This window comes from Nelumbo nucifera, chromosome 5 (genome assembly GCF_055504915.1).
Source record: "Nelumbo nucifera cultivar China Antique chromosome 5, China Antique-T2T, whole genome shotgun sequence".
NCBI lineage: Eukaryota > Viridiplantae > Streptophyta > Magnoliopsida > Proteales > Nelumbonaceae > Nelumbo > Nelumbo nucifera.
This window is the reverse complement of record NC_142653.1, coordinates 14013354-14085442: the sequence shown is the minus strand read 5'-3', so window position 1 is coordinate 14085442 and position 72089 is coordinate 14013354. Positions and strand designations below refer to the sequence as shown.

Below are 72089 nucleotides of genomic sequence, written 5' to 3'. Positions count from 1 at the left end.
TTCATTAGGTGGACCTCACTCATAATAGGCCCTGAATTCACAAAATATGGGCTTTTTCTGAAAGCCCATTTATTCATTTATTGTTGTAGATTGAATGTAAGGATTGGATTAAGCCACATGACCGATTCAAGGCCCAAAAAGTTCCCAATAAACTATGGGTACACATGGGCTGGGCTGGCCCACCTAGAGCCCTAGTTGGACCATGATAAGCCCAATAAGTTTTCACTTACTGGACCTGCATTATCCCGAAATTTTAATATAAATAATATCATATTTATAGCATATTTGTATAATATTTTTTATGTATTTTCTGTAATTTAAAAATATAAATTTATTAATTTATATGGGCCGCGGTGCCCGCGCCTAGATGCCTTTCATTATCTGTTATTTTAGGAGTTTATAAAAATGTTAAATAAAACATTTCATTCATTGCAAAGGCAGATCCAGGTAAAACAGTTGTACCCCTTCCCACTTTGGATGGTTGAGGAATTAAACATTAAACTGAGCATAGTTTGGCTTTGTTGGCCCCAAACAAACCTACCTTGGCCCAGTTCATAACTATGTTGAAAATTTTGGGCATGGGCTTGAAATTTCAGCTTTGCTACAATCTTGGGCACAATTAAGCTGCCCATAAAAGAAGAATGTTATGCACAGGCATTGAATTGGCTGGGCCCATTTAGCAATCCGCAGACAGCTTGCATCCAAACCAATGAAAATACAGGGTTTAGAAATGCGCATTAAGGCTCCATTGGCGAAGAGTGCAAATACAAAGGTTAGAAATACCTCATACAAGATTTTGCACTGAATGTATTTGTATTTACACTCTTAGGCTCAGCTTGGAAGGAGTTCAATTACAAAAATATAGAGGGCAAAATCTTATATTTGATATGTATTTGCATTTGTACTCTTTTCAGTTTGAAGGTGTGCAAATACAAATATATACACCGCAAAGCCTTATATTTTATATTCTAACCTGTATTTCCACTGTACATATTTGTATTTGTACAGTTGTACTCTTTCCAAACTAAGCCTAAGGAATTGTTTGTGATATTAGGCCACCACATGAACCGATGAATACAAATATGTACAGTGATGAAGAATCCCAAATCCCTACGTTAGCCTCATTGAGACTGGCACATATCTCAATATCTGGGGAGTTGAGATCTGTTCCCAATAATCCACTACATCCACACATCTGGAACATCTCCCCTCTCCTTATATCTGGGGAGTTCTTTGTATAAACTAGGGATGCAACTAGGGCGGATTCCACTTAAACTTCTGTCAAAATTTAAAATGCTAACTCGGGCCAATTCAAGCATGCATGTACACATTTGCTGAAACCAATGTCGCCAGTCATAGTTAGATTGTCACATGGCACGAGACGACTAGCCTGTCGCCATGCTGCACTCCAAGTCATGTTCAAAAGTCCAGTCTGTCCATAGAGACAGAGTATATTAAGTTATCCCGTGAATTTAGCATCAATTCACGGTCAGATGCATTCCACCTGTACTTTGGAACTATACAATTGTAATATGGGCTGATTGGTCATTCTCTCCTATTTGTCTTTCTACACTAATAACGTCTAAGGCTTGAAGAGGACTGAAAGCTCTGTTGAAGTGATTTCCCTAATTTTGGACCATACAAGCATGCATTATCTCAATCGATCCTACCCTGTAACAGTAATTATCATCGATATGTTGACGTGAGTGACATGGCTCAGTTTATCACATTGGTAGTTTTGACAGTCAGGATTCATTTGATAATAACTGAAATGGCCAATCTGAATGACTTGTAGCTTTGTTTTTAGGAGGTTGTGAGATCTTTGAGGGCTGAAACTGAAGTTGGATCGATCACTGTATCCTCAAATATTTTATTTATTTATTTTAATTATTTTATCTACTAAAAGACAAAACAATAAGTTATTAAGTTCTGAATTGACAATATAAAAATTTATGGGATCCGGTCAGAACCGTTTTTCTTTTTTTCATTGGGTCTAGAAATTTTTTAAACTTCGAAGGTCTTATCTTTCCACGTAAGTAAATCGTGTGTATGAACTCTGAATGTCCGACTCACGTCAAAATGTCTACACGCGAAGACGTACGACTGTTGGACCCTACATGAATTATACGTATCAAACCTCACCTAGTTAGATCTGTAACAATAGCAGTAATCAAAACTATGTTGACTTAGGTGGCCAGCTTTGATATAATTTTTTACAAAATAGCAGCAATAATAATAATAAAACAAAAATTTGTATCTAACCTTTAAAAAGCTACCATTCAAATAAATTTATGAGGTCGGGGGAATCAATAACCCCCCCCCCCCCCCTCCCCTCCCCTCCCAATATATATCATTCTACATAGAATAGAATAAAATAAGCATCGGAAGGAACCTTCATGTATATAATGTATCGACTGTGAACTATAATTGAAGTTGGTTTTCAATTCAAGTATTTAATTAATAGTAATACCAATATTTTAATATGATATTCCAACAGTATATACCAGTATATACTACATGGTATATGTGTGGCTGCAGGCACCCTACAACACTTATAGGCATAAATGGAGAAGCGGATAAGCTAATCAATTTCTATTTGATCATAAAAAAGTTATATAAAAATTTTACTTTATGAAGTTTGATATTACTATAATAGGGTATTACCTAGTACTAGTAGATACCCTACTATATATACTTGGTATATACCTTATTATATATGTGAGGTAAACATTTAATGGAAGTCTGGAATCTTCTAGCTTGGTACGTATGGAGAAGTGTCTTTTTTTTTTTTTAATTTTGAAAATTTTAAATTGATGCAATGTGCATAGAGGTGTAAATCGGGTTGTATCGCTCGTGACTTAGCATGGTCTGGCATAAACTTGGACTGGCCCAATATGATGGTCCGTGAGCCATGCTAGGCCTAGCACGACCATGCAGGTCGTGCTGCCCACGGCCTGCGGGCTGGCATGGCATGGGTTGGCACGACCCATATATATATTTTATATATTTATATAAGCAATTCTATACACAAAATTCATATAAAATTAAAATTTTAAGTTTTTTGTCATTTTTTTAAATAAATAGATTTGGCCTGACCTGGCCCAAGGCTCGGCCCACGGCACGGGCCTGGGGTAGGGCTGTTCACGGGTCGGGTTGGGTCGGTTTACTGGGGTTTTCCCAACCGACCCGACCTGATCGGGTTACTTGAGATGGAAACCGAAATCGATCCAATGTTAAGCAAAATCGACCTGGTCGGTTTGAGTAGGGTTGGGTCGGTTTGGGTCAGTTTCGGTTTTGCTCCTGTACAAAAAGGACATAGAAGCCTAGAAGGAAATATCTATTATGAAAACTGAAGTTTTTAAGATATTTTCTGGAAATATATTTAAAAAGTTAGAATTAGAATAAAAGACAAAAGTTATCAAGAAAATAGAAAGTCAAACTATTTTATAGAAAGAAGGCTGAAATTTGTATATTTCAAGAAACTTTCTAAGTTCTAATCTAAGTAAAAAATGACACCTAATTCTAATTGTAATTGCCTAATTGGTTGCCTATTTGGTGTAAAAGACTAGAAACTAGGATAGAGACAACTTAGTTAAATAGGAACTAGAAGACTAGGTTAGGTTGTAATTAGGAATTAGGATAGATGCAACTTAATTAAATAGGAACTAAGTCGGTTCGGTTCGGTTCGGGTCGGTTTCGGTTTTCACACAAGAAAATCGAAACTGACCCGAACCATCGATTTATGAATTTGTACAACCCGAAACCAACTGATACTTATGAAAACCCAGCCAACTCGGATTGAATCGGTCCAAATTGGTCGATTTGGTCGGGTTGGGCCTTCTTATAAACAGCCTTAGCCTCGACTGTAAACTATATTGAGTTAACCCCCAAATTTTTTACCGAAAAGGGTGACACGGCCTGCACTTTGCACGGGCCGCATCAGCATGATCCGCTTTAACGGAGGGATGGAATAAATAACTGGGTAAAGCCAATTAGTCAATAGGTAAAATCAATCGGAGGAAGGTCTTTCAGTCTTTGTATTTGAGTAAAACCCTAAGAAGTTAATTATATATAAATAGTTTACCTTCTTCTTTTCTCAAACCCAGGTTAAGGGTACTAGTCGGATTGATTGGCCCGAGCTAATACTTTACACAGTTTTAGAGTCGGGTTGTGGGGCGCAAATGTGACCTCTCCTAACTCAGGTCTCTTCACAAAAAAAAAATAAAGGGAAATAAAATAAACCAGGTCTGTTGAAGGTACAAATTCGAAGTACGTTGTGAACAAAGATGTGCTTATGTTGACAGGTCGATAACCTAAAAGCTAGTTTTGTTCCGATCTTCAAGGTTGCAGACTTACAGTATCCTTGAAAATACTAGCCCATGTAGTAAGGAGTTTGTCTTTTAATTGCATGTGTCTTGTCTAAAAGAGATACTATCTATTAATTCAATAATATTTCTTTTCTAGATATTTTAATTTCTTGAACCTCAATCACTATTCTTTAATCTCATCACTTAAAATGTTTTAATCTAATCTAAAATTTTCCTAATTCATTTCTGATTAATTACTAATCATTCTTAAATAAATTTATATGACATTGCAGATTGAACACTAGTTTAATTTATTTATATACAAGAAACAAAATCATAAATATAAGTGGGATTTGATGTGTAAACGCAGCTGGATTGTTAAAAAGAATAATGCCAGCGCAACTTACCCTCATTTTTTTAAGTCTAACGTCTTCCTCTGTTACCATGGATATATGCGTTAGCTATAACCACCGGATCCTTAGCTCAAAATAGAAAAAAAAAAAAAAGGATGTTTGTTTCATTAATTGTTGGTGATTGATTACAGGAGCTAGGGACCTACAACAATGGTCACAGGAGACTCAAATGCATCCATGGCGGGGTGTTTTGGTGATCTGCAACTCAATTCCACATACTTTCATGACTCCTCTTTCAATGTGCTTTGTAAAGTTGAAGTTGGTCCTAATAACGTTAAGCAACGCAATTATCATATGGTGATTTGGTTATTATGCAACTCCACATGCATACGTGTTCACCAAAACTTCTTTAGCTTTGCGATAAAATAATGTGATAAATAGTGGTTTATGTATCTTCTGCAATGTTTTAAAAACTGACCTGGAGGTTGAATTGTTTTTACCTCTGGGTTATGGGTCATTGGTTCAATCATCTGGGTGTTGAATGGTTACATCATGCTACATCAATAATATATAAATTCATATATATGTATATACACACACCCGATATATATGTATAATTATATATAAATATGTATTTTATTAATGAATAATGCACAATTATGTTCTACATGTAATATATGTATTATGTTATTGCAATTTGAGGCTAAAAAATGGATTTTTTGGTGAAAATAGCTGGATAAGACGCCTATGGTTTCTTGGGATGCATAGATCTCAAAAATTTACCCAAAATAAAAAATAAAATCACCTCAATCAGACTTTAGAGTGTAAAGTTATGACCTCCCAAAGTTTGTGTACACATTAATTTAGTGTATTGTTAACTGTTCTCTAGATTTTACTAAAACCAAATCCAAAATCTTAATTGAATGATGGTTCAAACAATTCAACCAGCCCGATTGATGGATTGAAAACAGTACTGGCCTTATGTAGAGCTGATGAACTGCTAATTTGGATGAAACAGCCAATAGGGCTTTACAAAAACAACAATGCCCAAAAAAAAAATCAGAGCATCGTAGGACTAATGGTACTGGTATACATGGCTTTCTCTGTATACACCTGATTTTGCCAACAAATCTGCTAAAATGAATTCAAATCTCTGGGGATCTTTCGACACTAGCTATTGATCTAACTCTAACATACAGTGTTAGCTGAATCTCTCTCAATCTATACTATCTATAAAAGAGTGAATGCCCCTTCTTTCTAGAATTTTCATTGGACATTTTTTACCCTTTTGTCTAAACATAAGACGGGTATAAAAAGAGCATATATGTCCTTTACTCTCACTCCAGAAACTACCCACTTATAACCATTAAAAAACTGTCAAGGTGTTGGAACCATAAATTATAACTGTTCAGAAACTTTCCACTTAATACCTCAATTATTTTTTAGATAAATAAAATATAAAAAGTGATAAGAAGTTATAAATAATTTTATCTTAGAGATATTGTCACGTGTAAATGCACGTAAACATTTACTAGTAATCAAAAAAGAGATGAAACCAATGAGATTTGGAAAATGGAGACAAGTGAAGTGGCCAACACCCTCCGCCTTAACTTAACTTGCTGTCCCTATAAGTCCGCTTAATACCCAGATAATTTCAGTTCATCCCTGTTCGACAATTGACATAATAACGCCCCCTACTCTTGCCAACAACTGCCGTCAATGTTCAAACCTGAGAACCAGAGCCGTCGTTGAAAGTTACCAGGGAACAAACCGCATTCATGCACAACTAACCTGACCGTGGGGCGTTATTATTGGTAATTGAGCAGCCCCACCCCCCACCCAACATAGCCATGCAATGCATCAAGTGCAGCTAATCTTAACATCCATTGCTACATATCTATCAAGATTGGTGCAAATATACAATTAGTCTTAGGCCATGTTTGGAAGTGCTTAAATTAAATATAAGTGTTTATTGAATAAGTGCTTAAAAACAAGTGTTTATTTGAATAAGTACTTATTTGCATTTGACACCCAACTTTTTTCAAGTACTTATTTTTTAAAATAAGCACTTATTTTATTTGGGCGTTTGGTAGTCTTTTTCTCTAATAAGCACTTAAATAAGCAATTGTGACTTTTGTCCTTCATTTTCTTTCAAAATTTCAAAATATACCCTTTCAAAGCACTTTTGTTAAATTACTTTTATAAAACACATTTATGAAAGTACTTTTATAAAAAACACTTTGACGAAAGCACTTTTATAAAAAACACTTTTACACACTTATGAAAGTACCCTTATGAAAGTGCTTTTATGAAAGCGCTTTTACAAAAACACTTTATGAAAGCACTTTATAAAAGTACTTTTATAAAATGCTTTCATAAAAGTTCTTTTGTAAAAGTACTTTCATAAAAATACTTTCTTATAAGTGCTTTCGTAAAAATACTTTTATAAAAGTGCTTTCATAAAAGTGATTTCATAAAAGTACTTTTATAAAATTCAACTAGGGATAATATTATAAGTGGTATTTTAAAATTCAACTAGGGATAATTTTGGAAGAAAAAAAATTGAATAAGTGCTTATTATATAAGCACTTAAAAAAGCTGAAAATTTGGGCTTAAAAAATAAGCCATTATTTTAAAATATGCACTTATTTCGGGCTTATTTCCCAAATACCAATAAGTGCTTAATGGCCAAAATAAGAACTTATTTTGAATAAGCACTCCCAAACATGTCATTACTTGAAATTGATTAATTTAAATGTATCCGTGCATGCTTTTATGTTTGGCTTCTTTGGTGACTACCATGTAAAAGATTATCTCATGCTACATAATGAGCAACTAAACTTTTTGGCAAAGATAAGAGCTAATTTGTATTTTGAATGCTCGAGATTAATTTATAACAGTTAGGGTCGGTTTGGTTTATAGTTGGAATTGGAATCAAAATTCTTTCAAATCAGAATTAGAATGGTCTATTCCCATACTCTGTTTGATTCAGATGGAAATGGAAATGGGAATCGGAATCAATAGGAATAAAATTTCATTCCCAAAGGAGGGAGAGGGAATGATCATTCCCTCAAATGGGGGAATTAATGCCATTCCACCGGGAATGAGAATGAGATTCCAATTCCACCCAACTAGACAATTGAAATCAAATAAACCCATTCCAATTCCAAACCCCTATTTCAAACAATTGGTTTAAAAATATTTAAGCACTTCTGATCTTCTTGTTTAAAACTCAAGTATAATTAGCCAAAGAATGTAATATTTATTATATTTATCATAATCAACTGATCATCAGACTGTATAGCATTAGGCTACCAATAAGCTAGCTTTACCAAAAGCAGAAAAGAAAAGAAAACCCACCCGTAGGGAATGAAGCCAGAGACTAATATTTGATGCCTGCAGGATTATTTAACTATCCCGATCGAAGCCCTGAACAACAATCAAGCATTCCTTCCTTGATGTTGCCAGTTGCAGCCATCGTCTCCAAGTCGTTGCCACCAACTATACACATCTTTATTCTAACTTCATCTCTTATGGAAACCCCATCATCCACACCATGCAAGAACTCATATATGTATATAACATATAAAATATCTATTAATGTCTTGTTTAATAATAAATGCATGACCTAAGAAACTTTGTGTAGTAGCCAACTAAGGATTAGGTAATGAATCCTCTCTCTCTCTCTTTCTTTCTTTTTAATTAGAATTAATTGAGAGGAGAGATACCTACCCATATGATAATTTCTTTCTTGCTTTGACAAAGGGTGACCCACTTGACTTTAATAAAAAGCTTTTAAGCTAAATGTGAGTAGAAGGACTAGCAAAATCAAAACCAAAAGAAAACCTTTGGTTGATGAAGTTAATGGTTCTGTTAACAATAGGGTGGTAATAGTCAATCCCTTGTTAGAAAAGCAACTAGTAAGTCTCAACTACTCGCAGAGAGGAAATAGGGTCCCCAGGTCCTCTCTTCTCCCGCCTTTCTTTCACCCACGCTAGCTCGTTAGTTGTACGGATTCCTGTTTATTAAATCAAAATCACCCCAAATGAAGCTATCGGGACTGATTATCTTATTTGTTTTAATTGAATTTAGTGAGTGAGGAAATATTACAAACACTTCGAAGCACTTATATTTTCTTATCGTTACAACTTATATTGATTCGTGCTGCGTCACGTATTTGAAATGACTTCTGTCTTGGTCAACTCTCTTTACTCCTATCAATGAGAATAAGCTTTCTCTCTCTCTCTCTCTCTTGATGGCTTTGAAATTTACTTTCTCTCTCTCTTTTGTTTTCTAGCGGACATCTGAAAACAAGCAGGAAATGGGGTGGAGCATCAAGCAGTGATTGCTCAATGGATCAAACGGGTCGGAAGGCCTGACTAAGAGCCAAAATTCCTGAAAGGGTTGGCGATAAAAAGCAAAAAAAACATAAGCAATGCCAATTGCCAAACAAAAATAAGAAAACAGTGGAACCTATATTCTATGTGCACGTTCGGTTGTGTATGAGTGGATGTATTTATTTTCTGTACAAGTGATGCATTGTGTATTTATAATATTCGATCGTAATGACAGCCATAGACAGTAAACGGGGTGGTGCAACGTAAATCAAACCTCTCTCTCAGTCTCAGACATGTTTAAATTAAAACTAAGCAATTTCCTGGATAAAAGACTCATCATCAAGAAGTAGTTCAGGCCAAAACGGAGTTCCTCCTCCGTAGCTAGATGTGCTGCAGGCGTCACCTGGGTTGCTAATTGCAGTCTGGGTTGTAGAAGGAACAGGTTGAGGTGGAAGAAGAGGAGGAGAGGGAGAATGGGGAAACCATGGAGATTGAGGTGAGCTTTCTGCTTGACTGAACCCTGCTGTGTAGTCAGAACCCTGGGCTATCTCACTGGTCAGATGTGTTAGGAAACCGCATGGCGGTTTCAGGTTTGGCGAATGAGAGAAATGGACCTGTGGATCAAGGACGGATTGACTAGTAATAGCAGTTCCAAGAGAAGATAGGGTGGAATTATCCAACGGGGATGAACCTAGAACTGGGTTATCTTTGAATGAAGAAATAGAGTTCAGTAGATTGAAGGACTCCATGTCTGTCATGCTGCTCAGGCTGTTTGAGGAAGAGCTAGCAGGCACTGTAGCTGCTGCCGTTTGGAGAAGGTGTTGACAATACTGAAGCTTAGCCATCTGAAAAGCTTCCGCTTGTAGTCTCACAGCTTGCTCTTCCCATGGTTGCTGATCCATAAACTCTCTAAGGTTGGCCAGAGCTAGCAGCTGCTGTAGGTTTGAGAAAATGTCAGTTCGAGGTCTATGGGTCATGGGGTCGAAGCCCATCTGTATCAGTTTCTTCTTTAGATGGGTGTTCCAGAAATTCTTGATCTCATTGTCAGTCCGGCCCGGGAGATGGGTTGCGATTGCCGACCACCTTGTAAATTATAAACAAATTTAAATTGGTTAAGATAAGTGTGTTTAAATAACGATATAAACAGAAAGTGAGAGAGTGAGAAGTTGCTATCTCATGACAGCAAAGACTAATGAAATTACTTGTTTCCAAGAAAGGAGTGGAGATTCAGAATTGTCTGCTCTTCTTCTGGTGAAAATTTCCCTCTCTTGATGTCGGGCCTAAGGTAATTTGTCCATCTTAATCTGCAGCTCTTCCCACATCTGTTAAGACCTGCAACAGAAACCACATACATTAGAGAGAGAGAGAGAGAGAGAAATTCTGGGTGTGTTTGTTAATGAACCTGCAAGTTTAGGGAGAGCTCTCCAACTTCCATGACCATGTTTCTGAATGTACTGGACCAGTTTCTGGTCTTCCTCAGGAGTCCAGGGTCCTTTCTTGAGACCGTTTTCATCACAACAAGGAGACCTTCCCATTTCTGTTGCTAACTTTTTTTTTTTTTGTCTTTGTATTTGCTGCCTCCCTTATTGGAAATGGGGTGGTTCTATTTATATTAATGCGTCCCCTCCTTCATCTCTTATTTAATTCTGTTGAATATAACTGACGTGTCCAGGCAATTGGTTACAAATCCAGTTTCACCTTAATTACTTCTTTCAAATGACATGTATGTCCTCCTCCCCTCCCTTCCCATTATTAATTTGTTTATTTATTTCTCTCTTCTCCTTCCTCCAAAAATATCTTTCCTTTTATAATACAGGATATACTACCATAATTGGAAAGGAAATGGATAACTGGGATTCGTGTCTACCGACCCCCTTGAGTGGGATATCACAGATGATGATGAATGATGGTTGTAATAATGAAGAATCACCATACTACCTTCCATTAAGAAGGGCCCACCATTCAACAATCACACACAGTTCTCCGAAGGTAAGGACCCACTTAGGAGGAGGGGACCAATTGAGCTGTTCTGATCCATCTGTTGATTAATCAATCACTCTCATATTAAATATGGTATGTCCTTGCACATTTAGAATCTTGTAAGAGTTGTTGGAGGTCTATGCTTGTATTTTTATTTTAAGGAAAAGGAAGTGATGAGGACTTAATTAACGTCCAACTCAACCCTAATGGAGGAGATATATATGTATGCAACAAACATCTTGTTCAGTGGAATGGCATGCCCTAATCACATGTAAAGAAAGAGAGGACTAGATGGGTCTTCTCACACTAAACAGTTGCTGGTAATCGAATAGAAAAGTCGAACCAACAAAAAAAAACAAAAACTTAAAAGTACAAGTCAGCGTCAAGATAACACGTGGCATATGTCTGCTGGTCAGAAGAACCTTCACCATGCACGCAATTTTCGTCATTGATTTCATGGCTGCCATGGATCGACTTACGTTTGTTTGGGTAACTAATGCGATGGGAGAATAGAAAAGAGGCTTTGGACCCAGTTTCATGGGCCCTCCACCTTACTTGTACATACTAGCATAGCAAAGCTGGCATCTGCATGTCAGTTCGCAATCGGTTTGTTAATACTTGATACCAATATGTGAATGTGACAATTACTTAGCTAGCTAAAATCAGTTATTCCATCGTCAAATGGTATTAATTTATTAAAAATTAAGGTAGTGATCGAAAATCTTAATATCATCTCTTTTCATCTTTCTGCATTACAAGCCAATTTCAGAGAGTTAATTGCTAGTTGATCAGTGAAAGCTAAACCCATGTAAGTTATAAAAAGGAAACATACAATAATGTGATGAGCCTTCTAATATATAGGTCTAAGTACCCTAAACTCTCAACTGAGCTTCATACGTTTGGGGCTACCCAGCCATTTAGATTCAGCTGATGACAAGCCCATTACGCCATAACCATAAGAGAGGGGGGAGAGAGAGAGAGAGAAAACACAGAAAATGATGATAGTATAGCACTCCATTTTTATATTAAAAACATGTATCTCGTTTGAGTTTTAAAAGCTACATCTCCTTCCACGTATGAGTGACAGGTTTCCCACCAAACCAACTACAGCTCTCTTAGGCTGGATGGATGTCTCCGACGTTTATATTAGTGAGAGAGCACCATCAATTCAATTCAAAGGAAGAAGCAGAAGGAACCCTAGCTAGGCCAAACGAATGCTGCTATGATGTATAACGTAATGACGTCCAAAGCAATATTGATCTTGATCGAGTATCGTTGATGGAGCGATAAATAATAAACTGATTGATACTGGAACTCGTCGGGAAGAAAAGCACCCGACTGGATGATGGATGAAGACATCAGTACTGGAGGTGACCTAATATAATTGACCATGGTTTGAGAGAGAGAGAGAGAGAGAGAGAAAGTGGTTCAGCCAACGCCCCAAATCTCTACCACCTTTGAAATTCAAGAAGGCATTCCTCTTTCACCCACGAAATGGGTCAATGCCATTCATTGGTGATTTGTTTTTTTTCCGGTTTGTCTTCTGATGAAATTTTCGTCGTTCCATAAGACCATAACAACTGGGGAGAATAAGTGCATAAAAATATATATAGTGATCAGTGCCTTTGTTGACATATGCCTCGTGAATTACTGCGTGTTACACTTGTCCTTTCTATGAACAGTATCCGCTGAATCTTACTTTATTGAATTCTTATCAAGAGTTTCTTAGATAAGAGAGATTTTCTTACCACGTGGCAAGGGCTAGTGGGATGGAACTTGCTACAGTGTGGATCGCCAATATTTCTATCATAAATGACAGATAACTTGTTTCCTACTGCCTAGCATTTGGGACCCTTTCAAACCCGGAATTTTATTTTGGCTGTCGGCACTCCTATTTTGTTATAATTGTATATTTAACAAACAACACTGGGAATGCATGTGATTTGAATATATATACAAGTGGGATTTAAAGTATTGAATACAACTAAATTAGCTCCAATGAGCTTAAAAAAACCCATAAAATAAAAATATTTAATTTCTATTTCAGTTTTCAAATCATAATGCATTGATTTGTTCTAAAAAACAAAAACTAATATCTTTACTTTTACTAGGAAAAATAAAAGGCCATACTTGATCAAAGGATAGGAACCAAATATGAATTGGGATCTGCTCTTCATTCCAAACTCACAGCCATATCTCATCATATATTGAAAACATCTCCCATGAATAATAATATATAAATATAGGAGATATTCATAATGTGTGGCTGATATATGCTATCTGAGCAAATACAGTAATATTAATTAATGATTTATCAACTTGAATCATATAATAATATTGTTCTCCACCCCATGTTAATGTTATATGTAAATAAAAAAAAAAATGTCAACCGACATGAAAAAAGTAGCTTTCCAATAATAATGCTTGCCTTTTCCCCTTTATTTTATTTTGTGTAAATAAAATAACTGGAATCATAGTCAGTGAGGTTGCACTATATAAAATGAATTGGAAAATAAATTTTTTTTTTTAATTCTTTCCTTCATAACCCGTTCCCAGTCTCCATACCCATAACCCTTTAACCCCAGTTACAGTGGGATTTGATCTCAAATCTCTGCTACAACCAGCTAGAAAACAAAACTATCTAAATAAATCCAATCCAGTTCTTCTAAATATGAAAATGATTATACATTTTGAAAATAAACTAACTTGTTTATTGCAAATTTCCTATTTGTTTGGTTCGACCAGTTGGTCCTAACACATTAATGTGCAATGAACACAAAATAGACTACCATGGTTATTTGACGCAAAATCAGGGTCATTTTTGTCCTAGGAGGCTCCAAAAGTCACATACCCTTTTTTAAATAAAAGCAAAGCTTCCATATTATCTATTCACAATAAAGCCATATATGTCCTTGTACATATTGGGCTGTATGTCAAACCTAAACACATATCAGCCACACAGGTCAAAAAAACATGGACGAGCTGGTAGGAAAATCTCCCCCCTTTCTCCCTGGCTTGCCTCATTTGCTGGCTGCACAAGTTAGTTTTTGTCCAAAAACAGAACAAAAGATTTTGGAGAAACCAAAGTATAGAGAAAAGGGCCTAAGACCCAAATCAAGTTGTTTTTTGTTATCCTCATTTTTGTTAAACAAAGCCCAAATAAAGGCTTAAAATAACAAAACCATCAGGTTTAACAATTGGAGATCGACTTGGACTTACCATTATAATTGCTGCAACTTTTTTTTTTTTTATAATATATACTTATGCCTTTGATTTGATAAAAAAGTTAATTGTTATTAGAACAACTAAATATTTATTATTATAAAAATTTAGCTGTGGGGTATTGGCTGTTTGTTTTTCTAGTGGTAGGTGACAGTTCCTGTCCATTGACTATTCTATTGCCATAATTATTATATATAACAAACATATGTAAATTCTTGTTCTCAAAATTGAAGCTCAGGAAAATTCAATGACTCCAGGATCCAGCAATTAAGGAAATAATAACTAGCTTAAACATATGAGTATGGCTTTGGAGGATAATAAAACTAAGGATTTAGATTTATTAGAAGCTAAATACATATATGAGAAGGCAAAATTTCATGTGGAATACAAGAGAGGGAGAGAGAGAAAGATTGCTTGTTCTACCAAGGTTCTTTGCCGGGTGGACCACCTCACAACAACAAAACAAGCTTTAGTCTATTTCAGAGACGTCCCTTTTTTTTTTTCAAAAATGCATAAAGAAAAAATTAGACTCTAATTGAGGGCATATGAGGTCATCGAAAGATTGTATCTGGCTTGGATTTAATCTTCGTTTCAATGTCAGCTAAACAACTGATTTTCTTGCTCTGATGGGTTTCTACCCAATACATCTAGAACTGAGGACTTTGTCCACCATGCTTTAGGCATTATCGTGCCACCTGTATGTACAAATAACTTGTGCAGTACTGTTCCAAACATTCTCCCTGAATTAGAGGCTCTATTATTTTGTCTACTTTCCCCTGTTCATTGGGTCTCATGCCATGGCCGGGTTTCAAATTACAAGGGATGTCAGAACTGCAAATTATATATGGTTATATATAGTAAATTATCAGTTGGTACCATGCTTGGTTTGATAGAAAATAAGAGATAGACAGAAAGTTGAGGGAAGAAGGAAGATGGGTTAATTTCAATTCTGAATTTCCTTCCCTTCTCCCATAAAATGAAACTATTCCATAGCGTTTTACATATTTACTCCAAATATTAAATAGTTTCTCTTAACATTTTGAAGAAAAGAAATGCTATATATATCATAATACCCATTAGTCATAGATTAAATGGTATTATACTATTCGTACAAGTCTATGAGACATTTATTTTTCATCTTATGATGAATGCTGGGGCCATCTGGATGCTTAATATGTTATTGACAAAACTATCCTTTTAAATTTCTTTTAATATATAATATAATTTAAACTATCTTTATTGAAGAAATTATTTAATTAGTTTTCTAGCTTACCCGACCTATTTGGACCTTTGTATTAGTTTAATCTAACACAACTTTCTAACCTACAGGTTAACTGAATTTTTCAAGCTCCATTGAAAAAAAAAGAGGATGTGATAGCATTGAAGGTTCTCCGTATCATGTAATTTTCTTTTTTTTTTTTTGTGACACATACACTTGTTTTTAAATTAAAATTAATAATTTTGGGATTTACTATGTTCTTATTAACATACAAAGTAAGAACATAACATGCTTTTAGTAAACTCAAATTTTAAACTTGGTTGTATGGCTCTCCAAGCCACATTGTCATATTTTCTTATCAGAGCTACGCTGCACTGAAGGTTGTTATACATGTCAAAGGATGGGTATATATATATAGAAGAAGTGATTTGTATATATAGTAACAGTTTCTTGCCCTGATTTTTTATTGGGCGCCCCTCTTTTTGTTCCGTAGCTTTGTACAGTCCTCTCGTTAATTTACAAGGTTTTATCTTAATACAATTAGGAAGGTGCATTAATTATATATAGTAAATTGAAAGATACAACAATCAAGGCTATGTTTGGTTTGAAGGAAAATGCAGGGAAAGAAAATGAAAAGTAGGCAAACCTTTAAAAACATTGTATAGGTTTCTCTACCTTTCTTTTTCTTTCCCTATCTTTTCCTTCAAACCAAACATAGCCTAAAAAGATACCGAATTTAAGAGAATAATAAATTAAATTACAAGGTCCACCATAAGTAACTTTTAACACTATACATTTTTAATTAATTATTTGTTTGAAATTCTTTACCACTGTCCAGACAGGATTTGATTTCTGAATTAAACAGGTGCAGTTGGGATCATCATCTGATTATATGTGGTGATGATCTAACTTTTTGTAACATATATACTTCTTAGATGATTATGGTTGTGTTTAATATCATTGCTATTTTTACCTGAAACATTTTGAGTTTGATTAATGTAAATTGATATATAACTGTTGTTTGAGGCTATTTATGATTGAAATAAACATACCTTAAACCAAGTAATATACGGTTCGATCTCTCTCATTAATTTGTAACATACTGATAAAAACCAATGACTTTGGTTTTGGTTGGGAGATAAATTTAAAGTGAGACCCACTTGGGTGCTCTTCGAGAAACTTAAATATTATATTTCATGATAGGATCGATCAAGTAAAAAAGAGTAATGGCCCAACAGAGAGAGATGGTGTGAACATACTCATTTGGAGAAGGTAACAAAAGACCAGGAGGTTGTGTATTAGGGCACGTAAAAGAATTTATATTCTTTCTTTTACTAAATGGACACGGAAAGAATTAGGTTAATGATCAAACACTTTTTATTGCCTTGGATGGCGATTGATAGGCACCGAGTTAATGCACACGTAGGTCCTTTTCAATAAAGTACAGACTACAGAGCTCGTATGCAGCGGCACACGTTAGTGGAGATAGAGCATAGAGAGAGAGAGAGAAATGGCAAATTGGGGTTATTTCTTTGAGAATTTTATATTTTGGTATTGATTATTCGTGTAAGAGCCATAATTAAATTCTTATTACTTTGTCTAAAAAATTAATAATTCTTTATAAAAAATGGTGAAAACCATAGCGGGTTTTAGAATCGTATCTCATCTAGGGTTACCCAGTTTACGAGCTAATTCAACCACCACTCAGTTGGTCTTTGAAAATTGAAGGTTCAAAATATTGATACACCCAATATGTTGATAGGGGTGTATTGGACAATATGTTTTATTGCTTTTTTTTTATTTTTTTTTTAAACCAGTTCAGGGGCGGTTTAAGACTCTTCCACCATCTGAACCGGTCAGAACCCTGATAAACCCCTTATAAGGATGTATCAAGAAGCCACCGGCACTATATGTATCGATACTTCGAACCTTGGTCCTCTTAATTTGCAGTAAGTAATAGGCAATAGCTATATGATGAAACCACTAAAAAAGAATCACACTGATTATATTACGGTCTATTAACGACTACGTGTTAATCGTATATAACATTAATCAAAATTTCTAGTTTGCACCCATTTCAATGACAATTACGTATGTGCACATTGAAACAGTTAGCTTTCCCTTTCGAGTTTTGAGCTCCTGACCATTCACGGAAGGCCCATTTCTTCTTAGATTATAGAAGGGCTTCTACAGATACAGATTTGGCATTGGAGTACTTGTCAAATTGGATTTATTTAATAAATTAATCGCAAACATTCATCACTTAAGAAAGATGAACACTTTTGAATGATTTTGAACGCGGGATTTGGTGTTGTATTTTTCTCAACCGTTATAACCAACAATACAGGATTTTTAGACATTTTAAGCTTTTTTTATTAGCAAGAGACGATCTCTAATCAGGTATATACGCTTAGACATAATTAAAAAAAAAAAATCGAAACAAGTATGAATACTACCTAATCATTGTTCTAGCTATCAACTACTACGTCTTCATCTTTTTTGTCTTTTGGCTCAACTCTCATCGGCGATGACATCACACCACCAAAGGTTTGAGGGTGAAAGATAGTGAGAATGATAGTTTAATTACCACAAATAAGGTAAAAGCATAAATAAATTAAGATAACAATCCATGTCAAGTATTAAATTAGTTATATTCGTTAATTGTTTAGTTTTATGGGCAGAGTTCTACGTTAAGTCATTTCCATAGAAAGAAGCAACAGGTTTTTAGACCACCAACACATTACCAACCTGATTTTTGACCACCTCATATATTATATACTTCGCTTCTTTTCACCATCTCTTCTATCTAGTTCACCGTAACTTGCCACGTGGCTAGATAAGTTGGTCATGTTTTCTCGTGGATTTTAGCTAGATAGCTAGCTGATCAGGCATTTCCCGATCGAATTGGCCGAGATTATTTGATCCGCGCGACGTACTGGGCTAGCTGTAGCTCTCTGTCAACAAGAAACATGCACACAGACATGTCGCCAACGAAACCCTGGAACAAGATTTCTACAGGATTCTTCTTCATCATTAAAATATATCTAAGCTAATCGAACCTGAGTAATTGGTCAAGATAGTCGTCCGTCGTCACTGTGATCTCATTCAAACAATTGAAACAATTTCTACTGTATTAATTTGCTGGGTCAACCTCAACCATTACAGATGATTTGTTTCTTTTGTCAAATTCAAGCAATCTACTGACTATCCTCTGCATGTTATATAATTAATTACATACGTATCTATTATCTTACTCTTACATTCACGTTTTCAGTTCGAGAAAATTAATTTAACATTGCTTGCGGGACGTTGAAGTCTATTCTAGTACTTACGACCATCGTCCCTTGTACTATTTCAAGCTCGATCAATAAGGCTACAGCCAGAGCAGTTTTGGTATTGACTGCAAATCTCAACAACACCCATTAAAAGGACTATTTGCTTTATTGTATGTCAAATTGCCAAGGAGTGATGCATGGAATTCCATTTCTTTGGTCGAGAGTTAATTAAGACTAATTAATTGGAATATATAAATGAAACCAATTTCCTTCTTTGGTTGCTTGTGACGGTGAGAATTGAGAATTTTTAAGGCAAATTTGGTACTAAAACTAGATCCATTTGTTTGATGTTTGTTCTGATTAACATTTGTTGATTGGATTTTTTAATTTTCAAAATCAAATTATACCCAAAGAAAGTTCTTACTATAGGTTAAATTGCTGCAATGTGATTGTTAAAATTGTCAAAATCGCATTAAAAAAATACTAAACTTTCAATGTCTGACATAACCTTGGAAACAGGTTCAGTATATGGTGTAGGGTTGATTTGGACTAGGGAAAATGAAATATATGTGTATATATATATAGAGAGAGAGAGAGAGAGATTTCATAAAGACAGAGCTTGAATTTCTCACACATTACAGACACCATGGAGCTAATAGTCTGAACTTTCCTCAGGGAAAGAAGCTGACAAAGAGCAAAGAATATAATATGTGGACCAATATAATTCTTCACTTATTCCAGGTTGCCAGCCTGGATCTTCACGTGGTATGTGGCTCATTCCGTGTCTGCACTCTGCACTGAACTATATACACCTATCATCACTACCCCACCAGGAGCTCTCGATCGACCTTCTCCCAATTAATGATTGTTGGTGAAATTTCAACTCTCTGACATAAGATATGCCCCTACAAAATTAAAGCTTTGTTTTGCCAGGTGGCAAAGCAATTGTTAGTTAGGCTGACTTTTGCTCCATTTTATAGGTATATGATGTAAGAAATTACATGGTATTCTTTTCAACCACCACCTAGCTAGACTGCTAGATGAACTCTTCCATTAATTGCTCCTTCCCAGAGTAGGAAAGAGACTTCATATATAGTAGGGCCACACCATGTTGTGGTTCTATTAGCATCCACCACCTCTACATTGGCCACATGTTCACTGTCTGTATCCACGTCAGCAATACAAATTCAACCAAATTTTCACTAACTCTATCCATTAATGAGATTCAAAACAATTTTAAAAATAAAAGAAAATCAGAAAAAGTTTCCTGCTTGTTTGATAAGATAGGAGGCTATATATCTAAATTGTAAACCACGTGGGAAAATTATATAGAAATGTGATAATTAATAAGCTTGTGGAGCCTTTTGGGCTGGCACCTACTCTGTCCACGTCCTATTCCAAATCATGCACATACATGCACGTATATATATATATTCGTATACATGTACGTATATATACGAACCAAGAGCAAAACTACTACTATCTTTGATGAGTGGTAACACAAAACTAGGGGCGACATTTAACTAATAGTGATGGGTTTTAGAAATCAAAATTAATTTGTTTATATTTCAGAAACTTAATAATTTTCAAAGTCAATATATTTAGTAAATAAGAAATTAATTAACATAAAGTATCAAGTTGTTGTTTTCTTAATTTGTGATTTTGGTAGATAGTGATATAACCACCAACATGTGACGATTTAATGCATCTAATTAACAATATCTGAATTAATTAACTTATAATTAATTTTAATGTCTCGTTATTTCCGTATAGATTAGTACTGTATAAGCATAATGAATGTGGAAATTTCTAAGAGAAACAAACAATTAATGGATTTAGTTAGTGTCGTGTAGAACGATTTAGCACCAAACCATGAAACCAACACATACACGTATGGACGATCTCAGTTCATTTGCTCGAATCATTTAATTTGTTAGATAAATGATTTTTGAGTATTAATTATAAACAAATTAATACCGAATCCCCGCTCCTACCCACCGAAAATTAAAAGGAAATAAGAGAGGAGAAGAAAAGAAAAAACCCTAAATAGATGAGTATTATTATCATCTATTTATTTAGTGCTTTCTGAAAAAATAATAAAAATTAAAAAAAAAAACTAAACTTATTTGCCCATAAAAGTCTAAAGTTTCGAGGTCTAAATTTCACAAAAGGTTGTATGTAAATATTCCTTAATTAATTAATAATAATGAACAAAGAAATATCTAAAAGAAATAATTTTCCAAGAAGAAAAGGAAGATTTTATTTGGACGATTTATTAATGGGCTTCACTCTTTATGGAATAAAACCACACATTTGATAGGGAACCAATTGTACGAACACAGAATTGATGAGTAGAATATATGAATTAAATGCGAGTTTGGATCTCCTGCCCACGAGAAGCCTGCCTATGTCTACTCACAATACACTATTCTCCTTGAATTGGGAACATCGATGTTCTTCATGTGTGGCTGCAATAAATATGAGTAGAGTTTGTCGATCCTTCTAAAGGGGAATGGATATGATATTTTAGGCCCTCTAGTTACCACAAAATCTGGGACATGTTTTATCCAAAGTACAGTCTGTTTGTTAGATGTCTTTCATGTAGAAGGAAAAGATTTTCTAAACAAATCCCAGAAGTAACACAGTTTGCTTTCATATATTGTTTCTTATTTAAAGTAGTACTATGGTATACCCTGAATAATCTAATATAACTTCTTCATTTTTCTAATTGTTAGATTGAAGCATAAGTCAATCGGTTTTATCTTACGGTATGATTTTGAAATAGAAGAAAAATACACCAACTTGGTGTATTGGTTTGAAATTTGCATACCTAACATGACAAGTTGTGCCATTAAATGATCCACCATTTTCTTAGTTTAATTTCTTGACTACTAAGAATATTCTGTTTTTTTGGTAATAAATTAAGAATATTCAGGTATCATGTTTCAGGCTTAACTAGTGTAGAAGTATCCAATGTCTTTGTGTTCATGTATGTGCTTCTGCTGTGTCACGTACAGTCAGAAATGATTGAACCAAATCTAAGCTGAACGTGGACAACTTTACAACATTTGTCCTGAAATGAAGTCTGACAAGCTATAAGAAACCAACTTAGATGCCCAGATATGTTAGGCTGTGCAACATGGATTGGGTTTTCTTTAAACCTGAAATGGTTGGAGCTGGACTGGGTTAGCATGCAACTGGGTTGAGTTAGGGTTGGAACTCTGAAGGCATCAACCTGATTCCAAATCAGATCTGTAAAGTTGAAACTAGGCCCAAACCTTTGCATGTGTAATTTGTGATTGCATTTTCTAATTTTGAAGCATTTAATGTTTTTGTCCCATATACAGGATTTTCTCTACACTATAATTATTTGATAGGTATATTTAAACCAACCACAATTTTCAATATTGAAGAAGAAAAGATAGAAAAATATCAATTTATTCATTGGCTAGGGGCATCCAATCAGACCCTTGTTAATTTATAGGTTTTGAAATCCTCCTTCCATTGGCCGGGGTTTATTATTTTCTCAGTTAAAATCGACAAGCTTATTACTAGCTAGGCATGAATTATCTCAAATAAATTGGGTGTCACTGTTTTTAATGTGGAGCAGCAAGGCTAGGAATAATTTCTTTCTTTCTTTCTTTTTCAGGCCCAAAAGAGAATTTCAATCCAGCTACATTTTGTTTATTTCTTCTCTTTAAAGCATTCAAAGCATGGTTTTAAAAAATGAATCAGAAATGGAATCGTTCTGGCCAGTGGTTTTTGGATTAATGGTTTGATTGTCCGGTTCAAACAAATGGTCCATTCTGACAATAAAAATTAAAAATAAAAAGCAGCCAAAATCATTAAATGGGTCGACGGGTCGTTGATCAATTCAACGGTTTTTTGCCAATGAACGAGTTTGAAGTAAAACAGAATCGGTTGCCTGGACGGTTCCCAGGCTGAATGGTCCGACCGCCTGGGTCAACGGCGGTTTAAAAACCATACTTCAAAGTTAAAAGACTAATTTCTTAGTGGGTTATACGTTCAAATTTTATAGACGTCTTTTCATTTGGAACCAATGTTGTATTGACTGAGGCCAGCCTAAATACTAGAATGCTCACCGGGTCATGATTTTATGGGTTATCCGGACGGCCCAAGTCTCACGAAATCTTTAGGAACTAATTAATTTTCTAATGTAAATTGCACCAATTCCTAATAATTTTCCCCTTAGTTTTCTGTCATTCATCAGTCAATAACAGTGGTCCTTGTTATCTAAGCTTACAAGTTGATAGACATTGCAAAAACCCAAATGGGGTCGCATGAAACAGATCCTCAGAGTCATGTTGGATTCCAATCGAGTGTTTGATATTAATGAGGATATAACATATATAACGGGCACCCATTAAGAGTTGTTAAAGAAGCAACTAATCAGTTCAAAGCCCCCTTTGTAGTACATTTACCCTTATTATATCCATGCTTTCTAAGGAAATTGATAGTTGAACTGCATACACAGTTGTCACCTCAAAGCACCATTGAAGTAATGAAATGTTGAATTATATTCCTTCTGAACTTGAATCTCATTCAAAGCAAATTAAGTGTTTAATTTCTTCAAGGAAACCAGTAGTGTCAAGTAAAAGAAAGTAGGGATGCAGCTCAAGGACTTCCCGAAGATCATCCATCCTAATACTACTCCGGCCAAATGCAATATGCCTAATAAAAAGAGAAATTTTTTTCATATGGTCCATTAGTCTTAAAAATAGGAACTATAAAGTCTCCCAAACAGAAAAAATAAAGAGGGGAGGAAAAACACATAAAGTTGGTCATTATTGTTCCAGCTACCATGCGCATCATTTACATCTGTAATGCACTTTGCACTTCTTGGTTGTACATGGGTTTGGGTGGCACAATGGGCATTTGAGTTTAGCCCACCTTATAGGCTGGTTTTTTTCTGCATCACCCAGCCCATTTTCTGAGCTTGAGCCCAGCTTTTAGCCCATGTATTGTACAAGCCAGGCCTCCTCTAGCCTGTTAGGACAATTCAGATTCTTAAGGGTAAGCTTTGGGTTGAACATTTGTGAAAAAAAAAAAAATAATTGATGGGGCCCTGGTCCAATGTAGTATAAATTCTTCATTTTTTTCTGCAAATAAATTCTTTAAATTGGGTACCAAGCAAAGACTTGGTCATTGGAAGCTCGATCGATATCCTTTATTCATGCTACTCTACATAACTCTTGGGCATTTCAATTTGGCTTACTATTCTTTGTAGGAATTGCTAGATCATTTTCATATCTTTCAGTGCATTTGGTATGGTTAAAAATATAAAAGTTGTATATCATGTCTTTCAGTAAAAGTTTAACAAATGACATGTACTCCTTATGGAGATTTACAGCAAAGCATGAAAATTTTAGTCATGAAGAAACAAAAATTATGAATTCATGGACTTAAAATCATGAGGTTATAATTAAAAATAAGAGTTTTGTAATGTTTTCCCATTTCTTTTCTCTTTAGGTTCTATAAGACTAGAACTCCAGTTTTTCTTCAAAATTTTATAGTGAATTATTATGAAGTGTATCAGGATTCAAAAAAAGAAAAAAAAAAAAGATTATGTGGCCTTAGGACTTGGAGACTTTAACTAGCAATACATTAAATGCCATCTTGTTTATTAGTATTATGATTATTATATTTCTACTCATAATTTTTTTGCTGCAAAGTCTCTCTTAAAGTAAGCAAGATAATATTAAAAGCCCTTTCTTATTTTTCATCTCCTTAAGTTCTGAAAACCTACCCTTTTGCTTTAACTTTGGTAGTGATATAAAGGTTTTCAACAAATAAAAGAAAATTATGTTAAGGCCGTTCACATGAATGTAGTACATTCGTTTGAACACCATTTCATTTTTATTTGCATATATAATAAATTTTCCTCATAAATATAAGACTTTGGGTAATAGTTTCTATATATTTACTCTATAACGAAATAGGGCCCATGTTTAGGTATAATTAATTTCTGGTTATTAAATTGGTGAATATAAATCGTCCTGGTCAATCATGCATGGTATTGAAAATTAAATTAATAAAAGAGAAGGAAAAAAAATGGATCCTCCCATTACAAATTATCATGTTCAAAGGACCCTGGATCCATTTCCGTAGGCTTGGATATGGAACCAAAGAGAGAAATGGAATCTCTATATGAATTATGTATGTATATGTGTAAAGATTTATTTAGGGTATGATTGTGTACATACAAGACAGTGTGTTTACAGTCTACATGGTAATGATACAATACATTTTTCCGGTGGCAGTGGGGGTCGTCAAAACTCCATCCAGTCTGAACACTGAAATTTCTCAAACATGGTAAAAACTAATCAATTAATTAACTCACAGATAAAAGAGTCATCAAGAAGCAACTCAGACCAATCAGAAATATCTCCTTCTTGAAAGCCAGAAGTAGTTCCACGGCTGCCACCCTGGTTACGAATTATGGTGTTGGTAACAGGCGAAGCAGGTGGGAGTGATGAAAGAGGAGAGGGAGGATGAATACATGGTGATTGCTGGCTGATTTCTCCAAAGTCCATCACATCGTTCAAAGGTGGCAGCTGCATATCTGCAGGCAAACGAGAGGAAAGGGTTGAAGAAGGCAAAGCTTGAGATGAAGTTCCAACAGAAAATCGGATGAGATCGTCGAGCTGTGGTGAACCTAAAACAGGATTTTCTTTCAAGACTGAGTTCAGTACTAGGCTGTTCATGGAACCGATGGAAGAGTTTGTCATCAACAAAGCTGCCGTCTGGAGGAGGCATTGAAAATACTGATGCTTAGCCAACTCATAAGCTTCTGGTGGAGTACTAGTAGCCCGATATAACAGATGGGGTTGGACCATGAAGAAGTTAGTTCGAGGTTGGTGGGTGATCGGATCGATGCCCATCTTTATCAGCTTCTTCTTTAGGCGGGTGTTCCAGAAATTTTTAATTTCATTATCAGTTCGGCCAGGGAGCTTCTTCGCGATTTCCGACCACCTGGTATACAAAACCAAATTGAGAATTTGAGATATATTAGTATGTGTAAACAATCGGGCAGATCAAAACCCAGAATTTGCAGAGACTAACGAAATTAATTACTTGTTGCCAAGAATGGAATGAAGTGTGAGAATTGTCTGTTCTTCTTCCTGTGAAAATTTTCCTCTCTTGATGTCAGGCCTCAGGTAATTGTTCCATCTTAACCTACAGCTCTTCCCACATCTCTTAAGACCTGCAATATCGAAGACGATCAAAACCATGCACCCATTAGAGAGAGAGAAAGATAGAGTGTATGGGTTACTGAACCTGCAAGTTTAGGGAGGTCTTTCCATCTTCTATCGCCATGTATCTGAATGCATTGGACGAGCTTCCTGTCTTCATCAGGAGTCCAGGGGCCTTTCTTAACACCATCTTCTACACTTGGAGATCTTCCCATAACTGTCTGTCGCTAATTATTAATATTGGTTAATTTCTGCCTCCCTGACTCCCTCCCTCTCAGGAACTACCGAATGAACGAGGCGCCCGGCCTTCTAAGCTGTCTATAATTTATATACATGAATCTCTCTTCTCTTTCTCTTATTTAATTCAGTTGAAAGTGACTGACGTACACAAGCTTTTTTGTTTCCTTTTCTCTGTCCATCCTTCCTACTTCCTACCATTATTATAGTTAGTTTTTCCTTAACCCTCCCTTAAAACAAATATCTGCCCTTTGGAAAATAATTTTTTTTTATTAAAATCTTTTTTGAAAAATAATTGAGGGGAATATGAATGAACGATAGTACTATCTATCCAATGCATTTTCATATAATAGAAAAAGAGTATCCCCTGACCTTTGGAGTTTGAATAACTTGGCCAACCAATCACAAGCCATTCCTTATGGGGGCCACCTTGGATGGGATCAATTGAATTCTCCATCCAAGATGTTATTTAGTAATGATAAGGGGTAATTTGGTACGACCTAGTAACTAAAGGTCATGTGGTTGCCATGTGTAATTCAGCAAGGGGAGCTTAGTTAGCAAATGTTCGGCCATCTTGGCATAAAGATACATCGGTGCCTAAGTCAGTTCGGAGCCCAGGAACCGAAGTGACACATAATCGACTCTATAAGCTTCCCAGTAGACCCCAAACATCACGGGATCACGTTGTGTAACAGCAGGCCTTATCTTTTCTTCGCCCAGATTGGGTGGCGACGATAAACTTCATTAACTGATATGTTACTCCCCGACTAAAGTGGAAACGGATCTCATCCACTCAGGCCAAAGATCCCAGAACCGTTTCGCAAGACCCATGATAGCTCAGCTATATAAGGGTGTCAACCCTCCGAGGTCCAAGTACGCATGATTACTCACATCCAAGCTCTCTAGCATCCATACTAGCTCGCAAATACACAGACTACTGACTTAAGCATCAGAGCGACCTCACTGGGTCTTCCACCCTGATCCCTCTGAGCATTGTTTTGCACATTGATCCAGCTCACCGCGCAAGTACATCCATGCAGTTCTCCAGGTAAGAGCTTTCAAACCGCGCATCACCAGATAACATGAGTTGTACCTACATGATTTAATAACGACTAGCTATCATATATAGGAGGCATTTGGCCAGAAATTAAAGAATGCATAAAATTTAATATAAAAAAGCACTAATTAATTAAATATGTATATATAAATCCTAATAATTTGAATGATGCTAATGGTCTTGGACCGAATTCTAATTGAATATTCCCATTTCAATCCATTAAAAATTGAATTAAATCCTACCCGTTCGATTCAGATCGGACTCGGATCCTGTGGAGGATATATATAATGCGAGGAGGAGAGGACTGAGTTTGGTCCTTTGCACTAAACAGTAGTTATAGGTAATCAATTAATCTACATTTCCAAAAACAAAAAAAAAAAAAAAAAAAAATCGAACCTGCAAACAATGGAAAGGAAGTCATAAGTCAGCATCAATCATGAACACGTGGCAAACGGCTATTGGTAAGAAGAACCCTAACTATGCACGCAATACCATCGTCATGGATCTAAATTAATCTAATATTGCATACATGGCTGCCATAGATTTAGGTGTTAATATTTATATTGTTGTTGGATAATAATAAACAGGTGAAAGAGTTTGAATTGAATATAGATGGAGATCCTGGTCATGGTCCATGGAGATGGAGTTGACCTAGCTTAGCTAGCTTCTAAGTTTTAGCTACATATCATATATTAATATATAATAAGCTGGGCTGGGTGGGGCATCTCGCATCTGCATCTCAACATGGGGCTGTTAATTTATGATAGCATTGGTGGTGGTGATGATTCACGCCCAAGGCATATACCATCAATTTGTCAATTTCTAATTGATAAAAATCAGTTCCCATCGCATTGCAAAATCTATTATTATTATAAGGTCAGTTTCTTATCATCTTTGGGCTTTATAAGCGAATTTGAGATTCTATCATCTTGACCAGTTAACCAGCTCCACTCCATTTTTGCCTTGTAAAGACGAGAAAAGATGAACTAGCAAATATGCTTCAACAATTGTAGAACTAACAAATTTAAGTGTGCATAGAATTTTTTTTTTTTTTCTGAAGTAGTCTTCCCTAAGTGAGTCTTCCACCTGGCAATTTCTTTCGGAGCTCAAAATGGGTCTAGCTATTCATCCCTTACTTTGTAAGTCTATATTTTTTACATCAGGAATTGCTGGCTTTCGATTAGCGGTATCCATCAATGGATCCCCAATAAGAATTAATGTACGTACCTTCAAGCATGTAAATACAAACCATGTTTTTTGAATTGACCGAATAGTCTGCCCTTACTCGAAGTCGCATGATACGTGCATGCATGCAGCAGCCGAAGACCCGGTCAAAGTGGATAGCAGTAGAAGACCCGGTCATGTTAGCTCTTAGTTGGGATAAGTCTTATCCATTCAGTTTTAATTCTGTTAGAATAGATAAGTCTTCAATTCTGTTCCTAGATAAGTGCATTCTGTTTCCTAGATAAGTGCATTCTGTTTCCTAGATAAGTGCATTCTGTTTTTTTTTGTTGATAAGCTCCTAAGATTAAGGGGCAGTAGTTCCTATTTCTACTCCCAGTTTGTAGCACCATAAGGCTATAAATATAGCCTGAATGAATGGAGTTGGCATTGGCTTTTCTACAAACAAACTCTCTCTCTCTCTCTCTTCTCCTTATTCTAGATCCTTCTCCCTCTTGTTAGATAACTTGAGCGTATCATCGCATTTCTATTGGGGATCCAACAATCCAAATAGAGGTGTCAATTGGATTATATTTGGTCCAACCTGATCCAGTTTAATGTCAGTCCACTTACAAATGGACTGGATCCAATCTAGTCCAAATTCAATGCAATCTATTAAAATGTAAATGGATTGAATTGGGTCCAATTCAAACTAAATGAAATATCAAAAATTATATAAAAGAAATATAACATATAAAAAATTTTAAAAATATATTAAAATGAAGAAAAAAAATCTGAAAATTATAAAAATATACCCTTTTGGCATTGAAAAAACACTTTTATAAAAGTGATATGATAAAAGTACTTTTGTAAAAATACTTTTGCAGAAGTGCTTTTGTAAAAAAGTATTTTCGTAGAAGTGCTTTTATAAAGGTGTTTTCTTCATACAAGTACTTTCGTATAAGTGCTTTTGTAAAAGTACTTCCATAAAAATGCTTTTAGAAAAGCACTTCCATAAAAGTTCTTTTGTAAAAGTGATTTCATAAAAGTACTTTTAAAAAAGTGCCTTCATAAAAGCACTTTTGCAAAAACACTTTTGTAAAAGTACTTTTATTAAAGTGCTTTCATAAAATTACTTTTATAAAAGTGCTTTTAGAAAATTGTTTTCGTAAAACTATTTTTCATAAAAGTGATATTATGCTGGTTTCAGTTTTGATCAGTTTCAAATTGGATGAAGATTTGACATCATGATCAAATTATTGGAAATTTGGTTTGGATCCAATTCAAACTAATAAGAGATTACAGACCAATTTATTTTGGATCGACTCAATCCAATAATTATAATGGACTGTCCAAATCTAATTTAATAAGGCTTAGACCGGATTGGATGCAACCCAAAACCGGTCAATACGTCACACCCCTAGATCCAACTCATAGGTGGCCGTAGATGTAAATTGGCTTTTTGTTGCGTGCAAATTTTTAGAATTTTCTTTCATTCTTCTCTTGATGTAGTAATATGGGTGTTATAAGGTAGACCTGGTTAGTGAATTAATAGGGTTAGTAGGTACAAAAGGAAGGGATGGCAACTGACTACCCACCTGGATTACATGTTTATTGACACATTGCAATAGAATGAATGTCGTGATAAGGCTATGTAGGAAGTAGAGGGAAGAGCCTAATAGAGTGGAGGTAAACCATGTGCAAACTTAATACAAGTTGTCAGGACGTTTTCATATATATTTTGAAAAAGAATTCTTGTTAAAAGTAGGGGGATGGACTACCCAATTGTGGTACAGGTTGTTGTAATGCAATCCCAGATATTTTTCTTCTCAAACGTCAGCATGCAAGGCAATGGGCCATTGCTTCCTTCCACCTAAAATCTCAGACCCTTATTCAGTAGGTTACTTTAATAAAAATATAAGAGAGAGAGAGAGACAGGGCCCAGCCCACCAAAAATAACGGGATAACAATAGGCCCCCGGCGAGGCCTCCCACCCAATAAACAAAACAAACAAAGCAGCCCGACAAAGACTATAATATTACAAAGAGTAGGTATGCTGTTATAGTTTTCTTATTATTATTTGAATGAAGTATTGAAGTGATTTAAAAACACAAGTGTCAAGTGGGATCCCAAACGTTATTTTCTTTTGGAATCGTATTTTATAAGTGCAGAAAATGTATTTTTTATTATTTCGGAATCAACCAACTTCTGAAAACGTGAGAACGGAATAGTTGAAAATTTTTGTGTTTGACAGAAACAATTATTGTCTTTTTTTTTAGGAACTTGGCCACATCGATCCCAAAACGTTCTGTTAAAGGAAGCAGCGACAATGTTAGGCAATGAACTTTGTTAGGATGTATGTCAAACCTAGATCAAAAGCACAGAGATGGCGAACAATTTTTTCGGTTTACTCATTCTTCCTCCGTCTCCTTCCTCATTTTCCTTGCCTAATATTTCATTTAATTTGAAAATCCAAGTGATCAATGAACCAAAAACATGTCTGGTTGGTTAAAGTGAATAATTAAAGTTCAATCGTTGGTCAGAAGTCAGAACTTATATGAACAAATGGTGAAACAAAAAAACAAGGAAAAAAATAGTAACATCAGATTCAATATAATGGTTTACGTGAGGATTCTAGTTCAATATGTAAATAAACGAAAATCATGTCTCTGGTTTACTTCAACTTGGTGTGATGTCCCCAACTGGTTCAGTGTCAAACCAATTTCGTAGGATCCCAGGAATGGCAACAGGGTGAATTTGGGGTGAAGATTATATTCCTTGTTCCTAACCCCAATTCTGAAATTAACCTTTATTCCTGTTCATGCTTTCCATTAGGGATAAAATTTGTCCTTCTTCTTTGATCCCTAATAGGGATGGGTTTCCCATAAGGACTTGATCACTCAAATCTCTGAATTTTTTTTAGATAACAGTTTTTGTAAATAAATTTATTTACAATAAATAAAAATTTTAAATTATAAATCATATTTTAAATATGTTTTGATATATATATATATATAATATAAATAAATATATTATCGAGGTCAGGGCGGGGCGGGGACCTCAATCCCCATCCCCATCCTCAACCCCATGGGGCCAAGAAAATCAAGTCCCATTGAAATAAGAAAAATTGCCATCCTTAATTATGTCCTCATAAAATAGGTCTTTACATCGTCCTTACAACACTTATTAACCTTGGTGAGGATGAAATCTGATTTCCTCACACACACATTACAACACGTGCATTGATAACATCTTAAAATAAATTATTTAATGGTGACAAATGTCAAATGAAAATTCACTTATAAACTAAGAGTGCACATTTCCACCCCACAAGAGGCCGTCCTACATTGCCTCACAGCACATCCCCACCGTGTATTGAGAATATCTCCCGATGATGACATCATTAGGAGTGGTATTATCATCAGGAAATGTTCCCAATACACAATAGGGATATACTGTAGGGCATTGTGGGGCGGCCTCTTATGGGGAGGAGATGTGGACTCATAAATGAAACTTCTACAGTGCCAATTGGCAATTGGCTCAATCTGAAAAGGTTTCTAATTGGTTGTAGCGAAGATTTGTGATCAAATCCTATTGTCACAAAGGTTTGTTTGTTTTTTTTTTTGGTCAAAGGGACATTTCATTCAAATAGAGAAAGACAGAAAGCAGAGAGTTGTCACTAGACCTGTTCATGGGTCGGGTAGCCCGATGGTCCTGCCCACACCCCGGTTGGGCTTGGTCATGTAATTAGGCCTGCAGGCCTGACCTCGGGCCTAACATAGTAAGCCCGACTGTGTTATGGGCCGGGCTCGGGATTTGTCAAAAAAGCCCGGCTCGACTCAACATTATATATTTTATAAAATACATAATATGTATTTTATATATTATATAAAATATATATATATATATATTTATAATTTAATATATACATTTTTTTTATTTTTTCTTTATAATTTCTCTCTCACTCTCTCTCTCTCTCTATTCAGCCACTTCAGCAGTAGTAACAAATGGGGTAAATTTTGGGCTAGGGCCCAAGCCCAGGCTTCGAGCTTTTTATGAGGGCCAGGCTCGGGCCCAAGTTGTAGGCCCGATGGTCAGTCGGGTCGGGCTCGGGCTTAGCCTTAGATAAATCTATTAATACAGAGTGAAAGCCCGACTCAAACACAGCCCGACCCAGCCCATGAACATGTCTAATTGTCACGTAAGTTGACATGGCCCATGAACAGGGCCATCCGATTATGTTGTCTATAGATATAGACAAAATATACAGATCCAACAAAAAGAAATTAGTATTTTGAGATGATTGCTATGCAACTGTTCAGTCTATTGGGATGGACTGTCACAAAGGTTATTGTGGTTGTCATGGTGTGGTCAATGTGGCGGCTATTTTTCTGGGCCGTGGGCCATTGAGCTTTCATTGTTAATTTGTTATTTGGTAGGTGGGGCCCTTTATGCATTTTTCTCTCACTTTTTTCTTTTACCTTTTAATAATTTTTTTTTATTTAAATAAAAGTATATATCTCTAATTATTTTATTAAGGGTAAATTGCTGAAGTCTCCTGAAGTTTCTGTTTGTTGCTAAAACCTCCCCTAAAATTTGTTAATTGCAATCACCTCCAAATTTTTTGACAGTTGCAGGTAGTCCCCTCTGGTAGAATTTTTCTAAAAATGGCTTGAAAATGTCCAAAATACTGGTGCAATAAAAATGTTTATTTTTCAAATTTTTTCTTCATATGAATCACTATTCCAAATTCTTCCAATATTTTTGTTGAAATTGATTTACCCTTCATATCAATCATTCAAAGGTAGCTGCAACTTTAAATTCGCTTTGTTTTTATTGTTCATAAAGTTTGTATTGTTTTTCTCCCATAGAAACCAACCTCAATAGTTACTGTATGGGTATTTTGGACATTTTCATGCTTTTATTTTAAAGATTCTACCAGATGGGGTCTAATTATAATTGTATTAAAAAGTTAAGAGGAAGTGATTGCAATTGCTAAACTTCAGAGGAGATTTCAGCAATTTACCCTTTTATTAATTTTTAAACTTTCTTAAATATACGTATAAATTTTAATGGACTTCCATCCGAAATCTTAGCCCCTAATGTAATGATATATTATTCGGTTGATCTGGCACTGGCAGCATTTCGAAGGAAGAATCTTTAAGATATACATATATACATCTTCTCTCTCTCTCTAACGGGTTTCTACCGAAACAGCGAACTTGGGGAGGAGAAAGGATTCAAATGCCTGTTTCTTCATTTCATACTTGATGTTGTAGATATATATCCCAAACTAAAGATCACTGATGAGTCCAGAAACTCAAGAATTAATTAACCAATGTATCATTAATCTATGTGAATTTAATTTGTGAGATTACAACAATAAGAATAATGTCAAGAATGGGATAGAAAGCAAAAGACATGACTAGTGGAATATGATGAAAAATACAAATTTTTAAACATGAAAATATATTTTATAAAATGTAAAATGTAAATCAATGAAAAATAAGCAGATTTTAACGTATAAGTGATTGACAATGCAACCATTAGAGCAGGGAAAGAGGTAGGTAGATTCGGTGACGATAATTTCTTTTTCCTTTAATTAATTTGTTGTCTTAAGTGGCAACGAAACCAACCATGAACCATGCAAATAAATCCTCCTCGATGCGTCTACGTGAGTTATGATGGAATGGAGCATGCATGGGACCATCACGTGTCCTTCCTACTGCCGCTAGTATATATATATATATATATATATATATAGTAAAGACTAAAGAAAAACATGTATAGAAAGAATTTAAGTTGGATGAGGCAGGGATGGATGGATGGATCATTCCCCAGAATTGAAAACCGCTATGGGCAGCCCACTGAAGGATGAGAAAACAAATAGATAGCTAGTGGTATTACGTACGTGTATAGGACGCCAGAATCGTGTTTGTGACAATACATCATCAACATCCATCTCTTCATTATATTGTCATTCACCTAATCATAAGAATTAAGAAGCCAACAACCCAAACTCGTCGCTACTTTTACGTATGAATCTGAAACATTGTACCGGCCATGAATGAAGGGTCAAATTCTTATAAAACTATTTATAAGATAAGAATATGATCAGTCAATTTGACGCTCAGAGTCCTGGAATTGGAATTGACAAAGAAATTAAAAAGATCTACCATGCATAATTAATCCATCACTTCGTACGTTCACTGTAATAATGGGAAATTGATCAAAACTTCATTCCCGAAATGATGTTTTGAACACATCATGAACATATCTGTTAGTAAGTCTTAATTTGTTTATTAGCGAAAAACGATGTTGTTATGTTACGTTGTTAGAACTTAATTAGACGACAAATAATTAAAAAAAAAAAGAAGAAGAAAGATAAATGTGAACAATTACATCTTAATCTCTTTTTTTTTTTTCCTTTGGGTCAACTATCTCTGGCACCATAGGCTAATAGAGAATATAGAAATGGAATGGTAGTGAAAACAATAGTTTTATCAGCTCGAATAAGACATAGTTAGTAATTCGAGGTTGGCTAATTAAGTCATTTCTAGTTCTATATATGGAAGAATTAAGCAACAGAATTGTAGATCATCATCGCTTGGGAGAGAGTTTCGATCTCTTTATATGTTACCATTCATGAGAAGATGTTCTTAATGTACAGCTATAATATCATGTGGGTAAGTGTGGCTAAGATTCTTGTGGGTAGTAGAGAAGAAATTTGTGTAATTGATGCGTGTTTTCTGCACCAACTAATACCAGTGTTGTCAAGACTCTTGAACCAGACCAGCAGATCAGAGTCGAATCATTGACCCAGTAATGAGCTTTCTGTATATCCCAGTTTCTTGACGCTTTTGGACTACTGATTAAACCGGTGTACCCATGATCGCAAGTGACCCGAGTTCGAGATACTTGTCTCTTTCTCCTTGTTTTCCATTTTTGGGTAGGGCACTAGCTTATGAATGGGAATTATATTATATTCTTGACTTGATCCGGATACCTACCCGAGCCTGCAGGTTTTTGACTCGGGTGGGCATTTCCCATGTTGACCCGCATTAACCAAACAGGTGTATCCAGTTTTAAACAATAAAATCAACCATTTTCAAGTCAACTTCAACTAGCTTGTTTGAGGTGTTTTGTTTTCCTTGTATCATCTAATTAATATCCAACTTTTTTTGTTTGCATTGTAATTTCACTTGCATTAGTGCAAATACAAACGTATAAGTGCAAAATTATATATTTTGTATGTATTTATACTGTACATATTTGTTATATATTTGTATTCTTTCAAATTAAATTAATAAAATGGAGTGTAAATCATTAGGCTGCGTTTGGAAATGATGCAAATGGAATGTAAATCCCGGTTCATAGTAAATTTGCATTCTGTTTCACTCTTGCTTGTATTTGGCAATATTACATTTATACATTCGAATGACATAAAATACATTTTTTAATGCATATTAAATTGATAATAAGATGTAAAAGTGCATCAATAAAAAGGAAGTAAATTTGCATTTAATTGGGCTTTTGATAAAAAAAACATATGTTTTATTAAAATTCATGTTTGCATCCATTGAAATTAAAAATCCGTTTGATAAGAAAGTAAATTTGTCAGTGCACCCAATTTTACAATTTGTATGCATTGTTTTGCATTCACACTTATTTGCATTGCTTGTGCATTCAAAGAAATTAAATCTGTTGTGATCGTCTTGCCACTACGTGACTTAGAATATGCTTCATCCAAATTATAATTAATCAGCAACCTGATAGATGGACATCTTGATTAATTCGTTAACTTGAACCATATTTTTATTATTATATTAGGGTTTAAAATTCAACAGAAAATAAAAATGCAACCACTTGCTGGATTGGTTGGTTAAGGATTTGGATACCTAACGTGAAAATTGTATAATTAAATAAACGATACAATCCTTGTTCACCAAGCATCTACGTGTGTAGGTTTTAGGCTTAACCAGTGTGGAAATATCTAGTTTATGCTTTCTTGTTTGCGTGCTTGTATTTGTTATCTGTCTATGCGTGTGTGTGTCACAAGCACAAATGACTGAACCACATCAGATATGATGATGATCATGTACGTGTTTGATGGGTGTGCGTGACAAAATTAAGGCTTGCCACGTGGCAATTACAGCTCTCTTTTCCCATTGTTTTACTTTCATCATCAGTTATTGGACTTTTATTTGCACATGCATGGAAGCTGAAAGGTAATTGCATACGACAGGAGTCACAGGTATGGGTGACAATTGGACCGGATTTGGTCCTACCCGATCCGGTCCAATATGAGTCCATTGCAAATGGATCAGGTCCAGTTCAATTTGTTGAATACTTTAGACCATTATGGACCAATCCAATTTAATGTCTGGACTGTCCAATCTATTCAAATTGGTTTTAATTTAGATTTATTCTAATCTAAACCTGGTCCATTGACACCTGTATTCTTATCTTTTATCAATAGACCAGATATTGGTTTAATCTGATTCAATCCAATATAAATTCATTATAGATAGACCAGGCCCAATCCAATAAACACTTTGGACTATAGTCTAGACTGGTCCAGTTCAATATGTCTTATTCGTCTGTCCAATCCATCCAAAATTCAAAATTGATCTTGATTTGAATATGGTCCAACCCAAAACCAGTCCATTAACACCCCTAATCACAGGACATATTCAGTAATTGTTGGGGTGCTTTAAGTTCTAACCAAATAAAAAAGGTGTTGATGGTGTGCACGAAAGGACGTGTTTGGTTCTCCATTTTTGAAAGGACTGAAGTGAACTCTACCAATCCCCATTCCCCTGACAAAACAATCACTGTAACTACTGATCAGCCTTCATAGTACTTTTTTCCCTTTTAAAGGGTGTTACCCCAAAAATAAAAATAAATCTTCCTCAAACCTTGCCCATGACTCATATGTCATGTTTGGTTTGATAGAAAATAAGAGAGAACGTTGAAGGAAACCAAACACATATAACCATACTGAACAGAGAATAGGCCCAAGATTATAATTTAATCAATATAGGGAAAATCTATGATGTTGAAAAGACATTGTATGGAAAGAGCTTTAACCAATTAAAGCCCACCCATGAATTTTGATAAATGCCTGTTTATGATACCCTTTGAGTGGTCACAATTTTTTCGGATATGATATCTTTTCGATGGTAAGCATACAGCTTGATCTACAATTCCATATGGTTGGACTTGGGACATGACACACTAGTTGGGCTTTCAAAACCTATTGGCCCATATAGCCGACGCTAGCCCTCAAAGCCCAAAAAAAAAAAAATCTCTAATCCATGTAAGAAGATGCATGGTTCTGTAATCTGTACATTTCACAAGCAAAAACATGGGTCTGGCCGGCCTAATTCCCGAAACCTACCAAGTCTCCCATCCCATGTTTAGAGGTAGAGGGGATCAGGAGTCAGGACCCATAATCACATTGAACATTAATATTAAGAAAAATAAAATTCTTTTACCATATAAAAAAAGTTAAGAGTCCAGGATCCAAATCTGTTGATCTTGAAGAACTGAGAGCCAACTTGTAGCTCAAAACCTCAAAGCTGATGAACTCACTACTAATGCGCGTGCGTCTTCTCTAGCACAAGTAGTTGATCGAGACATTAGACAATTTGGCGACATGATTTAAAGCACTCTCGCCCAACGGCAACAGCAAAAGCCATTACACAGCATATCACGTTTCAACGCTCAGTAAGAAGTTTCAACCTTTCGTGGAAACTACTACAGCTACAACACAATCATCGAGAGAGAGAGAGAGAGAGAGAGAGAGAGAGAGCATGTCTGATTGTGTTTGTGCAGCCTTACAGTGCTTATGCTTGTTGGTTCAGTGGGTTCGTTTAAACCTCTTCTAGACCACAACTTCGCTCAAGAAAGATTACTAGGCAACTGAAATCAGGAATATTCAACCCGGGAATATGTATCAATAATGAGTTAAATAGCCTAAAGTTCGGGACCGGGTAGGGCTGGGCCGGCCCAGGCTTGTATCTGGGCTCTAGTTTTGCCTTTTTGGGTTCGTTCTGTTTCTCTTTGTTGGTTTTCCAGGGCTCTCCATGCCTGTTGTACATTCCAAGTGGCAATGCAGGGTGAAGTATGTGAGCCCTACCATGTTCACTATCATTGGCTTGACAATTGAGACTGTAAACTAATTGGCAGTCTTTGAAATACTCAATGCAATGATAATAGAGTAACAAATTTCTTAGAATATTGGACTATTTTTTGTCTCATTACATCTTATCAATCCCTCACGAATTAAAGCCCAGTTGAATGGTTTTGGGTCTGTTGGCTCAAGAACAGAAGCTAACTAAGCTGTTCTCCTAAAGAAGATACCACGTATAGAATGAAATGCTAGATGTTAAGGACAGAGAGAAAAAGGCCATAAGTAATATATCCTCAACAAAAGAAGAGAGTATCCCAGTGAAGGAGACCAATCTTGGGTTTTCAAGTCTTCTTTTTTAACTTGTTCATCAGAATCTAGCAAACAGAACAGGTTGTATATATGTTACATGCAGAACACAACAACAACAACAATATGTCGGTGCATTTGGGTAAACGAGTTGTTTACCCTACGTATACTAATTACATTCTAGCTACAATGTCAAACCTTTAACATATATCATAAGAACTAACTAATTAATTAAAGCAGCAATGGAAAGAAAGAGTCATCGTCAAGAAATAGCTCAGGCCAAAACAGAGATGCTTCTCCTTCATAGCTAGAACTGCTGCAAGCGTCACCCGTCGTGTTGCTGGTCATGGTCGTCTCAGTTACAAGTGGAGCAGCTGGTGCAGGTGGCTGATGGGGAGGATGAGTGGGAGAGGCCGCAGAAGGAACCCATGGAGACTGGAGCCAGCTTTCTTCTTGGCTAAATGATGTAACATCAGAAGCTTGCGTTATTTCATTGGTAAGAGGTGTTTGGATGCTGCCTGGCAGTTGCAGGTCTGATGAATAAGAGAAAAGAGTTGAATCAGGGACAGGGAGTACTGGTTGAGAAGTAGCCATTCCTAAAGGATTTGGGGAAGGATTTTCCCACTCGAATGAACTCAAAACCGGGTTTTCTTTGATTGGAGATGTGGAGTTCATTAATATCATCTGTGGGAGACAACCTATAAGCTTAGCCAACTGATGACAAGCTTCTGCCGGTGTAGCCAGTGGTATCAGCAGCAGCTGGGAAAGGCTGGAGAACAGATCAGTTCGAGGTTGGTGAGTCATGGGATCGAAGCCCATCTTTATCAGTTTCCTCTTTATGCGTGTGTTCCAAAAGTTCTTGATCTCATTGTCTGTACGACCTGGGAGATGCTTCGCCATTACAGACCACCTTGTAAACAAATTATCAAATTCAGAAAAGCTAGCTAGTTTAATAATAGAATATATAGGTACATATGTACATGATACATCTGAAGGAAAACAAAGAATATATAATGGAATTACTTGTTGCCAAGAACGAAATGCAGATTTAGAATCGTCTCCTCTTCTTCAGGTGAAAACTTCCCTCTCTTGATGTCAGGCTTCAGGTAATTTTCCCATCGTAGTCTACAGCTCTTCCCACATCTGTTAAGACCTGCAAAGAGTGAAGGGACATCGATGGGCATTAGTGAGAGAGAGAGAGAGAGAGAGAGAGAGAGAGAGATGGGTTTGGTTTGTTGGTGAATGGTGATGATATTAATTAAACCTAAACTACCTGCTAATTTGGGCAGGAACCTCCAATTTGAATGACCATGTTTTTGAATGTAAAGAAGAAGCTTTTCGTCCTCTTCTGGAGCCCATGGACCTTTCTTCAGACCGCTTTGATCACAACAAGGGGATCTTCCCATTTGATCCTTAGCTTACCGAAATAATCCAGTACGTACTGCTCTTTACCGGACGGAATAACTAGGGAGGGACGTCAAAGGATTTAACCTATTTATACAAAGGTCTCAGGCCTCCCCCACTTTGTGCTCTCTCGTCTCTCCTTCAATATTTTAATTAGTTCACTTGAAATTTGAAAGCGACTGTTACCAAATAAAAGAAACTTGAAAAAATCCAAATCTGATAGCAATTCTAATGATGATTGTGATAGTAATAATGTATCAAAAATTTATATTAATATGTATTTTTTATTCTTTATTTTTATATTTTTTGGTTTTTATTATTAATAGGATATAGATTTCAAAATCCAAATCTGGTTACATAAAACACCTCATCCAAATATCATCGGATCCAATTGTGAAGTTCAAGTATCATTGATAGGCCTACCTACTTGGCTAGATTCTTCTTTTTGTAATATTTTTATCTTTTTGGTGTACCATTTTTTGTTCAAGATTTGAATAAAAAAAAATTGAATGAGGTGAATGATGTTGTTCGATCCGAGGTGTGCCGAGCTAAACATGCAATGGATAGTCCAATCAACTAGACGAAGTCAAGGTGGAAAGACAAGACCGTACACCATAGTCTACACGCATAGAGAGAATCAAAGGCCTCAAGAATTTACCCCTAGGTAGGCACTTCAATGCTCAAGTTAGTAATGAAGAGAGAGATTGGTTGGGCCAAGCAGGTAGAGTGAACTGGTCCAAGCCAATGAGAGTAATGTGTGTCAGATCCGAGAGAGCTTACCCTGAGGGGGAGATGCCTTTATATACATCGAACACCTATGTCGTAATCGAATGAGGTCCACGGGGTTGTTGGGATAAGGTTGCCCATCGAGGTTCTCGAGAGGTCCTGCTCTCCCTGATGGCCCACGTCTCCTTGTTCATGCGGGACTCTGCTTCCTCGTGAGGCTTCTCCATGACGTGATTGTGGTGACATGTGTCGATGTAGTCTAAAGTCACTGGCCACAGAGGTAGATCACGTGGTAGCTTCGGCCAGCTAAGGCGTCACCCGAATAGTAAAAAGTAGTAATTCAATTTACCATTTAAACCTCACAATTAAATAGGGACTAAATTCAAAATTGAGTATTTTAGTTAAAACAATGTTTCATAATCTTACTCATATTTTTAATAGTAGTGTAAATATAGAATTTTAGACGTGTTCAATTTTTTCTATAATTCTTTTTGTACTTCTATGTAAAAATAATTTTGATATGTGGCTGAATGTTCTTGCTTAATATGATTCTTGCTTAATATGATTTTTGTACTTCTATAATTCTTGCTTAATATGATAATTATATGATATTATACATGTGGCTGAATGTTCTTTTGCAAAATTTATGTATTTTTTTCATTTTGTATTTTTATATTTTATTAGTTTTATTTATTTACTTATGACATTAAATTCTAACAAATTTGACCCAAAAGTTAAATTATTGATTTTTGTCAAACATTAAAATAATTTCATTTCTACTCAGTTCTAAATTATTTATTTAATTTTTATTATCAATAAAAATAATTTTTGTTTATTACACTTATTTTTAATTTTCTTAATAAAAATATGATAAATGTGTCTAATTTTTGTCTACATTTTGTAATTTTTATATTTATTTCTATTTTAAAAAATTTACTACCTAACTATGACTATATAGGTTGATCAATTTGATTCAAATGGTTGAATTTCTTAGCCAGCACTATGATAAAGAATGATTTTGTTATTGAGTTAAAATATGCGGGTTTATATTGTTAAAAATATTAACATAGATTTAATTAGTATCATTTATTAGCAAAAATTACTTAATATAGGATTTAATAAGAGCAAATGGGAGTTAATGCTTTAAGTTATAAGACTTAATGAGAGGGGATTAAATAAGGTGAAAAGTAATAATTTAAGTAACATTTTCATCCTAACAATAAAATAGGGGCTAATTTTAGTCTCTCTCTCTCTCTCTCTCTCTCTCTCCAAATGAAAAGGAAATGGTATCAGTTTCTCCAAATTCAATTCAATATATCTGATCAATTCGATCCGTTTACAAAATTAATTTGATTGAAACACATATGAATCCACCGCTGCAGTCTGATCTGGTATGATCAAATCTGATGATTTGATATTTAATAAAATTTGCTATTAATGTTGTATGTTTATTAAGGAGTTTCATGCAAATTATTTTAAATTCATCTTAGTTCATGAAGGATGTGTATGGCATTATATATATATAGATAGATAGATAGATAGATAGATAGATAGATAGATAGATAGAGAGAGAGAGAAAGTTTTAATAGACTGGAGACATGATTCTCGTTTCGGAGACATGATTCTCAGAGTATAAAGTCTAGACAAATTAGTAGGACCCATTAATTTGAACATTCTTTTCTTTTCGTGGTTTTTTTAAATATATTTCCTATCAACTAAGCAGAGATGTTCCACTTCCACAATATGACCGATGTATTTGTTTACAAAATCAAAACTAACGATGCTGTGTCAAACACCCCTTAATAATATATATATTAAGGCATGTCAATCGTCTTTGGTATAAATTATTAACTTGGCTAAAGCATGCGCAATTTCTTTACCAAACACTAACCAAAATGGTCTACCATTATTCAATAAATTTCTAAAGTTATATCCCATTAGAATTAAGCTTGAAGTTTGAAAATGTGGATACCTTTTGGACTTTGGCTCTTCAGCGTGACATTACCAATCCAAGTAGCTGGCTGCTGGCACCTCCAAAATATCAAGGTCTGCCATGCATCGTGACTTTGACAATTAATGGTAAGAATCTCTCTGTTTAAATTATGGTTTTTGAACCGTTGTTGATGGCAAATGGTCGGATCATTCACATTGAAAATTGTTCAGGCAATTGGTTTCGTTTTACTTTAATTTTGGTTTTTGGTCAAAAATCATTGAAATGGTCAATGATTTGTTGATTCAGGCAGTCGAATTGTGAATTTATTCAACGATTTTTTGTTATTTTTTTATTTTAATTATTTTGTTAATTTTTTATTACTTTTTTTTTGTCAGAAAAAGGCCGTCTATTCAAAATAGATGGTCGAACCGTCAACCTGAAAACCAGTGTCTAGAATGGTTCCGATTCTGAGTCATTTTTTAAAACATTGGTTTAAACAGTACCACACCGCTAATGTTGAGAAGACTATATATATAAACAATATTTTAAAAAATGACCCAGAGGCCAAACCGTTTTTGCATCTGGGTTGCAAATCACCGGTTAAACCAGTCAGGTCGAACGATTCAGACCATGCAATGTCAATGGGTCAAACGGGTCAACGGTCTAACTTCCGGGTTGAACGGTTTTTTACCATTTGACAGGTTTTGATTGAACTGAACCCGGAATTCTGAAAGGGTGACTGTTCAAACGGTTTAACCAGCCGGGTGAACGGCAGATTGAGAACATTGTATATAAATCGTTTCGCCACACAATGTATGGCTAGATCAAAGGAAATAAAAAAAGAGGGATGAGACATATAGATTGTTTGAATCAATTCTCTCTCTCTCTACAGGGAAGGAATTAGGATTTTCTCTTGAAATGAGCCAAAAGTTAGTAAATATAAATAAGGTGATAGATAGAGGACCAAAATATAGGTGAGGTTGAGAAGGGTATTTTGTGGATTTTCAAGGCATAGGGGCCAATGGCCTCTCTCTCTCTCTCTAGGCACGTACCTTTGCAGCAGTGCAAATAACTTGTACGCATTCCCGAACATTGAAAGAGATGAGATCAGTATATTTTTCTTTGGGATAAATATACTGCACTTCACCTCAGAATTGTGAATTCTTCTTTATTGGCCATAATTAAAATGAAAAAAAAAACTTTGTCTCGACCGTAATCATCTGAGGTTCTAAACCGAACTTCTGGCAGAAACTGGGTCATGCCGCATTAAATTGAACAGGTTGATGTGAAACCCTGAATGGATCGGCGCCCATATTAACTGGGTTTAGACCCTATGGCATGTTTAAAATTGCGTTAGGAGTTAGAACCCAACCTGTAGTCCGACCCAAATGCATATATGGATCAAAATGAATTTATCCTACAGGAAGAGAGCAAGTGGGGCAAAGAAGCAGCTCAATCAGATTCCAGATTCAGATTCCTCTAACCATTAAATAAATAGGTATTTGGTAAATTAAACCCAGTGAAATAGAAGGCCCTTTGTGGATATACAAGTTTCTTCCTTTGATGATGCAACAAGTATAATTACTCTTCAACGTCTTCAATTTCAGAAATTTTCATTCATTTCGGACCCTTTTATCCATGATTGAGTTTCTTTAAAATTTTGGAGGAATTTATTTCTTTAACAAATTTTAATTATTTTATTAGTATCTATAATATTTTGAAGAATAAATTATAAATAAGTACCCTCTAATTTAGGGTATTGACACTTGAGGGCCTAAAAACTTTCAATTGCAACAGTTTAGTATCCAAAAGTTTCAGAAATATACACAAATCCAATTCCATTAAAACTGAAAAAAATTACAAAAATGCCTATATTCATATTCTTTTTTCATCTTCTTCTAGGCAACAAAAAAAATTATGATGGACAGTGCATTTATACAAATACAAAAACCAACATGTAAGCATTGTTCAATATATATTCATCACCTTTGGAGGCTTCATTAGAGAATGCAAATGTTCTCTCTTGTTTCTGGATGCTTTTATTTGAGTGCCAACTTTAGCTGCTTTATTGTCCTGTGAATCGATGTTTTTTGTGCCATCACTGAATTGCATTTGATGGTAGATCCATGGTTTTTAAAACCGAACCAGTTAGGGGTCTAGTTACCAGTTCAAAAGTTCACTGAACCGTTTGAACGGTTCGAACGGTTCAGTAGTTTGCTGACCAAAATCAACGGTTTTGAGGAAAAAAATGGATTTGGGGAAAAACGAAACCAATCAGGTAACCTGTTCCCGGTTTTTCCAGTCCAGTCCAGTTTTGAAAACCAAGGGTATAATAAAAAATAAAAATAAAAAAAAGGAGAATTTGAATATGAGCATTTTAATAACTTTTACCCTTATACTCACTATAACGCCAGTTTAACTCGGTTAAACTTAAGGCTGTGTTTGTTTCCAGTGTAAATATATATATCAGTATAAAACTCCATTCCTACCCGTTTGTTTTCAATGTACGTTTTACACCAAAAATTGATATAAACCTTCCCTTGGTTGAGTTTTACATCGATTATCACACTTTAAAAAGTTTCAACAGTTCACTCATTTTCAACCCATCGGTGTTGAACTCCATTGATGTTTACATGGATACAATTGCACTGACAGCCTAAGTGTATATTTCTAAAAGTTCTGTCGAAATCTTAATTTTTAAACTTTTATCAACAACATTTCCACTCAATATTTTAAATATATCGTGTCGGTTGTTCTCAATATTTATTAACAACCTTTTGTACCAAAGAAGTTAACAAAGAAGAATATTAATGACTACTCTCATCCCAGTGAAGGGTTCTACCAGGCCAGATTTTCTAGTTCTAGACTTCTAGCATTTAATGAATTCAAGCAGCTCACGGAAGTTTGACAAAAAAGAAATACATAAACGTTGATCGTAGGGTCACATCCTGCCATTTCAACAACTGCTTTCTTTGAACCCCCAATTGGTAGGGCCTGCTGACTGCGTACCTGCATCCATGAAATTGAGGATCAATTTCTTCTAAAATCATAGAGGGATTAAATGATTCAAATTTGGACTCCTGAATCCTCTATTTGGGAATTTCTAATAATAAATTGAAAAACAAAACAAATAAAGAAACCCGTTCACCATGAATCTATGTTAATTAATCCCTATATGTATTCTTTGTGTATGACTTTTTCTGGCGTTATATATTTTCTCTCAACTGTTGTAACAAATGTTTTTGACTCTTTTCAAGAATGTTAAATACTTTGGATTTTTCTTACAAATCCTTTAAATAAATGCTTATACTGAAACGAAAATATATATATATATATATATATATATATATGAAATTGAAATTTTCATATATATTCATTCACCTAATCACTGTTTTAGCTAGCAACTAGTACGTAGTCTTAATTTTATTCTTTGTTTATTGGCTATAGTGGCATTAGCAATGACATCATCACCACATACTTCCGATTTGAGAATTATATATAGTTTAATCGCCCTAAATTATTAGTCAAAGACATTGGTATCAATCCATATCAAGAGTTGATCCATTTTACCAGAAATCTAAACTAAAATTAAGAACAAAGTTTTCGTAGCTGGATATGTAATTCATACTGCCAAGTTGCCAACCCAATCCATACTGGGTCTGCTCCATTTAATTTCAATGCGGGTTGGGCAGTTAATGCACTCTTATACTTCCTGAATTAAATCCAAGTTGGGCATTGTTGACTGGATCAGTTACAATCCCTGGAGGTGGGTTTCTACTAATTTCTTCAACAAAGCATATATACTTGAACAGTGGAACTCAATAGTGGTTGTTTTGTTCTTATCAATTTAATGCTCAGTTTGGAAGGAGTATAAATATAAATGTGTAGAGTGTAAAATCTTGTATTTTGTATATATTTGTATTTGTATTTCTTCCAAATTGAGAGTTCCAAATTGAGAGTATAAATGTGTATTTGTATAAATATAAATGCTCAGTTCCAAATTGTGCCAAACTAAGCCTCGTCAATGCAACTCAAGCTCCTCCGACATTGTATTATATACATAATACAGTATGTGTGTATGTGTCCACATACATACATGTATAATTAGCAACACAGATACACCCATTCACAAACATGTACAATATTCACATATTATGCATTTTATTTATATAATTTTTTGGCTTTATGGAACATTTTATTTATACAAAAAAATATATATCTTTTTTTCTGAACATTATATGCATGTATATGTATAAAGTGTGCGTTTACACATTTATTAATGACAATCCAGAAAACAGCAAAAGGTATCACTACCATAGAGATAGAGCTTTGCCCCTTCTGATTAAGCCACTGAGTTGCCAACAGTTAAAGAATGCCCACGAGGCTTGAAAATCTCCATGAGAAATATTATATGAGTGAAGTAAAATGGAGAAATATGTGATTTGCTGTTTCCTTTGTGCTGGAAAGTAAAACAAAACCAGTGTTGTCCAGGCCCATGATCATTTATTAATCAGACAAGAAATATTACATTATATAGCAAAACTCCATAATTGGAACACAGCTCATAAACCGAGCCAGTGGCTCTCCTTAGATTATTATCCTCTAACCCTAACTTACCCTGCTAGGGCAGGTCCCAGACACAATGCAGCCAGATCTAGTCCCTTGCAAAAGAATCAGCCAGTCCATTAGCATTCTCCTGAACCACTTCTATTGAAGTTGTAGACTAGAAATCTAGCTTCTCCGATATGATGGCTGAACTCCCAAGAATAATCTCACCAATCCCCCATCCATCCTATGACCAACTGTGAGACTCTTTACTATCTCCAGCCTCAACCATTGTAACAATGAAAAACACCTCAGCCAATGTGAGAGAGATAACAGCTCTGCTCTGATAGAACTGCCCTAACCCATTGGTCCCAAATATACTAGCAGAGCCTCTCCTTCATGATTCCAATAACTCCACCAATACCTGATGAACCCAGGTTCCCTAAGCAGCACCTATGAAAGCTGAGATTGATTGGATAAAATAGAGGGGACAAGACTGTAGAAAACACAACCCTGCTAGTAGAAAACAGCCAAATTAGTCCAGTTTCTAATTTTCCCTCATTAGTTGAAACTCCTACAGTTATCAAGTTGATGAAGGCTTCAGAGGTTCTCTTCTTATTAAAGATCTAAAAGTAATAAATCCCCAATAAATGATGCATAAATTGCAATATATTCCACAGGAACAGAGAAAAGCTTCTTTATAATTGACAGCTCAACTCAATTGCTTTTTTATCCAGATCTCAACCTGGATCTGCTTCTTCTCTCTCTGTTGTAAGGAAACTCAAGGTCCATTTTTTATACTGGCATTGCTAATCCAAAACCATAGTCTTTTCCATTGGATTTAATTTAGAGGACAGAAGCTTATGTTGGATTTCATTTGGAGGAAAGAAGAGAAGCAGAGATGAGAGGGTTTTACATTCTTTTCTTCTTTTTCAGGAGGGAAAGGGGTATTACATAATGCCACTGATATATTGCCATGAGCATCCTCTCAATTTAGTCGTACAGAATTCTTTCAGTCTTTCAGAATAGAAGGCACGAGTATAGACTATAGAGTATTAAAGATCCTTTCCACTAGTACTCCCAATAGGATGCCTTTATTCAAAAGGGGAAAAAAATGAAAAGAAACTCATATATTTTCATAGGAACCAAAATAAGGTGAGTGAAAGGAAGCTCAATAAAATATTTCCTACCGGAGAAGACCCTTTTCAGCCCCACTAAGACCAACTCAAAGATAACTAGAGGAATGAATTTCTCTTTTTCTGTTCTTTTCTTTTGTTTTATGTAAGGATGAACAATACTGAGAAACAATAATGGCGAAGTCAGTATTCTGTATTGAGAGAGGGGAGGACTTCAAATGAACCTGTCCTGAAACTGAAAGGATCCTCTCGAAACCGAGTCCGAATCTTCTGCCCACAAGAACTTTACCCACATAACATCGCAGTCACATATGGAGAACATCTCATCCTTCTACATAGGATTATTATGCACGGGGAGATGTTCCCAATGCAGGGAGGTAATGTGCTGTGGATAGACGTGGACAGAGTTCGTGTGGGCAGGAGATCCGGAGTCCTCGAAATCATTGTGCTGCCCTAGACGTACAAAATTCTTAACTTGCATGAAGGCTTAAAACCCTCTCCCCCTTTACAACCTACCCTGACAGAAAACCAAGAGAAAACAAAAAAAAAAAAAAAACTTGTATTTCCAATACCAACTAGAAAGTAAACAAGGCACATGGATAATGTCATTCCCTTTCATTGATCAAGAAGCTAATAAATGCCTATGCATGCCAAATGCAGCAAGAAATCCGATGGCCAAGAAAATCAAATGCACTGAAAACTATTACACAGACTAAAAACAATAATACATGCTTTGTTGCATTCTGGTTCACTTCAAGTATGTAATACAGTAAACATAATTACCAGTAAACGCAGGGAGGAAAATGCTAAATTTCTTCGTTTGGGCTTGGACCCTGGAGTCTTCAAGTTTGATATATTTACAGTAGCAACACGCTCATCTTCAGGTAAAACAATAAAACTGACCAATTTGGAGAGTGAACCCTAGTGAATCCCTCGGTTCACGGGAAACATGTACCCTCCAATAGGAGGCGTGCACGTTGGAGTCCGGATTCAGTGGACCCTTGGGTTCACGGGAAGCGTGCACCCTCCAATTGGAGGCGTGCATGTCACCCACTTCAAACTCATCTTAACATTAACGGGCTTTTGGGCGTTAGTCAATTGAATCCGGTTGAACCGGATAGAAAAAATTCTTTTAAATTATTAGGGATATGGGAGATCATTTGAACTCCCTCCCATTTTCTCCTAGCCCTAACCGAGAAGCAAACCACCGGCGATTTAACTGTACAGCCGACGTTCGTGAGTGTGAAGTACACCGGAGGCAAGAAATCAAGTGGCGATAAGTATGCTTGTCTCCTTCTTCGAATTCTCATCTCATTATTCCGACGCCTGCGGTCATCAACCATCAGAACGAAGGTCCACCAGGGGAACTGGTACTCTCCCCACCGTATCATTCGAACCCTACCCTGTTACCAGATCATCGGCAACCAACACCAACCGACGTCCATGAGGAGCTTCTATCCAAAATGGTACATCACGAACATTACTTCCCCCGCCCCCACTATGGATGCACTTGAAGTTACATTAGTGTCATGTTGCTTGATTTTTTTAAATAATTTTCTGAAACTGTAGTGACTGTTATAAGCTACAAGTCTCTTGATAATGAAATTCAAACTAGCTCCTTACTAGAAATTGCTGGTTTCCGGAGACGTACTAGTTTCCTGTCATGAAGATCAATACTACTTTGGCCATGCTTAATTTTGGTAGGTATGCTTTACCACATTAAACCAAGTAATGCATTAGTTTGTTTACAGAAGTGCAAAGAGTTGAAGGTTAGTCTAAGCTATATTTTCTGTTTCCTTACCTATTTTCATTACTGAAGTTTAGTTTTTGGAGGAAGTTCCATTTGATGTTGCTCCGCATTCTCTATGGAAGCTTAACACCATTGGGGCCTGTTCAAGATACTAGGTACTGGAAACAAGGCCAATCTACTGGAAACAAGTTGATGCCATTCATTGGGTACCCTAGAGTTGGCATGTGGCAATTCATGCCACCTTCTGCAATTGGTGTGCCTTACAAGATCATGTTCTCCGCCCCCTGGTTTCTTAAGCTGGAAGATCTTGGTGATAGATTAGCCTTAATGTGCCTGAAGAAATGTTCAGTGTCTTTGATCTTTTTTTTTTTGGAAAATTTTCGTGTTGACTTCATTTTAAAACATTCAGAATATTGTAATTTTGCTAACCCGGTATGCTAGTGTTGCTCATTTCAGAATCATTCTGTTCCTTGGGTTAATTTTATTGTCCTATGCGTGGTGTTGTCTAAACACCAAGAGGCAGACAAAACTGCTCAGATGGAAGCTTGTTTTCTAGATAAGCCACCTATAAAATTTGAGCTCAAGTTGAATGTTAACAGTTTACTCAACATTCAAAACTTGGTAGCACCGTTTTTTGCACAGGTCCTACAGACATTGTTGTGCAGCATATGACAGGATGAATGATTAGTTGTATTGGTCCCGATTTTCACTTGGCCATTGGTCGGTCATGTTAGATCATTGCCTCTCATCATTTGCGGACTGTCATGTGGGATATGCTCTCATTTTCCGGCAAAACTCATTACTAGTTATCAATTGAATGCTCTCATTTTAATGAATACTACTTGACTGGTTCATGTTTTTTTTATACTTGTTGCTTGGATGTAGGTTTTTCGGGTATCATGTCTTCTTGGTATCGTGGTCAAACCCCTGGTTAACCATTACACCATGTCTGCAAGTTCAGGATGAAGTTTCCAGTTGTATTTTATCAATTGGCATTTTTTCTTGAACATGGGTAACAACCTCACAAATGATTTTGAACCTTCGTACGAGGCCGATTATATGGGCATTGGGCCACGACCATATCATCAGTCTGATATACCCGATATGTACAGAGCTGATATATTTTGTGATTAGCCAAATCTTATAATAAGGGGTATTATTATTATTTTTTTGAAGCATTGGTGTGTTACAAGTTGCATTTGTAGGCATTTAACTTAACACACAAATTCATTATGGTAGTGTAAGTACAAAGAAACCTCATAGAGCTAACATATTTATAACTTATTGAGAAAATAGGAATCTAGAGACAGAGAAGAGAGGGAGTAGGGCGGGGAGGCAGCTTCGTTCAAATCCCCAACAAAATCAAACAATGGATTTATCCTCCATGGAATCCAAAGGCTCCAAAGCTGGTAATTAGAATATTACTTATAGCCATAACTTTACAGACTCAAAATACAATGGAGGCCCTACCATATTTCACTATGGCCCTCTCTACTACCAGTAACCCAAGAAGTGATGCCACAAAAGTACCATAGAAAAGGTAATTTCATTTATGTGATCCACGCTGGCCGGTAGGTATTGGACTGCAGACATTGAAGAAGAGAATCAAAACCATGAAGGAACAAGTGGCTGCTGTCACCAGCACACAACAAAGCCATGGCAAAGATGATAATTCACAGTGTAACAGACATGACATGAATCATGATCTTTCGTAGAGTTTACCCAGATATTGCATTCATGAAGGCAACCCCAAATAAATGAAACTTTGCTTGAGGCTGTTTCTATTGCACAAGATCATGATGGTAAGCCAGCCAATGCGGTACAAAACTCTGAGACTGGATCTATTTAGCAAGAGTACCTGTTTCCCTGGTGGACCTTCGTTCTGATGACTGATGACCGCCGGTGTACTTCACGCTCACGGGCGTCGGCTGTACAATGAAATCGCCGGTGGTTTGCTTCTGGGTTAGGGCTCGGAGGAGAAAATGAGAGGGAGTTCGAATGAACTCTCAAATCCCAAATAATTCAAAAGAAAGATTTTTTTTTTTTGGCCTTTTTGTCTTTTTTTCTGTCCGATTCAATTGATTTACGCCCAAAAGCCCGTTAACCTTAGGATGAATTTGAAGTGGGTGACATGCACGCCTCCTATTGAAGGGTGCACGCTTCCCGTGAACCCAAGGTCCACTGAATCTGGACTCCCAATTTCCAGTCTCAGCATCAAGACTTGAATCTGTAAGATCTTTCTCGATTCCTTCATAAAAGAAAAGGTTGGAGCAAACCTCACACCGCTACTTTCTTCGATTATTGGCCTACTTCGAACACTAAGATAGAAATCCGTCGCCCTAGCTCCTCAAGGGATGAACAAAGAGCGCTCTTAGGCTACCTATTAAGCGAATTTCACAGGAGTTAAGATCGGAAAGCATGAAATCTCCCTCCTGTGAAATCTGAAAACGCTTAACCAAAACCTCACTCACCCTTCTTGTTCCTCAACCCAGCAGAGTCCCGAAACTGAAAATTCGGTTTTTCCGCTAAAGCCGTATCAGAAGCCTTGATATCAGTTTCCTGAGCTACATTACCTTGATATTTCTTTGTCGCTTTACTCTTGAAATCCAACTTCTCTTTCGGCATTACCTCAGAATTCACACTTTCTAGAGTTTATTTCAATTCAGAGATTGCTTTCAGAGACGAGTGCACTTCATAGGAGGGCAAGAAGTAAGAATTCTCAGAGACAAGCTTCTCAAGATCGGCAATGGAGACTGATACCTTCTCAAGGTCAGATTTTAAACGAGATTTCAAATCAGGATCAGAGACCTGGCGGCAGCACTCAAGTTCGTTCTGAATAGATCGTTTTGCTTCCGAGAAGCGACCTCAAAAGGAGATAAGGTCGAATCGGACTTACGAGAAATGGACTGTTGGAGACGAGACTGGTGGAGATTGGAGAGGCGTTCGATCATTGCTGCATTTCTTCTCAGCGACTGCATCTACATTTTTGTCCGGCATTTCTTTAGGCACCATTCTTACTCTCAGAACTCTTCCTCACTCGAGTTCAAATCTGCGCCCCACCAGCTCTCGCCCCACAGATGCCCCACACGCCCGTTCGGCGCCATCTGTCCCTTTGCACGATATTCGCTTGTCCCGCGTGCGGGGCTAACGGAACCTTAGCCCCAAAACTCCCAAAACATATGAGTTCAAATCTCAAAACCCTATTCCCACTTCCTCTCGAGTTCGTGCAGCTGGTCCCCTGATCCCTCGTTCCTCTCCCCTCACCCGAGTTCTCTTCTTCTTCTCCGGCACCGGCGATCATCCGGAGGTACTCTCCAGTTCTTATATTTCAACTTCTTCACACATTTCTTTTTTTTTTTCTGATATTTCGGTTTTTCAGAAATCAGAGAAACCGGCGGCAACATAGCTTTTTCTCCGGCATCCATTATCAGAAAAGTTGATTACCAGAGGCAATGGCATCCATTACCAGAAAAGTCGATTCAAATAAGGATGCTTGATACTCAGATGGCCAGATACAAAGATGAGCATTAGCAATTGAGGCACATGAATCAAATGCTCATGCGTGTCAATAAAATCAGAAAGGAAGGCATACGCATTGCCGCTAACACCGTCGGAAAGCCCCACTTTTCTCACCAACCCATTCCTCCATACAACTTCCCCTGCCTCTATTGCTGCATCACGGAATTCCCTGTCACACGAGAACACCTAGAAACCACACAGTACACGTGAACGAGTCAGTCTGGTCTCAAGACTCTGAACCACAAAAACAAAAAAGCTGAAAAATTCAAAATCGTTGCCTTTATAATTAGAGGTACATACCCGGGCTGCATTGCACAGGGTGATGGACATGCCGGTGGCACCATGTGACCACTGCACCAACTTGTCCCTTGGGTTGTCTTCACTCGATGGGTAATTGCCGCTGTGGGGAAATCTGTCCTTCATCATGTCGTCTTGCACAGGTACATGCTTGTTACCCGGATGATCGCCGGTGCCTGAGAAAAAGCACTGTTGCCGGTGTTTTCTCTGATTTGAAATGAAAAAACAAAATATGAGTCTTGGAGTTCAAGCAGACGTATAAATTGAGGGGGCGGGAATGTAGAAACGAGGGTTTTGACCTTTTGAGCTAGTTTCGGGGCTAACGGGACAAACTAACGGCTGTCCCGTTAGCCCCGCACGCGAGAAGCATTTCCGCATGCGAATGGATAGGTGGTGGACGCTCGGTGTGTGGGGCATTTGTGGAGTGTAGGAATGGCAACGGGGCGGGGCTCCCCTCCCCGTGGTTAAAATCCCCGCCCCGTTCTTGGTATTGAGGTAAAATTCAACCCCCATCCCCAACCCTGTTAGCGATGGAGAATCCCAAACATATACCTACCCCGCAACCTTCCTACTCTAACGGTCTAATTCTATTCTTGAATGGACGGGCTCTAGGGTGTGAACAAAAGAGAAAAGGAATATATTTGTATCAAAGATTCAAAATATATGGAAATTTACACGATTACAAACAAAATGGCGAAGAAGTTGGCTCATCCATGAAACAACCAAGAAGCAACCTTGAAGAGCATCGACATTCACGTGTTCCAAGCAAAGCAAAGAAGCAAACTCCAAGTAAAAGTAATTCCAATTCATGTACATGTACTAAACACAAAGCTATCATATCGTATTGAACATAGAGAGTACCGAGAAACACAGTGAAGATCGAAGAACGAAAGAAGACTGGGAAGTCTGCTGCTACGGTGGTGGCAACGCTCGGTGGTCAATGGACGAACGGAGGGCAACAAAGGAAGAAACAGAGAATGAGAGAAAGATTGTCAGTGCCAGACTGAGAAACAAAGAATGAGAGAAAGTGAGAACCGTGGCGGTCGGCAGTTCCTCTTTGCTACGGTGGCGGCGGCACCCGGCGGTCGACGGTTGTGCGAAGTTTGAAGGAAGACTCAGTTCAGTGATTCTCTAAGTCTCTGTATGTGCGAAGGTTGAAGAAGACGAAATAGTAGGGAATAGGGAAACGACAACTCGCAACACTGTTGTATTTGAGACTCCTAACCTAATATACAATAACTATGTAATACCTTAATAGATTATATATATAAGGTTATATATGTAATTTACAATCGGGGTTGGGGCGGGTTCGGGGATTTATATGCAGACTCCATCCCCGCCCCGTCCCCAGTCCGGGGCAAAAAAAAAATCTCTAAACCCGACCTGTCCCCATGTATGATCGGGGAAAATCCACCCCATTCGGGGCAAGACGGATCGGGGACCCAATTTTGTGGGTAAAATTGCCATCCCTAATAGGGTGAGAGGTGGTGGGGCACAGATTTGAATTCTCCTCACTCACGTTTGCAACTTTGCTCTGTAGACTGTAGTGTGATCATGGGCCAAGATTCTTTAACACGACATGATGATGCACAATCTGATCGGTCTTATCTGTCAATGATCTTGCCTCTGAACTGAGTAACAGGGACCTGAAACGGAAGGAGAAGAGAAGCTCCGGGGAGAACCCGGCGTAAGGGCTCCGAAGCTCAAGTTAGAATCCTTCAAAGGCAAGATAAACCAGATAGTGCAAAAGTTAGCATACCTCGTTCCTGGGGGGTAGGAGCCTTTTATAACCACCTCGTGCACTCACTTCCAGGCTTCCGTCAGATCGGGCATGATTACTTCTGAACTCTTGCTAGTTCGGATGTCATTTCCTCTGGCCGGACAGAACCGCCACTGTTCCTTTTGTCGGAGCCGTCTCTGCGGCTAGTGACGACGGTTGCAGGTGGCGGTAGCAGGAAGCCATTTGAAGTGCGGCTGTCAGGCGTCAGATCCCAAATCAGTCAAGTGCGTCGCCCTTGGATACGGACGTCCTTGGTGTCGGGTACGTTTGGTCAGCCTGGTGTTTCGGAAGCGAAGTGTTGGAGTGGCGAGCGAGGTGTCTTGAGTTCGGTTTGGAGTGTTCCGAGCTGCCATGGGCCAGCTCGGGTCAGCTTTGTGAGGCTTGGGGCCCAGTATAGTTCGTGCTCCTTGCAAGGAGCTCGGGTTCTCCATAGGGAGCTCGCTCTTAATAGGGAGCTCGGACTCCCAGTAGGGAGCTTGCTCTTAATAGGGAGCTCGGACTTAGGGAGCTCGGACCCTTAACAGGGAGCTTGCTCTTACCAGGGAGCTCGGGCTCCTAGTAGGGAGCTCGGAATCTTGGTAGGGAGCTCGGACTCAGTAGAGCGGTCTGGAGTTCGGGCTCGGTAGTGAGCTTGGACTTGCTTCCGATGTTCGCTTTGGGCACTCTACCGTCCCGAGTTGCTTGCCTTTGCCACGTGTCGGGCGATTGCGAGGTCGGGCCAAATTTCCCTTCATCAATTGCCCCCCACTCCCTGCGACAACGGTCCTGTCTTGGCGCGGGGAGTTCGTAAGGTAGCAGGAGGGTTTTGGTCCGTGCTGAGGGCGCTCGATTTAATTTGACTTTCAAAAAAGGACGCGCGTTTGGGAGACGTGACGGCAGTCATTCGAGAGTTGGGCTGCAGACGCTTTTATTGCGAGGGGACGTGCGCCGACACCCCGTCAGTTTCGAGAAGGTGCGTGCTGACACCCGTCCTCTGACAGGACGTGCGCGACGCTCCGTCAGTTTCGGAAAGACGTGCGCTGATTGGTCTCGGAAGACGTGCGGCTTAGCGCGGCTGTGGGCCGTTGGATTGGCTTCGATCTGGGCCGTCGCTTTCCGGCCACTGTGGATATAAATAGCGCGCAGGCAGGGGGCCCCCGTCCTTGCTACTGTTGTACATCTTGAGCTCGCGCCAAAGTTTCAACTCGCATCCCAGGTTCCTTGCTTGTTCGAGCTTTCGTGGTCTGCTTCAGTCTTCTTCCCGGGTGAGTGCTTTTGGACTCCCATTCTGTTTCCCGATGTCTAGTTTGGAGGGTTCAGACTGTTCAAGCGGGTCTGATGTAGGTTCTACGAACCAGTTTGCGTCCCCCGGTAGTTCAAGTGAGCCCGATGTAGGTCCTGAGGAAGGGATCGGGCCTACAGCCCGAGGTGCTTCGGGTAGGTCGGCGTCCACCTCTCGTCGTGGCCGGGTTGTAGATCAGTTCGGCCCTTCGACTATGATGCCTGAGGAACTTCAATCCCTCGTAGACTACTACGACTTGCCCGGGGAGCACGGTTACTTCATCCCTACGGGCAGCTTCCCTTGGGAACATGGTCCTAATGAGATCGTGATTTTTCGGGAACAACTTGCTGCGGGGCTGCGACTGCCCTTTCATCCTCTTCTCGTCGAGGTTCTAAACCACTTCGATGTGACGGTCGGCCAACTTCACCCGAACTCTATTAGAAATTTAGTGGGGACGATCTCCTTATTTTGTGACGAGAACTTTCCTTTGGATCTGGAGATTTTCTCCTCTATTTTAATGCTAAAAAAACAAGCGGGTCCCCTTCTTGGGCGTAGGCGAGCGTACTACCTGTCTCCTCGCCCGGGCTTCAAGCTCTTACACGGACTCCCCAATAAGGTCCCGGCGTGGAAGCGGGACTATTTCGGGGTGCGAAGTGCGCTGGGGTGGCCGTTTCAGACCGGCTGGGGGATGGCCGCTCCCGATTCCGGCATCACACTTGATAAGGAAACGGCGAAGGGCCTCCGGCAATGGGCGCGGCTTGGGCTGGATTGCCAATGGTATCTGACGGAGGCCAAGCTTATTGCTGCGGGCCTGAGTTCGAGTAGGTTCTTTCCCTAGTGATCCTATCTTGCTCTTCTTTTACGTGTCTTACTGATGCCGAACTCCTTTTCGCAGGTACGATGGACTCTCGAGGGACCCGAGGTGGGCACTTGTTCCAGGGCATGAAGAGGAGAAAACGGGTGGCTAAGCGAGCTCGCGCCGAGCCATCCCAGGGTGCGGAGCCCGAGGTGCCAGACTATCCGGCAGAGGAGCCCGAGATGGTTCCTCCTATGCAGGAACCGGCGGGGGCTCCTTATGCCGAAACCACACACACGGGGGCTCCCGCCTACTCCGAGTCTGCCCATACGCGAGCTGGGCCGTCGGGCTCGGAGGCCCCGGGGGACTTTAGGAGCGTGCTGTCGCCTGTTCATGCTCTTCAACGGAGTAAGGAGGCGATGTTTCCCGAGGAAGTTTCGGCGTGGACCGAGCTCCCTCTGCACCAAGTGGCCTGTCGTGCTGTTACTCATGCCATGGTGGTAAGTGCTCCCTTCTTTAGAGTTCGGCTTTTATTCTTCTATTCGTTCCTTTGATCTCGTTTTCCTTTGATAGGTGAACTCTTCCATTCACGCCTTGGCGAACCAGGTGGAGAGATGCTCGAGGCAGGCGCGAGCTGCCGAGGAGGCTGCTCGAACTGCCGAGGAGAATGCTCGTGCTGCTGAGGCTACTGCTCGCCGCGCGCGGTCTAGGCAGGTGAGGTCTCAGAGAGATGTCGAGGCCATGGGAGTGGTGGTGAAGCATATGGCGGAATTAAAGCTGGACCTGGAGTACCAGGTCAAGTATCTTCAGGTGGATATCAGGGAGAGGACTCAGATCTTCTCTCAAGGCATCGAAGACGCGAAGAAGAAAGTTGTCAGCGATTATATTGCTTCGCCAGATTTCGATGATCTGATGGTGGACTCCTACAGGAGGGGTTTCAAGCTATGCTGGTGGATGATCCGGAATACGTACCCCGAGCTCGACACTAGCGCCATATCCACTTCGTGCATTACTCAATAAATGGCTAATGCTGCGGATGCCGAACCGGACTCCAAGGGGGAGGCAGGTCCTTCGGGTGTTGTTGAAGTGGCTTCTGACAACGATGAAGTAGCCCCTGGCTTGTGAAATGAATTGTACACATTTTTTTTTTCGAATGTACACATCTATTCTGAAATGAAATGGCTTTTTGTTCATGTACTGGTTGTCCTGTCTTCGAGCTATGTTTTTTGCCGAACTGACCATTTCGGTCCTTCAGTTCGTTTTCTGACATGAAATGGCTTCGGGATACTTGCCTTGGTGGCCTATAGGTAGTACCTTCTTAAGTTGACAACGTTCCATGCTCGGGGTACTTGTTTTCCTTCTAGGGTTCCGAGCTCGTATGCTCCCCCACCGAGTGCTTTCTTTACTCTGTAGGGTCCTTCCCAGTTTGGTCCAAGTTTCCCGATGCCGGGTTCAGGCATCATGACCTTATGGAGAACCAGGTCGCCGACGCGGAAGTTCCTCTTTTTTACTCGCACGTTATAATACCGAGCTACCTTTTGTTGGTAGGCCGCGGTTCGGATGTGCACGTTATAATACCGAGTTACGCACCAACCTTTTGTTGGTAGGCCGCGGTTCGGTCGAGGTTGGTGCGTAACTCGAGCTCGTTTGTTTGTTCGTCGTACGCTTCTAGTCGCAACGTAGGCACTTCAATTTCCGCCGAGATCACTGCTTCGGTGCCGTAGGTGAGGTTAAAGGGGGTCTCACCAGTGGCGGTTTTTTCCGTGGTTCGGTGTGCCCATAGAACACTTGGTAATTCGTCTGCCCACAAACCTTTGGCTCGGTCCAATCACGCTTTCAGTCCGCGGAGGATGGCTCTGTTCATTACTTCTGTTTGGCCATTTGCCTGTGGGTGTGCGACCGGTGTGAAGTTCTGACTAAGTCCCATACTTCGGCACCATTCATGGAACTTGATATCTTCGAACTGTTTGTCGTTGTCGGAGATCAGTACCCGAGGTAGCCCGAAGCGACATATAATGTTCTTCCAAAAGAAGTTATGTATGTTTCGGGCTGTAACTATTGCCAGGGGTTTAGCTTCTATCCACTTTGTGAAATAATCTATTGCCACCACTAGGAATTTTCTCCCACCTGTCGCTGGTGGGAATGGCCCCAAGAGGTCGATCCCCCATTGGGCGAAGGGCCATGGGCTGGTGAGGTATTTGAGGTCGGCAGCGGGCTGATGGTGGATGCTGGCATGCTTCTAACACTTGTCGCATTTCCTGACGAGCTCGATTGCCTCTGTCTTCATCGTTGGCCAGTAGTATCCTTGTCGAAGTGCCTTTTGGGCGAGGGCTCTGCCCCCTAGGTGTCCGCCGCACAAGCCTTCATGGATGTCGTGGAGTACCAGCTCGGCTTCGGCTGGCCGCAAGCATCGCAGATAGGGGAGCGTGTAGGATCGTCGGTACAACCGTTCGTCTATCATGACGTATTTGGCTGTCTGGCGCTGCACCCTCTTGGCTGCGTTGCGGTCCGCGGGGAGGGTTCCGTCTAACAGGAAGCTCGCGAGTGGGTCGATCCAGCTCGGCTCTGCTTCGGTGACGGGAGCGACCTCTTCTGCCCCACCGAGAATGCTGGGCCGAGGTAAGTCCTCTACGTACACGGTTCTCCTGGCGTTGTGGCTCGTGCTAGCCAGTCGGGACAGGGCGTCGGCCTCAGCGTTCTCTGACCTCGGGATTTGCTTGATGAAGTGTGACTGGAAGTTGAGCAGAGCTTCCTTTACTTTTGCCAAGTATGCAATCATAGTGAGCTCGCGTGCTTCGTACTCGCCTGTAACTTGGTTGACCACGAGCTGGGAATCACTGCAGATAACCATGTGCTTTGCTCCGACCTCGTGCGCTAGGTTTAGCCCGGCAATCAGTGCCTCGTACTTCGCCTCGTTGTTAGATGCCGCGAACTCAAAGCGTAGTGCGTATTCCAGTTTTGTTCCGCTCGGGCCGTGTAGCACTATTCCAGCCCCGCTGCCTTGTTGGTTCGAGGAGCCATCTACATGAAGGATCCAGGGCTCCTCATCCCAGTTCGCGCTTGATCTAACTAGGAGGGATGCCACACTGGCTGCTACTTCACGGGGTTCGGACTCGTTTGGCTTGGGAGCTCCAAGTTCGCCCGAACTGGGGATCTCGGCCTCGACCGGCTCAGGGACTTCGAGTCTAAACGTGCATTCTGCGATAAAAACTGCCAAGGCTTGGGCCTTAATGGCAGTTCTTGGCTTGTACTGGAGATCGTACTCGCTGAGTTCGATGGCCCACTTCGTCAGCCGGCCGGAAACCTCGGGTTTGAGTAAAACTTGTCTCAGAGGTTTGTCGGTTAGGACGATGACGGTGTGAGCCTGGAAGTACGGGGGGAGTTTCCGTGCTGCTACCACCATGGCATACGCTAGCTTTTCTATCTACGGGTACCTTGTCTCTGCTCCCTGCAAGATTTTACTAACATAATATATGGGTCATTGGACCCAGTCTGCTTCCTTTACTAGTACCGAACTAACCACCTCGTCGCTAGTCGAGAGGTACAGTTCTAAGACTTCGCCTTCCTCGGGCCGAGCCAAGGTTGGCACACTGGCGAGGTAGCCTTTTAGCTCGTCAAACGCGAGCTGACACTCTTGGGTCCATTCGAACCCTTTGCCTTTGATTGCTTTGAAGAAGGGTAGGCAGCGATCTGCCGACTTGGACATGAAGCGGCTTAGAGCAGCTATGCGGCCATTTAGCCTCTGGACTTCTTTTATTTTCCAAGGTGGTCTCATATCTAGGATGGCTTTTATTTTGTCCGGGTTGGCCTCGATGCCGCGTCGATTGACAACGTAGCCCAGGAATTTGCCCGAGGTGACGCCAAAGACACATTTGTTGGGGTTCAATTTCATATTATACTGACGCAGGATTTGGAAGACAGAATCTAAGTCTTGTATTAATTCTTGTGAAAACTGTATTTTGACGACCATGTCGTCTACATAGCACTCTATCTTTGTGCCGATCAGGGGCCGAAACAGCCTATTTACAAGTCTTTGGAAGGTCGCCCCGGCGTTTTTTAACCCGAAGGGCATGACCTTGTAACACTATAGACCGAACTCGGTTATGAAACTGGTTTTTTCCTCGTCGGATTGGTCCATCCGGATTTGGTTGTAGCCTGAGTAGGCATCCAGGAAGCTTACCAATTCATGTCTCGAGGTCGCGTCCACTAGGCGGTCGATCCTAGGAAGGGGGAAGCAGTCTTTCGGGCAAGCTCGGTTCAGGTCGGTGTAGTCGACGCACATGCGCCACTTGCCGTTTGCCTTTTTCACCAGCACAGGGTTGGCCACCCAGCTCGGGTAATGGACTTCCCTTATGAAGTCTGCCACGAGGAGCTTTTCGACTTCCTCGTCGACCGCTTTCCAGCGCTCTGGGGCTAAGTTCCGTTTCTTCTGTCTAACGGGTCTGACTAAAGGGTCAATGTTAAGTTTGTGAGTTATAAGACCAGGGTCAATACCGGACATATCGGCCGGTCCGTAGGGGTAAATTTTGGAGTAAAAAACTTACCAGTTCGGTCCGTAGGGGTTCTTTGACAGAAGCACCGATCTGGAGTGCGCGAGCTGGGTCCGTAGGCGAGGTCGGGATCACGACTGTTTCTTCTGTGGGCGAGGCTCGTTCTTCACCTTGCTCCGCGGGCCGCTCCAGATTGAGGTCGCCGGCCGCCTTGGTCTTTCCCTTTAGGGCGGCAACGTAGCACTTGCGGGACTCGAGCTGGTCGCCCCGCACTACCCCCACACCGAAGTCCGTAGGGAATTTCATGGCCAAATAGTAGGTGGAGACCACCGCCCGCAGGATATGCGTGATTGGCCGCCCTATTATGGCATTGTATGGGGAGGGGGTCGCGACCACCAGGAAGTCGTGGTTGAGTCTGACTGCACAAGGCCACGTGCCGACTTCCACGGGCACCGATATTTTTCCAAGAGGCCTGACTTCCTCTCCGCTGAAGCCCACCAGGGGAGTGCTTGCGGGCTTTAGTTCGCTCCTCGGCAGCTGTAGCTGATCAAACGCCGATTTGAAGAGGATGTCCGCCGAGCTGCCTGAATCTACAAGTACGCGCCTAACCTCGAAGTCGCTGATCCTGAGTTTAATGACAAGGGCGTCGTCGTGAGGGTAGCGAACTCCTCGCGCGTCGTCTTCTGTGAAGAGGATCGGCTCCTCGGTCTTTGGCCTTTTCGGAGGGTTCCGCTCCTCGAGGACCGCTTCGCGAACTGAAGTCTAGGCTGCCGCTGATGTACACCCCGCTACCACCGAACCTCCCACGATTACATGGATGGTTCCCCGAATTGGCCTTTCTGCCGGAGGTTGTCGCTGCATCGGTTCGGCAGGCCTGCTGCTGGTTTCGGGGGCGTCCTTTTCGTGCTCGCCTGGCCGATCCGCTTTATTGCTATTATTGTTGTGCTGTACAAAGTTTCTTAAGTATCCGCAACGGATGAGCCCCTCTATCTCGTCTCGGAGGTTATTGCACTGCTCAGTACTGTGACCATGGTCCCTATGGAAACTACAATACAAATTCTTGTTTCTTTCGTTCGGATTTCCCTTTAGGCGAGGTGGCCATTTCACGTATGGGGCGTCCTTGATCGTCATTAGGATCTCGGTCCGCCTTGTGTTCAGGGGCGTGTAATCCGTCCAAACTGGTAGGGGAGATCGGAACGACTGGTTCGGTTTTGGGTCTCGGGCCGGGTTTTTTCGGTCGGCCGAGCTAGAGGGCTCGCCGTTCCTCTTTCTTTTCTCGTTTCCGCCCTCGGTTCTTTGATTGATTTCCTCCTCAGTCCTCATGAACTTGTCCGCGAGCTTGAGGAACTCGGCCACGGTCGCGGGCTGGTTAGCTACCATATGCCACTTGAATTCCTTGTGCGTCACCCCTCTTTTTGCTGCGGCGAGCTGCACCGCGGGGTCTAACCGCGGTATCTGTAAGCATGCCTCATTGAATCGTTTGATGTAGCCCCGTATGGGTTCTCCTTCCCTTTGGACTACCCCGAAGATGCTTTCCTCTGCTCTGGGGCACCGTTTGCTGGTGACAAAGTGTGCAGTGAAGACCTGCACGAACTGAGCCCAACACTTTATCGATCCGGGGGCCAGGTTCCTATACCAAGTGCGGGCTACCCCCTTGAGGGTGGTGGTGAAAGCCACGCACATGCATGATTCGCTGGCTCTGGCGAGGTGCATTTGGGACTGGAAAGCGTCCACGTGGTCGTTGGGGTCAAAGGACCCGTCATACTTGTCTAGGGGCGGGAGCTTGAAATCTCTGGGCAAGGGGACTGCCAGGAGTTCCGATGCGAGGGGGGAAGGAACTGAGAGAATCGGGGCAACTCCTACCTCGTCCGAGCTCGTCTCGCCTTTGCCTCTGAGCTCTGACAGGACGCGGGTGGCGGTTCGTCGACCTCGACGGCGCCTTCGCTGCTGAGTGGGCCTTGTACTGGCGCTGCTGGCCTCCGTGTTGCCGAGCTCGATGGGCCCGGAGTGCTGGTAGTCCGCTACTGCCAGTGCGCCGAATCGGTTTTCCACCAGTGGGGACTCCGGTTTGGAGCCCCGAGGTGTCGATCTCGCGGGCGAGGTGGGGATGACTTTTCTTTCTCTCCGGCCTGGGGACGAGGCCTGGCTGTTTGGGGGATTTTGGGGCCTAGAGGCCTTTCCTTGGTGGAGGCGCCCATCCTGTGAAGAGGCCTTGACTGGCTTCGGGGCAGGGTGGCGAGGTGGAAGTAGTGGTTGGTTCGGTGTCAGTTGGAGGAACTGCTGTTGATAGTGGTATTGGGAGAGGTTGTGCAACACTTGGTGCTGGTGAAGCTGGTGTTGCTGGAACTGTTGCATCTGGGCTTGCATTGCCCGCATGCACTGCATTAGGTCGTCCAACCGATTTTGGCTGGCTGCCAGGGGGACGGCGGTTGGTTCAATGAAGGTAGTCTCGATGGGAAGAGGGAAGGGGATGTTTGCGGCAGGTAGGCTTACAGGCGCCACTGCTTGTGGCGTAGTCAGATTGGGGATTCCATCCACCGAGAGGGGGATGGTGAACTGCCCAACACACACCACGGGAACTTGGGGCTGTTCCCCGGTGGTGTTTGTCTCTGTGCCGCGTCCGGCGTTGCTGGATGAGGCCATGAGTATTGAGTTTTTCAGAGAAGAAGAAAAGGGTATGAAAGTTTTGGAGGGAGGCCTTTTGAAGCGTTCCCACAGACGGCGCCAATTGATGATGCACAATCTGGCCGGTCTTAGCTGTCAATGATCTTGCCTCTGAACTGAGTAACAGGGACCTGAAACGGAAGGAGAAGAGAAGCTCCGGGGAGAACCCGGCGTAAGGGCTCCGAAGCTCGAGTTAGAATCCTTCAAAGGCAAGATAAACCAGATAGCGCAAAAGTTAGCATACCTCGTTCCTGGGGGGTAGGAGCCTTTTATAACCACCTCGCGCACTCACTTCCAGGCTTCCGTCAGATCGGGCATGATTACTTCTGAACTCCTGCCAGTTCGGATGTCATTTCCTCTGGCCGGACAGAACCGCCACTGTTCCTTTTGTCGGAGCCGTCTCTGCGGCTAGTGACGACGGTTGCAAGTGGCGGTAGCAGGAAGCCGTTTGAAGTGCAGCTGTCAGGCGTCAGATCCCAAATCAGTCAGGTGCGTCGCCCTTGGATACGGACGTCCTTGGTGTCGGGTACGTTTGGTCAGCCTGGTGTTTCGGAAGCGAAGTGTTGGAGTGGCGAGCGAGGTGTCTTGAGTTCGGTTTGGAGTGTTCCGAGCTGCCATGGGCCAGCTCGGGTCAGCTTTGTGAGGCTTGGGGCCCAGTATAGTTCGTGCTCCTTGCAGGGAGCTCGGGTTCTCCGTAGGGAGCTCTCTCTTAATAGGGAGCTCAGACTCCCAGTAGGGAGCTTGCTCTTAATAGGGAGCTCGGGCTCCTAGTTAGGAGGTCGGACTCTTGGTAGGGAGCTCGAACTCAATAGAGCGGTCTGGAGTTCGAGCTCGGTAGTGAGCTTGGACTTGCTTCCGATGTTCGCTTCGGGCACTCTACTGTCCCAAGTTGCTTGCCTTTGCCACATGTCGGGCGATTGCGAGGTCGGGCCAAATTTCCCTTCATCACAACACTTTCGAATTGAACCGAAACACACGGGCCTAGGCAAAAATTTATTGTATATTATTCAATTAATTCTAATACTAATTATATGTTATAAAATTGGTTTTCCGCTGCATCATGTATTAAAAGATGTGATTGGTTGAATGTAATATTAAGTCTATCTTTTTAAGCTATAGATACACTTTGTGAAATATGAATCAATAAAAAATAAACAAATTTTTGTAAATAGTCTATTGATTGTAGATGTATGTGTGTATATATAATAAAATCACATGCCTAGCCTCCCACCACGTAGAAGGCATTTTTGGGCCAGCTAAATGCCATCTTCTAGCTTTAAATACATAGTTTTTATTCAACTTCCAACCAAAAAGCTATCTTCTAGCTTTAAATGCATTGTTTAATATATTCTTCTTTTCAGATTTGAAAAACCGATATCCCACAAAAAAGAAAAAAAAAAAAAAAACTATTTATGCAACACGTAGTATAAGACATTTTTGGGCCAGCTAAATGCCATCTTCTAGCTTTAAATGCATAGTTTTTATTCAACTTTCAACCAAAAAGCTATCTTTTAGCTTTAACGTCCCGTTCGTTTTTCGGTAAGTTATTTATTCGGGTAAATGCAGTTATTTGGGTAAGTTTTTTCTGTAAAACACTTATCTGGGTAAGTGTATTTACCCATGTTCTTTTATTTGTGATGTAAATAAGGCAATTACCATTTTATCCATAAAAATTCATTATTAAAAATGGCATTTTTGTCCTATTCAAGTGTTGACAACTTTCCCCCTAGCTAGGAAAGTTATTTACCCACCTACGAGATGGGTATCACTTACTCGGGAAAATAAACTTTCCCTGATCCCCACATAAATCTAAAAAAAGAACATGAGATTCTTGATGAATAAGAACCAAAATCCTATTGACCAACTTTTCCCCCTCTCAAAATCCGACAAAAAAACACCCCTTAAATACATTGTCCCACTTACAATGCTTCGTTTACCAGATTAGCTCCTAAATTAATCCCATTCCATGTGATTGATTGTATGCACCAGGTGAATTGGTTGCATCTTCTATACATCTATGACTGGCACCATAAAGATAAATCTGCACATACAAGCATTCTTTGATGGAGATAGAATGTCTTCTTTGGGTCTCTCTTGCTGGTCATTATTTGCCTCTTGATGCAGATTGTAAATACCAATGCTGGAAATTACAATTAATATGAGACCAGTTTAAATCATATCCACTAATACAGATTACATACCAATGCAAATGAAGGGGATTGACATATCATAAAAGTAATAGCTAACCATGTAAAACTTATAGGATTGTGATTTGTGATTGATCAAAGTGTTGTCTTTTTGGCATCGTTGGTTTTTCCTGGCAGATTAGACTACAATGCTTAAAATATATGATGTTGAATAAACTTACAATCGATCAAATGGCCTCGTAAAAGTAATAATCAATCAATATTGGAATGAATGTTTAAGGCAACGATGCAAATGGAGTGTAAATTTCGGTTCAGGGTAAATTTATATTCTGGTTTATTTTTGTCTGTATTTGGTAATATTACATTTATATATTGATAAATGATAGACCAATGCATATTTACATTGATAATAAGATGTAGAAGTACATCAATAAAAAAGAAGTAAATTTGTATTTAAGTAAGTTTTTGATAAAAAAAAAGATATATGCTTTATTGAAATTCATGTTTACATCTATTTAGCTGTGATTGTTTGTGGGGTAAATATTGAACCAGTGTTATATTATACTTCATTCCAGTTTTATAGTTGTTTGGACGAAGTGTAAATAATTATCGAAAATCAATGTAAAATTCTATGCAAGTCTAGTTTTGCATCAATAATTGAAGGGGAAAATTCATGATAAGTATCATGTACTTTGGCTTGATTTATAATTTAGTCCCCAAACTTTAATATGCAACTATCCAGAATCGGAACTTTCAAAATGCAATAATATGGTACCTGTCGTTAACAGACCTTCAAGCAGCACGTAAAAAGATGTAAATACCCATCTCATTTTTGATAACCGAATTTGAGTCATTTTCAAAATGACGAAAATGACCTCCAATATAATAACCTTTCTTTGCGAGTGGGAACCATTGTTCACCACTCTAACCTTCCGAAGAGCACAGTTCTCCCCCCCGGTGCTAAATAAGTAGAATATGCCGCCAGAAAAGCTGAAATAAAGGGGAAAAGGAAAACCGGAAAACATCACTGGAGGGAACACTTGTTATCGGAACAAGAAACGCTTATTGGGAAAATATCACCAGAAAAGAGAGCATTGCCGCTATTAGAAGTGTTTTCAATCCCACTGTCATTAGAGAAGAGAATGCTTGTTGCCGATGCCGGAGGAGACAAACAAGGTTTTTTTTTTTTTTTGCTATTTTATTTCTATCCATTTTCTATGTTACTTAATACAAGGTAAAACGTCTTGGTGGGTGTTCTTCGAAGCTTGGTTCCACTGAATTTGATGTCGACTTGCAGGTCCCTAATGGCTGGGAAAAACGTCTTGATTTGAAGGTACTTTTGGGTTTCCGATTAACCCTTATTCTTTATCATTTTCATGTGATTCTTCTGTTTTATAACATGAATTTGAATGCTTTTTCTTGGTTGGTTTTGTTTAAGTTCATGTTGTAATTTTTTTTTTCTTGGTTTCCGATCAATATTTATTCTCTAATGCTTTTTTGGTGATTCTTTTGCTTTAAAGCACTAATTTGTTGCCCTTTCTCTATTTCTTTTTTAATTTTTTTTCTGAAGTTTGGATTTTAAAAACCTAATTAGTGATCCTGGACTTCTTTTTTTAAGGAAATTGCCTAAAACCCATCATCATTTTTTTATGAATTATCTTAAACTCAACATAACTATCCAAAACTCTCTATGTCAGTGAGATAATGGTAACTTGACTAACAGATATCGTTAATTTACTATTTTACCCTTTATTATGTTCGGCTCATTTTATTATTTAACCTAAATGTTTTATCCATCACACATGAGTGTAAATATTATAATATCAGGACAGACGTGTTGGCATCGTTCTTGTGTCAAAAACACTCGTGGCTGCCACATCATCAAACAAGAATATTTTATATGAAATAGTCCGCATCAAAATCCAGATATCGGAGACTCTACGGGATATCACCAGAGATTCCTCCGGAGAGAAGATTCTGAGCTACGTTGAGAACTTGAAGGTCAATGAGGTTGAAGATATCTGGCGGAAGACGACCGGAAAATGAATTGTACTGCAAGAAGAGGGTGCGAAGACGAGAGCATTTAGAAAGAGAAAGAGGGGATGCTCTCGTTGAAGAGGTGTTACCAGTATGGACTCCAAAGATTATCAAACACAATTAACCCGCTTGGTCCATCTCTTCTTCTCCTCCCTCCCAAGCAGAGGTGTAAAGTGGGCCGTGTCATGCTGGCCCGCGGGCCATCACGGGCCGTACTGCCCTCCCCAGTGAAAAATTTAGGGGTCAGTTCGGCATGGCCTACAGTCCAGGTCCGTGTGGGGCTAAGCTGTCCCATGGGCTGAGCCTTGGGTCAGGTCGGGTTGTGCATCAGTCCAAAGCTATTTATTTAAAAAAAAAATTGACCAAAAACTTAAAATTTTAATTTTATATGAATTTTGTGTATAAAATTGCTTATGTATGCAATAATTAGATAAATTAGTATAGCAAAATTAAAAAACATATTTATTTTATTAATATATTATATAATTATAATTTATATAATATTATATAACTATATATAAAATTCAGATAAATATATATGGGTCGTGTCGGGCCATGCCGTGCCATTCCAGCGCGTGGACCTAAAACCCCAGGCCCAGCATAGCCCGCATAGTCGTGCCGGGCCTGGCATGAGCTGTGAACTATCATTCCGGACCGTATTGGACCGGTCCAAGTTCGTGCCAAGCCGTACCGGGCCGCAAGTGACACAACCCGATTTACACATCTACTCCCAAATCCCACTACCTCTTTATAGCACACATTTGCAAAATTGTATTATAGTGCTCAACAATAAACTTCCGGAGATGAAATATTCCATTTTGATTAGAAGGGCCATGGTTTATAATATGTTTTGCTAGTTGCTATTTGAAAGATTGAATTGATACAGAAGAGGGTGAACGCCGACAATTATAAGAAGCTAAGATATTACTGTTCAGTAGAGGTGTTAACAATAGGAGATTAAATTTGACTTGGGAAATGAAGTGGAGGGATGATATATGACAACTTCTCAACATGAAGCCACGTGAAGGATAGAGTAGTTCAACACACATCAAAATATGTGATTGCCATCTGTTGCACTCTGGATCTATTTGGGTTACTCATCTGTTAAAGAGAAAAATCCAAACATTTGTGTTGTGCAATGATAGTGTTTCAGTTTGAGACGAATAGGGTTAATAATCCTAAACTCGAGTCTGGAATTCCTGAATTACTATAATTCTGTTGCATTTTATTCGCAATTCCATTCACTTTGTGACAAGTATCTCCAAAAGAGTTGTTGTGGCGAGCCTTGCCGTTTTCGATGGTCGAGGGAGGAGAAGAGAAGAGAGAGAGGGGGTGTGAGGGTTACAGCGGAGAGAGGGGATGCGAGGGCTTGTTCACGGCGGTGAGATCGGCATTGTGTGTTGGTGAGGGTGAGGGTGAAGGGGTGGGAATAGAAGGGGAAGAGACAGAAATCGTTGATAGAGAGAGGGAGATAGTGAGCAGGAAAATTATATATGGAATTGGATTGGGCACTTAAGGGCATTTTTGATCAAAAAATATTTAATAAGCTGACACTCTCTTCAGTGAGTTTAAGAGAATTCATAAGAAGTGATGGTTATTATTTTTAAACGCTAAAATTGTTTTAATTATATATCTTTCTATTCTCTATGCAATTCTATATCCTCTGAGTTTGAACTTGGATTCCTCGAGGCTTTATCCCTTTTTCAGCTATTTCTCTGACACTCTTTTTCTTTCTTCTACTTTCTCTCTTTCTCTCTCTGAGTTTCAAACTAGTACCTTCTCCAGAAATTAAACTCTTTTTTCTTCTTTGGAACAAGCAAAAGCAATTCCTCTCTATTTCTTGTATTTATGCAAAATACTGAAATGCTGTACTTTTGACTGCTTTTGCGATTGTGTCTGATCAAACGCATCTCTCAATTTTCCATTGCTGTCAGAAAAGTTTACCTTCAGAGATGCAAGCCACCCAACTCATCATAGTCGCCTGAATATAACCATCAGCAACAGAATCGAACAGTTCCAGCCATCCAGGTCTTCAAGACTTGAATTTCCCTCCATCATCAACATCTTCGACTGAAGATGAACGAGTCTTTTACGCTTCTTTTATTATAATTATTTATTCCATATATGATGGTGTTAACGGTCAAGTACCTAAATATCACGTTTCCAGAGTTTTGGGTATTACGACATTTTAGAATTGGGAGACCAAATTATCAGTCGATCCAAAATACCCTGTACTTTCCCTAATCGAAGAAAACTTGCTTCTAATAAAGACTATGTAAAACTTTATATGGATATCAATATTTCCCATTTACGCATAAATTCATGGTGTAATCTGTAAAGGTGTATTTATACCAAGGCTGAGGTCTTCTTATACCCTATGAGTCTCTCAGACTAATATAACCCGAGGTTGTTTTCGGTAAATAAAAATATAAGCGGAGTTCAGAAATTGCAGATTTTGAGCATGATTCATTGGCAAGGCATCGACCGTACTGCAGGATGAAGATCTTGACCACATGGTCAGGAATTCTTTTATAGAATTTCTACTTTCTCATGCCAAACTTGCATTGCACCAAACGATATGGGACCTAAACTAAAGGGTGTAAATTGGGAAATGACTATTGACTTGGGCGCCAGCCCGCACCCCGCACCCCGCACCGGCAGAGTGACTGGCAGCCACCGTCTTCATTTAATGCCAAGCAAGTTGCCAACAATCCAATGTCAATTATCAACGGACAACAGCAGTTCATCTGTTCATGCCTCTTTTCCACGTTCCACCCCTATTATCTTCGCCGAGGCCCTCA

The 72089-nt window shown here is 39.0% G+C and overlaps 3 protein-coding genes, 1 long non-coding RNA gene and 2 pseudogenes across 7 annotated transcripts in view; 2 read left to right on the top strand and 4 right to left on the bottom strand.

Annotated features, from left to right (window-relative positions):
- Positions 1-9175: 9175 nt before the first annotated feature.
- Positions 9176-10574, bottom strand: LOC104604864 (transcription factor MYB93-like). The gene is made up of 3 exons (XM_010269434.3): positions 10400-10574; positions 10200-10329; positions 9176-10080 (listed from the first exon to the last, which is right to left on the bottom strand). The coding sequence occupies exons 1-3, from the start codon at positions 10530-10532 to the stop codon at positions 9306-9308; spliced, it is 1038 nt and encodes a 345-aa protein (XP_010267736.2). The 5' UTR covers positions 10533-10574; the 3' UTR covers positions 9176-9305.
- A 14331-nt stretch (positions 10575-24905) lies between these two features.
- LOC104609448 (transcription factor MYB92-like) lies at positions 24906-26187 on the bottom strand. Its single transcript, XM_088886976.1, has 3 exons — positions 25993-26187; positions 25789-25918; positions 24906-25686 (listed from the first exon to the last, which is right to left on the bottom strand). Exons 1-3 carry the CDS (start codon positions 26120-26122, stop codon positions 25038-25040), a joined length of 909 nt encoding a protein of 302 aa, XP_088743102.1. The 5' UTR covers positions 26123-26187; the 3' UTR covers positions 24906-25037.
- A 12847-nt stretch (positions 26188-39034) lies between these two features.
- Positions 39035-40209, bottom strand: LOC104609457 (transcription factor MYB53 pseudogene; annotated as a pseudogene).
- Positions 40210-49660: 9451 nt separating this feature from the next.
- On the top strand, positions 49661-50755 carry LOC104604873 (uncharacterized). Of its 2 annotated transcripts, none has more exons than XR_016075963.1 (2): positions 49661-50247; positions 50372-50755. It is a non-coding gene; the product is annotated as an uncharacterized LOC104604873 (long non-coding RNA). The 2 variants fall into 2 exon arrangements; XR_016075964.1 differs by having other exon boundaries at positions 50367-50755.
- Positions 50756-51622: 867 nt separating this feature from the next.
- On the bottom strand, positions 51623-55436 carry LOC104604881 (tubulin-folding cofactor C pseudogene; annotated as a pseudogene). The gene is made up of 3 exons (XR_002023088.2): positions 54975-55436; positions 54117-54320; positions 51623-54002 (listed from the first exon to the last, which is right to left on the bottom strand). The product of XR_002023088.2 is annotated as a tubulin-folding cofactor C pseudogene (transcript).
- Positions 55437-71709: 16273 nt separating this feature from the next.
- The window catches only part of LOC104604897 (signal peptidase complex-like protein DTM1), a 1454-nt gene continuing 1074 nt past the window's right edge, over positions 71710-72089 (top strand). Inside the window, exon 1 of one of the 2 annotated variants that reach the window (XR_002023090.2) lies at positions 71710-72089. This exon is cut by the window's right edge and continues 350 nt beyond it. The gene's annotated coding sequence lies outside the window, so the exon portion shown is untranslated. The other variant, XM_010269467.3, reaches the window with a different exon arrangement.

Bases quoted from the DNA above. Each gene is read 5' to 3' on its own strand.
- LOC104609448 (XM_088886976.1), bottom strand. From the start codon at position 26,122: ATGGGAAGATCTCCAAGTGTAGAAGATGGTGTTAAGAAAGGCCCCTGG. The intron at 25,919-25,992 runs GTTCAGTAACCC...TCGATATTGCAG, and splicing joins AGACCTCCCTAAACTTGCAG to GTCTTAAGAGATGTGGGAAG. The intron at 25,687-25,788 runs GTAATTAATTTC...TTTGTATACCAG, and splicing joins CATTCCATTCTTGGCAACAA to GTGGTCGGAAATCGCGAAGA.
- LOC104604864 (XM_010269434.3), bottom strand. From the start codon at position 10,532: ATGGGAAGGTCTCCTTGTTGTGATGAAAACGGTCTCAAGAAAGGACCC. The intron at 10,330-10,399 runs GTTCATTAACAA...TTTCTGTTGCAG, and splicing joins AGCTCTCCCTAAACTTGCAG to GTCTTAACAGATGTGGGAAG. The intron at 10,081-10,199 runs GTAATTTCATTA...ATAATTTACAAG, and splicing joins CACTCCTTTCTTGGAAACAA to GTGGTCGGCAATCGCAACCC.